Source organism: Chenopodium quinoa, unplaced genomic scaffold (genome assembly GCF_001683475.1).
Source record: "Chenopodium quinoa cultivar QQ74 unplaced genomic scaffold, ASM168347v1, whole genome shotgun sequence".
Taxonomy (NCBI): domain Eukaryota; kingdom Viridiplantae; phylum Streptophyta; class Magnoliopsida; order Caryophyllales; family Amaranthaceae; genus Chenopodium; species Chenopodium quinoa.
Window position 1 is genome coordinate 4,712,271 of NW_018744080.1, and position 72,089 is coordinate 4,784,359.

General features: G+C 36.4%; 3 protein-coding genes across 4 annotated transcripts in view; 2 read left to right on the forward strand and 1 right to left on the reverse strand.

The window, feature by feature from the left end:
• Positions 1-3,247, forward strand: part of LOC110691584 (AP2-like ethylene-responsive transcription factor AIL1) — a 4,828-nt gene extending 1,581 nt beyond the window's left edge. Inside the window, exons 2-9 of the mRNA XM_021868525.1 lie at positions 1-44; positions 176-258; positions 458-466; positions 837-925; positions 1,024-1,097; positions 1,177-1,227; positions 1,718-1,794; positions 2,319-3,247. The exon at positions 1-44 is cut by the window's left edge and continues 434 nt beyond it. Coding sequence (XP_021724217.1) covers positions 1-44; positions 176-258; positions 458-466; positions 837-925; positions 1,024-1,097; positions 1,177-1,227; positions 1,718-1,794; positions 2,319-2,878 — 987 coding nt within the window. The 3' untranslated portion in view covers positions 2,879-3,247. The remainder of the gene's footprint in view (positions 45-175; positions 259-457; positions 467-836; positions 926-1,023; positions 1,098-1,176; positions 1,228-1,717; positions 1,795-2,318) is intronic.
• A 7,184-nt stretch (positions 3,248-10,431) lies between these two features.
• Positions 10,432-11,937, forward strand: LOC110691586. The gene is made up of 3 exons (XM_021868528.1): positions 10,432-10,536; positions 10,625-10,828; positions 10,936-11,937. Exons 1-3 carry the CDS (start codon positions 10,483-10,485, stop codon positions 11,122-11,124), a joined length of 447 nt encoding a protein of 148 aa, XP_021724220.1. The 5' UTR covers positions 10,432-10,482; the 3' UTR covers positions 11,125-11,937.
• A 314-nt stretch (positions 11,938-12,251) lies between these two features.
• On the reverse strand, positions 12,252-54,238 carry LOC110691585. Of its 2 annotated transcripts, XM_021868526.1 has the most exons (6): positions 53,701-54,238; positions 53,138-53,265; positions 52,886-52,998; positions 37,096-37,281; positions 14,665-14,827; positions 12,252-12,423 (listed from the first exon to the last, which is right to left on the reverse strand). In XM_021868526.1, the coding sequence occupies exons 1-6, from the start codon at positions 54,054-54,056 to the stop codon at positions 12,356-12,358; spliced, it is 1,014 nt and encodes a 337-aa protein (XP_021724218.1). In that variant the 5' UTR covers positions 54,057-54,238; the 3' UTR covers positions 12,252-12,355. The 2 variants fall into 2 exon arrangements, with proteins under 2 accessions (XP_021724218.1, XP_021724219.1); XM_021868527.1 differs by lacking the exons at positions 12,252-12,423; positions 14,665-14,827 and adding an exon at positions 35,678-36,083 and having other exon boundaries at positions 53,701-54,222.
• Between the last annotated feature and the right edge of the window lie 17,851 nt (positions 54,239-72,089).

Sequence of the window (72,089 nt, forward strand, 5' to 3'; positions counted from 1 at the left end):
GACACTTTTGGCCAAAGGACCTCTCAATATAGAGGGGTTACTAAGTATGTTCATTACAATTTTTATTTATATTAAAAAATTAAAATTCTTTTGACGTTTATTGTACTCGTATTATTTTTATTTTATCTTATTTTCTTAATTTGTTTATGAATTCTGTATCTATTTTCTTGTAAAGGCATAGATGGACTGGTAGATTTGAAGCTCATTTATGGGACAATAGTTGCAAAAAAGAGGGGCAGACAAGAAAAGGGAGACAAGGTTAGTCAATAACATACCAAAAAAATAGCCTAATTTCTATCATTTGTTTGAAAGTGCTAGGACATAAATTTATGGGTCCATTTTTTTTTTGGTCATCACTGAAATATATCTGACTAAATTGCTAATCAATTTTTTGTTTGTTTGTTTTCATCATGTCTTGCTTGGAATGCCTGTTAACCAAATGCTGCACCTCTTTCAGTTTATCTTGGTAAGCAATTTCTCAAACTATTAATTTTAGTTTAGCTGATTAATCAACTCATTTTTTCATTACAATAGTTACTCCATATTATATCGTGTGAACTTCTTTTATGGTATGACACGATTTCTAAGTCTCTTAAGCTACGAGTAACATTTACTCTCCTTATCTTATAAACATTGCCCCATTTAGCATTTTTTTGTCCCCAAAACACGTCCTAAAACATAAAATGTTATTTGAGTTTTTAACTTTTGAAACATCAAAATGTTATAGTCAGTATTTAAGGGACGAGAAAATAGAGTACATGTGTATCACGGACTTGGTATTTTCTTATGGCCCACGGATTTACTCTCATTCTCCTTATATTGGGGTTGATTATCAGGAGGCTATGATATGGAAGAAAAAGCTGCTAGATCTTATGATCTTGCTGCCCTGAAATACTGGGGACTCTCAACTCACACTAATTTCCCTGTATGTTACAAAATTTGTTTATTATGTTCAATATTATCAATTTATCAAGGTTATTTTTATCTGAATCTGCAATGTATTGTCTGTTTTATTTATTTTAGATAGAAAACTACAAACAAGAAATTGAAGAAATGAAGAACATGACTCGTCAAGAATATGTTGCTAACTTAAGAAGGTAAATAAAATAAATTAAGCTATTATGTGTGTATTATCAAATTATCGTGCTCATAATTAATCTCAATCATAATTCACAGGAAAAGCAGTGGATTTTCAAGAGGAGCTTCGATGTACAGAGGAGTGACAAGGTTTCTTATTTTTCCTGATTTTTTAAACATAAATTCAGTTGCCTGCAACGTAAAAATAGTGTATTCTTTTTCTTATATGATGAATTTGATAAAATAATGTTGCACTTAAATAGCTTGCATTTTTTAATGGAAAATGTTATACATAACCCTTAGGGCTACCTATAAGCATTAAATTTACACTTGAAAATCGTAAAAAGTTAAGAAATCATCAAAATATAAACACTAATAACACTGATTTACGTGTATTTTTGTCATGAATTCCTAATTTTATACAATTTCCAAGAGTATATTTAATGCTTATATATAGCCCTTAGGATTATATATAACATTACCCTTTTTTAATCTTTAGTGGAAATGTTGACACTTTTTATTTCAGAACATCACATCATTCTGAATGATCTTTTGCTATTTGAAATTGTCATAAATATGCATGGAAATATGGTTCTAACATAATAAATGTGGTATTTAAATATCTAAGTTTGAATTGCAGGCATCATCAGCATGGTAGATGGCAAGCTAGGATAGGCAGAGTAGCTGGGAACAAGGACCTCTATTTGGGGACATTTAGTGAGCCAGCTTTCCCTTAACTTATTTCACGTTTCAAATTATAATTATTTTTGGTCAAATAATAAAAAATACAAAATAAAGAAAAAGAAAAGAAAGAATGACCAAGTCAATCTTGTAGTGGTGGTTTATGAGGCTCTTTTATACTAGTGTTTAAAGAAGCTTTTATATTGGTCTTCTATTTGATGTCAATATCTGTTCTTACGTTTCATTTTTGTGCCACTACTAGAATTGCTTTACTAAGGCTGACCTTAGTATCTTTATTGGTATGTTGCTTTGTTCTTTTCACTTTAATGTAGTAAGTTCAGGAAAAATTAGTTTAGATTCACTCTAATAAATGGTACGAGTATATAAGGTCAATTTGCAACTAATTTAAGGTCATATGAACAAATAAGTTCTAATGTGCACAAGTAACTTAGGAATATGGCTGTGACTTTATTTCTCGGGTTTTAAACTTTTAATTTACATTTAAGAAAATGGTTGTATGTGATGATTTATTAAGTATTAATTGAATGTAATGTTCTTAGGCACCCAAGAGGAAGCAGCAGAAGCTTATGATGTAGCTGCAATTAAGTTCCGAGGAACAAATGCTGTGACTAATTTTGACATAAGTAGGTACCATGTGGAAAAGATCATGTCCAGCAATACTCTTCTAGCAGGAGAGCAGGCTAGAAGGAACAAATTGGAATTGATCAAGGCTTTCGAGGAGAGCCCTAGTGTGACTGAGAACATTACTGCAGGCGATGTAACTGTAGCCAGCAATGGCAATGACTCTCCTGGAGAGTGGAAGATGGTGTCAATTGACCCTATCCCTTCATTCTCACTTGGCTTACAGGACCTTGTTGAGCTCGAAATGGCAAGTCCAAGTCAAAAGTTGGCTTCTGCAGCTCATTTCTCGAGTGCATCATCATTAGTTACAAGCTTGAACAGCTCTAGGGAAGGTAGTCCAGATGAGAATATGTCATCAACCACCTCGAATTCGATGGTTTTCCCTTGGGTTGCATCAGCAGGGCAGTTAACACCAACTGCGGCTACAGCCATTCCTTTGGCTCATTTCCCTGTTTTTGCTGCTTGGAATGATGCTTAAGTTAACATGTTTTAGTACTTAGTAGTATTCCTGTAGAAAGTTGGAGCAGGTTATTTTGCATGAGAAAAAAGTGATAAAAGGAAAAAGATGAGAGAAAAAAGTTGTAATGGTGGGTTGAAGAAAAAAAAAAGAGGGAAAATCTTTTTTTTGTGGGGAACAAAAGAGGGTTTAGTGGAAGAAAATTAGAGAAATGGGGTGTAATTAGACTTAATTAGGGACAAAAATGGGGTCCATTTATCTGTCTGTAAGCAAAATGCTGGAAACTTTTGTCAAACTTAATGCAAACTTTTTGGCTCCTCTTGTAAAATGAAAATCTTTTTTTGGCAAAAATGGAGGGAAAAGAAAAAGAGGAAGAAGAATTTCTAATGATTAACATTCTATGGCATGCTATTGCCAATATATATAATATGGTATATTATTGGATCTACTTTAGGAAACTTTTTGAAAAAATAAATATTATGGGGTCACTAGCTTAAGTACAAAACTCCAGCTCATTGCTTATATTTGTCAATAATGCAAAGATAAAGGAAGATCACTAAACTTTGACTACATCATTTATTTCTTCTACTTCAACTGAATTATTCAATCATCTGTTTTACAGTATGATTGCAAAAATATGCTCTCTACTTTGCTTTGATCTTTTTTTTTTTTTTTTTTTTTTTTTCTTTTTCTTATCTTATGCTTTCCTCAAAGGTGCAGACATTCTCTCTGATTGCTTATAAAAGAGGAAGATATCATATGAGAGATTCTCGTATGAACCCTTCTTCTTAAATCTACTTTTTAGGTTTAAATAGTCATGATTAATTAGGACTTTATCTTTAGTTTTTAGGTGTTTAATGATTATATCTAGTTAATCTCATCTACATTAAAATTGTTTACACCATCCATCCTAAACTATCGTTCACATGTACTCGTAATATTTTTAGAATTGTTTGAAAAATGCTATCATGTGCCTTTTAAAATTGAAATGCAATTCCAAAAAAAAAATATAGTCCGTATATATACTACCTACGTTTTTCTTTTCTTTTTTCAACTTATTGGTTATGTACATTAAACTGATGTTCCAAAAAAAAAAAAAAAAAAAAAAAACCTTTTTTTGATGGTGTGCATTGGTCTCGTGTTAGAAGATATGAGAATCTTCCTATCACTCTGCTAAATTAGTACCTGTGAAACAAGTTTGGGTTAATCACACTCCTAGCAAGATTACCCCTTATGTTGTAATGGGTACCAAGTTTCGTGATTAATAAAGCACTAATTATCTTTCTTAAAAAAAAAGAAAAAAAAAAGTCACAAGGACGGGTGATGAGAATTAATAGAGATTAAAGGTTAATATAAAAATAAGAGGGTGAAAATTGATTGGTAAAATGTGAATAAAAATACATAATATTGAAATGAGACTTTTATAAAGGGACACACATTTTGGGTGAAAAAATATTTCAATTTGGGGATGGAGGAAGTATATTCGATTATGTCACTATTTAAATCGATAATGATAATGGAGAAGAAAATAGAAATAGTATCTCTATCAGATTTCCCTTACATAAGAGATTACAACGAGTTACGCCAATACAAAAACTTGTATCAGACGTAGAGGTGTCAAAAGCACCCGGTCCGACATAACCTGAAAAATATCCAATTCAGATTACGACTCGTGTGGACACAATGAGTTAAATTGACCCTACATCACCGAACCCGATCTAGACATCCAAATTGACACCTTTAAATTAAGACGGTACAATAGTAAGACTCAATCATTAATACTCCCTCCGTGTTTTTTTAAGTGATACATATTGACCGGCACATAATTTTAGGCAATTTAATTGACTTAAATAAAATAAGAGGTAAGTGGGGTAGTGGAGTATTAAAAAATTGTTAAAGAAAGATAGTGAGATTAATAGTTTATTGAAAAGTAATGAATGTGAGAGGAAAGATATAATAAAAAAGCAGTAGTGGGTTTAGGTGGGGGCCATGAGAGGAGAGAGATATAATATTTCAATGTATTGTTTTGCTAAAAAAGGAAATGTATCACTTAAAAAAACACGGAGGGAGTACTATATATATATATAACTTTAATTTAAATAAGTTTATATAAATAAACTTATTTATTAATTAATTAAATAAGTTTATATAATTGGGCATGGGCCGTGCCGGCGGGCCGACAACCGTGTCGCCCGCCGTGCCCGTGCCGGATTTTAATTTTTTGTCCACGGCACGACGACCTACTTTATATATATATATATATATATATATATATATATATATATATATATATATAGGATTAGGATCATGTAAAAACAAGTCTTAGGGTGAAAACATGAAAACAATTAATCCCAGCCGTAGATTATAATCTAACGGATGATATTTAATGTATATATATCCTAATTTTCTCTCTCCTCCCGCGAAAACACTTTCTCTTTCCTCTGTTATTTTCTTCCTCCTCTTCCTTCTCTCTTCACTTTCTCTCTCCTAATTTCTCGACATTAGCGAACTCCTTCAGCAACATCGCTTCAATTACCATCAGCGAACTCCTTCAGCAACACCGCTTCAATTACTTTGATTTTTAGCAATTTCTCAGCTCTACGATCTATTATCAGGTGAGTTCTTTGTGGTAATTTCGCTATTTTTGCACGATTTGAGGTTATTAGGTTTCTGAAATTTTGTTTGCTGGAATTTCATGAGTACTTTTTTGTAGATTCAACCGAAAATTTAATGTCTATTATGTTTTCGTGTATGATTTTTGTTTAATTTTGTAATTTTGCATGTTTTTTTATTTTATTTTTTCGATTTGATTTTATTTTTTGAATTTCAACTTAAGTTTCGTTTTAGTAGAAGTATTTTTTAAATGTATTTTGTTTAATTTTTCTTAATTTAAGTAAACTAGGTTTTTATGTGTATTTTTGCTCGAAATTCTGCTTTTGTTGTTCTTCTTCATCTTCTTAGTAACACGATTTTTGTTGAGCATAATTTTGTTTTTGTTGATTTCGAGTTTAGCTGATTTTTGTGGATTTTGATTTCGAATTAATGCCTGTTAGGAATGCGAATAACTAAAATGCGAATTGTGTGTGTGTGTTTGTGTTTGGAGTAGTTAATTTGAATTTTGAGTAATTTGAAGTGTTTTTAGTGGATTTGTGAGTGAATTCGGGAGAGTTTGGAGTAGTTAATTCGAATTTTGAGTAATTTGAAGTGTTTTTAGTGGATTTGTGAGTGAATTCGGGAGAGTTTGGAGTAGTTAATTCGAATTTTGAGTAATTTGAAATGTTTTTAGTGGATTTGTGAGTGAATTAGTGAGAGTTTGGAGTAGTTAATTCGAATTTTGAGTAATTTGAAGTGTTTTTAGTGGATTTGTGAGTGAATTAGTGAGAGTTTGGAGACATAAATTAGCTACACTGGTTCCTGCTTCCACTTGGTGTCCAACTCGATTTGTATTTTCCCGTGTTCCGTTTGGTGTAGGCAACAGGAATGGTCATCAATCTCTTGCTAATGATGATCTGGAATTGAGACCTGACCAACATGGTGACATGTTTGGAGATGGACTAACTGCCTTGGTTGCATTGGTGTTCCTTGATGCTGTTGTGTTTCTCTCTTACAACCTGTCTTTTCTTATTTGTGATTTGAAGTGGTTTCAGCTGCATCAAATGTCATTAGGTTCCTACATGAATTATTTGCCTTTTGCACTTAGATAAATTTTCTGGTGTTTGTGATATTGATGCAAAGACTCTTTCCACATCAACCGTAGAAAGAAAGAAAGAAAGAAAGAACATAAAGTATGAAGAATGCTTCCTGGTTTAAGATACTGACTTTGATTCTATATGTCCGATTTTTGGTGTTGAGAGCAGATTGCTTAAGCGACTAACCCAGGAACAAACATCTGGGGTGGATTTGTGATAGATTGCTTCTGATCATGCTAAATCGACATCTACATGACTTTCTTGACTGTTGAAAAGTGTACTTCTAGTCTGACATATGTGCATGGTTAATTTGACTCTGTACTGGATTTTGCTTCAAAATTTCTGAATTAGGCCTGTTTTGAACTTGAATCAAGGTAGCCAGAATTCGAGGATTTGGATACCTTAGTTTGATTTGATTTTCACTGCCCTGACCTGACTTGAATTGATTTTTTTATTCGTAAACAAATTGGTTGTCAAAAGACATAAATATGAATATGACCTGAACTTGTTCTAAACCAAACCAAAATAAACTGAATCTTTTTGGAGGGGTGTTGGACTATGTTATTTTTGAAGTTTTGTTTTAAAAAAAGGTCACTATGCCATAAAAAGAGGCAACTACTTTGGTTTCTTTTGTTTATCTTTTTGTATGTCTTGTTACAGGGTGCAACAAGGATTTTCATTCGATTTGGATTAGATTTTATAACTATGGTGAGAACTAGAGGTGGTGCTACTTTTAAAAAAAGGAGAGGCCTTCGTAGCTCAACAGGAGGAGTTAAATTGAAAGATACAGGAGGTATGATGAATGTTTGATTTTTGGATTATTAACCTTAATATACTAGTTGCTCTATTATGATAGTCTCCTAATACTATAGAATGTAGGTCCCTATATTAATATAAAAGTTACTATATTATTAGTTCTCTATGTAACTGAAAAAGGTCACTATATCAATGACAATGATTATTATTTTTAAGTTATTAGTTTGCTATATTATAATTGTTTGCTAGATTAAAATGAAGATAATTGTATATATAACTATATGCTTGCGTGTTTTTAGCATGTATCAATCTCGATCATGAAGATGAAGAGCATATTGATGACGGAAGCAAAATGATCGATGATGATACTAACAGAGATAAAGATGCTTGTATTGAAAAAGGATTGAAAAAGAAAGCTATCACTAAGAAAAAGAAACCTTCTAACATTGAGAATGCTATACCTTTGTCAACTGTGATGGAAGGAAAGAAGGGGAATAAGTCTTCTTCTTCACATGCTATTGTTTTGCCAGCTAAGAAGAGAAAGTTGGATGAAAATGAAGGTCTTAAAGTGAAGAAAGTGAAGGCAAATAAGGATAAGAACATTGTGATTCATAGGCAAGAATCTGCAATCATAGATAGTGATGTACATATGTAAGTGAATATTTGTTTCTTTTTTTTGAAGTTTTGTTTAAAAAAAAGGTCACTATGCTATAAAAAGAGGCTACTATTTTGGTTTCTTTTGTTTATCTTTTCGTATGTCTTGTTACAGGGTGCAACGAGGATTTAAAACACGTTGCAGGCCATTTCATTTAGTAGAGATGATTAAAACTTTTTCAGATGATCAAATCAAGGCTGTTAAAGAAATTGGCTTTGGAGGTTTGTTATCTTTGAAGGTGAAACGAACTGCAACTGATATGCTATCATGGTTGGTAGATTGTTTTGATCATGGTAGCTGCATGTTTACTATTGATGGTAAAAAAGATTTTGTTGTGACTGAATTTGATGTGTATGATGTTTTTTGCCTTCCTTGCAAAACATCTAAGAAAGTTGAAGAAATTTCTCGTTGTGCTAATGTCATCAACCCTGATTATGATTTAAAGGTTAAATGGAGGTCTCATTTTGGTCTTATGGGTGAGAATGATCAGATTCCTTTGGGTTTTTTGGAATCTAAGATCCCTTTACTAGTAGATGGTGGGGAAGAATTCAGACAGCTTTTTATCATGCATGCTTTTTCAAGTTTTTTAGCACCTACGTCCAACAGAACTGTGGATTTGAGAATTGTAAAATGTTTGGTTGATGTTAATCAAATAAGAATTTATAATTGGTCAAAATATGTCTTAGATAGACTTTGTGAAGCTGTGAAGAGCTACAAAGAAGGAAATATAGAATGGTTTTGTGGTTGTGTTTTGATGTTAGAGATTATCTATTTTCATCGATTGAGGTTTAGGAATGTTGTGTTAAATTCTACAATACCTTTAATTCAACATTGGACTGATGTGGATATAAGAGATAGAATTAGAAATGAAAAGTTGTCCAAGGGTTTTGGGTGTGGAATTCTTGAGTTTGATACATATCCAGTGAGTGAGAAGTTGCAATTTGAGGATGGACAAGTTGTTTGTAATCAATTCAAGGAAGCTCCTGTGAATCAAACTTCTGGAAAAGAATCTGTTGTTTATGAAGGTGTCCGTAGCAATGTTAAGGGTGTTATTCAGTTTGAGCTACCTGCCAGTTCAATGTCTAATGAGGAAATCCGTTCAATTGCTATTGATGTAAGTATTTTACCCTTTAATTCTGTCTGTCTGTTTGGTTTTTTCTTTCTTTTTTTTTTTTTTTGTCACAAATTATTTTATTAAATCTAAGTGGTACATTTTTTTTTCACAGGAAGTTTATGAGAAGTTTTTGCTCATGAAAAGAGATTTAGAAGTGGTATCTAACTTCTACATGAATGAGTTGAAAGTGTTATTTCAGACTCGTAAATCTAATGATGCTTCAACTTCGACACCTCCAATGTCCCAAACTGATTTATTCTTTATGAATCCTCGTGTTCATGAAATTGTTGATGAGATTGTGTCTCTTGTAAATTGGGTAAGCAAAGTGCCTAATGGTTTGGATGATGATGATATTGATGATAATGGTGCACCTGCAAAAGAGATTAATGTTGTAGTTGGTGAGGTTCCAAGGATAGGTTTTGAGCATGTTTTGAGTAATGGAAAATCTAAATGCTCCCTTGCTATGGATGTTAGTCTCTTTGGTGATAAAGTTACATATGTAACTGAATATATGAAGTCAAGTAATAAGGATATGAAGGTTTTGGATGCAGTTGTCCAGGAACTTGTTGACTACTGCATTAGTGATTATCATGGTTTCGATCTCAAGTAAGTCATGTCATTGTTCTTTTTGTTATTTATTTTCAAATTTTAATAATAAGTGACTATGTTAATATACATGTGTCTTTTTATTTCCTTGTACAGTGAGGTGTTGGTATCTTTTGGCAAACCATTTGAGATTACAAGGAATGAATTCCTTTCATTAGGTGCACCGGCTATTGCTATATCTTCTGTTATTATTGATTGTTGGGCTATGTTGCTTAATGAAAACCAGAAGAGTAGTGCACATGGACCTCAAAAACTATATTTTGGTGTTTCTCAAAGTGTAAGTATCTTTCGGCTATTTAGTTACTACATCATTATAATGGTAGTTGTTCATTATAAAAAATTCATAAATTAATTTCACTATGTATTGAAAACAGTCACTATGATTCATAAATTAATTTCACTATGCAATGAAAACAGTCACTATGTAATGCAAGTAATTACATTTAAGAAAAATAACTCTACCTTCTAATTTTTTTAATATTTATTAATGTTTGTTCTTTTTTAGGCTTTTTTACTGAAAGTTGCAAACACAGATAGTAACACACAAGACATTGACAAGCTATTTGACATTTGGTCAAGATGGTTGTTCATTCCTTGCAATGATTTTGATATTGCAAATGTTGAGTTGGTAATACATTGCAAATGTTGACAATCATTTTTCAACTAAGTACTTTTATATTAAGTTTTTCAAGCTTAATAGTTGTTTATTTATTTATTGCAGATATTTGTTCCTATACTCTTGAATGAACACTTTTTCCTAATTGTTGTGAATTTGAAGGAAGAAAAGCTTCAGTTCATAGATAATATGAGTTATGATACAAAGTACATGAGTGAGGTTGAGAAGTTCTCTGATGTTCTGGTAAAAATATGATATTTTGGATTTTATTTGTATTTTTCTAGTTAGGATATGCTTCATGGAACCTAAAGTATTAATTTATTTTGCCTAGAGTGATATGCTGAGTACTTTTCTTGATCAACGCCTTCCTCAAAGTAATGACTCAGTGAAGAACATGATTGAGTATACTTTGGAGTCACCTTCTGTAAATTGGAAGTCTGGAAAACAGAAGAATAATGATAGTGGCATTTATACTATGGTCAGCATGCTTTACTTTGATGGAGCTGATGTGTTCGACTGCAATGTTTTGAAAACGGTTATCTCGTCTCATTTTTTTTATTTGGCTTTCAATTTTTATTATATTAACTATTTCCTCCATGGAATTTAACTAGCTTTTTTATTCTAATTTTTGCTTAAATTTAGGTTTCAACTAGACGGACATTGAGAGCTCAGATTGCTGCTACTCTGGTATTATCTGATATGAACATTGTCAGAGATGAAGTTCTTGAAAAGCTATCTGAATTCAGATTAATAAGGAGTCAAGTTGCAAAAGATGTTTTTGATGGGATTAAGAAGAAAACAAAGCAAGGTAAAAAGGAAAAGAAAGTATAGGCAGACTAACGAATATGTGGATGAAGTTTTTTGCTCGGAAGTATTTGTATTTTGCACAGAAGTAGGAAATCTAATGTAATGATGTAGTTTGCATCAACAAATGGATAATCTGACAAAATTGTATAAGTGTTAATATAGAACAATATGATATGATTCCAGTTCATACAAAGCTTTTGAATTGGTGGTATTGGTAGTTCTTTTGATATGTAATCTTTAATTGACATTCAAGAAAGTTTAGTGAAATATATATTAGTTATAAATTTGGCGCCTATGTTATAAAAAAATGGTACCTATGTTATTTAAAAAGGTTTCTATATGATAAGGTCACTATGTATTTAAAAAGGTATCTATGTTATTTAAAAGGTTTCTATATTATAAGGTCACTATGTATTTAAAATGTTATTAGTTCAATGTGTTATATATAATTAAGTTATAATGCAAAATTATCACCATATTCATTATTATATTTTGTATACATATGTGACAAGTTTTCAAAGGACCTATGATAAATATGTACCTAAAAATGTCTAACTTTTTTTTATCTCTTAAAAAAGAAAAGAAAAACTTGAAAAAGGATATTATATTACTTTTTATAGTCATTATGTAAGTAAAATGGCATTATATGAGGTAAAAATTTCCAATTACTATGCGATGCAAAAGGATCACTATGAGATGCAAGAGCGTTACTATGTGATAAAAAAGATGTCTATAATAATCTGTCTCTATTTAAATAAAAGGTCACTATGTAAGGTAAAAGTGTCGTATTTATATTAATCTATTCTTAAGCTATTCATTTAGTATATCAATTAAAAGAACGAGCCCCTCCTTCCCTAACTTTGTATTGGCTTAATCGATGTGGATTAGAAGAATTGTTAAAATGTGAGTATTTTTTATACGGTTGTTATATCATAATAAAGGTCATTATATCACTAAAAAGGTTATCACGGAATAAGGTGTCAATACGATGAAAAAAAGTCACTATGACGTTAAAAACACATACTATAATATAAATTGAAGTTATCATATGCCAATATGTCACTACATCAAAATAACAATATAAAGGTCAATAAAAAGTTTAACAATAAAAGGTCACCCTATCAATAAAATTTGAGCAATAAAAGGTCCCTGTTTAATATATGTGAAACAATAACAATCACTATATCAATAAAAAGGGCACTATAGCACTATGTTCTTTCTTTCCTCTCATCTCCTCTATTTCAGCACTAGGCTGTCAGTAGCCGATGTTGCTTCTTGTAAATATGAAGTGGTTTTGCAGCCTTTCTACTCTTCTTTGAAATCCTGAAATCATGTACACGAACATATATAAAGTGAAAATCTAGTGGGAAGTAAACATAGTACAAAATTTATTTATTTTTTTCTACAAAAATACCTCATTCAAGTTGGATTTTTTTTGCGGACAATTCCGACTATCATGGTTTGTTCTCTGACCACAAGTTCTACAAAGTCTATCTTTCCTTTGGCTTTCCTCAATAGCTATCTCTTTGTCAGATTTTTTCCTTTTTCCACTACCACTACCTTTGTTGGAAGACTTGTTTGGAGGAAGAATATCAACAACTATGTCATTAGATCCAACAAATAATTCGATGTGTTTATTTTTTGCCTCACGTTTATCAACTGGACTTATAGAATCCAAGTCTTTCATCTCATTTTCAAAAGATATTAGCTTAGACAACAATGACTCTAGGCATTCAACTTTCTCCTCACAAAGACTTACACATGAAAAAAACCTGCACCATAAATCACCAACTAGCTTTTGCTTCTTATCCTTCTCTGCCCCATCAAGCAAGTTGTTTAAGCCAAAAATTGGTTTCTTCATAGCTTCTTTAGTCCAACGATGTAAAACATATTGCCTTGGAATCTCAAATAAGAACTTTCCTTTCATGACAAAGAGAATGTGACGACATAATATTCCAACAGATTCAAACATTTTACAAGAGCATGAAGCATCATTAGAACACAAAACATATGTGACATGATAGCTTTTTTTCCTTGTGTTGTCAACAATTCTATATTGCTCAATCCCTTCTTCTTCTTTGATGGTAACATTACTTATACCACAATTGTACAAAGCATGCTTGAATTCCTTTTGGAATATGTAAAATACATTATGAGTGTAAGCAAATGCAGCATGCTTTTCCAAGTACAGGGGGGTGACAAGTTGGGGATGTGTAGTTTTTGAAGTAGCATTCAACTTGTCTTGTGTGTGCCTTTGAGCATCGATTGCAGATTCATAGCGAAACCACAACTCAACCAATAACAAATGCTGATTGGTGAAATTAGTGAAAAAGCTATTTTCACTCTCTGATCTTTGAGTTGACCTTAAAATCCCACCCATAAAAAGGTCACGAAAGTAGGAAGGAATCCACATATTCCTTATATTATACATATTTTTGAACCAATCTTCATTCACTAAATCAAATTCAGACATCACAGACTGCCAACCAATTTCAAATTCTTCTGGTTCAAGGTCTCTATTCCACACAACAGAGTTTAGTTTATGAAGAAAATCAGTTTCTAAGCATAATTTGGGCCCTACCTTTTGTGGCACTTTTTTCATAATGTGCCACATACAAAACCTATGTTTTGCCTTATCAAGAACTTTTTCAATTGCCACTTTCATCGCAGGGTCTTGATCTGTCATGATACAGGTAGGCTGACAATTATTCATTGCCTTTAAGAAAGTTTCAAATAACCATTCAAAGGATTCAATATCCTCCTTTGCAAGTAAGCCTATCCCAAAAGTCACACACTTACCATGGTGATCAACACCCGTAAATGGGGCAAAAACCATAGAGTATTTGTTGGTGTCAAATGTTGTATCAAATGTAATCATATCACAGAACAACGAATAATTTTTTCTACTAATTGCATCTGCCCAAAATACTCTTGTCAAGCGTTGATGTTCATCCATACAATGCTCAAAGAAAAAGGCACCTTCACTGTTTTCAGCTTTTTCTTTCAAATTGTTTATAAACATCGAAGCATCTTTCTCTTGTATGTAAGCTTTCAAGTCTCGATTAAAGTTCTTGAAATCATTCAATGTTGCACCTATATTATCATAGCTACCAATATGTTCTTTCATCAACTTATAAGACTTGTTTGGACCAATGTTCAATCTAGAGTTGTCAAAAATGAATTTTTTCTGGCCAAGTTTAAGGTTTCCAACATTTGCCAAAAAATTCATTGTGTTGGGAGAAGCAAGATTGTGGCTATGAGATTCATGAAAGACATAAACCATCCATTTTCCATCTGAACGTTCTCTAAACCCAATCATTGCATTACATCCAACACGATTTATGGTTCTTTTTCTAGCTTTAGGATTTTTATCTTTGTTAGAAACTTTTGCTTTAGTTTCACCATCCTTCGTAAACCCTTGTTTATTACAATGTAAATATTTCAAGTAGACTTTATCACTATCTTTAATTCTCTTTTCAGTACCTAGTCTTACCACAAACCCACCAAATCTAGCATATTGCTTATAAAAATCAACACCTTTAAGTAAGGAATCAAAAAGCATACCAAGTGTAGGCTTTAGTTCAGGGGGACAACACGGTATAAACTCTTTTGTTCCTCTGGGAGTGTAACACACACTTGGGCCCTTTAGTGACGGTAAGTTTTCAGCAACATTGGTAGTTGTAGATGTATTTGAGCAACTACCTTCTTCCGACTCCTCTTGCATTGTCTGCATATAATATCAAATATATGGTTTAAAATGGGTACTATAATAAAATAATCCATTCCATGGTGCAACTAACTGGACACCAACAAAAACAGTCTAAAATATATGGTTATGGTATCATAAAAAAGAGTTACTATATCGTATTAAGCAAGGTGTTAGTCATTTAAGCAAATACACAAACACCTTATGTGCAACAATTTCTCCTAGTGTTTAATATCATATATCCAGGAAAAAAAAACTTTAATATAAAAAAAATATATATATATTGCAAATATTTATACAAAAACGAAAAAAGAGCATATTGTTGATGAGGATTGAAACTACAAGTTGATGAGATTGAAACTAAAAAACAGAGCAATCAAATAGAAATTCAAGAAATTCAGCTTATATACAAGGAAATAATCACAGTTATATCGGTATTGTAAGCCGCAATCAACTAGAAATTCAGCTAAAAACAGAAATTAAAGAATGAAGAACACTTACTAAGATTATTGAGGAAGCCCCAAATTATTGAAGAATCACGAGCCCTCAATTTTGGGAGTAAATAATCAAAGTAGCCCTAAAATTTGACGAATTGAGGAATTGACGATTTGATAATGAGATGAAAAGAGGATTTGCTGAAATTTGCTGAGATTTTGCGTTTTTCAGCAAAATTAACAGAGGATTTGCTGAAATTTGCTAAGATTTTGTGTACCTTGTATTTCAACCGTTAGATTATATCATTAATAATCAATGGCTGAGATTTGCTGTTTTTAGTTTTCACCATAAGCCCTGTTTTTAGCGGAACCCTCCCGTATATATATATATATATATATATATTAGTAGTGGCCATAAACATAAGATTATATTTAAAGAAGACTTGAGCCCTGTTTAGTTTACCTTATTTTTACTTATTTCAGAAAAATAAGTTCAGATCAGATCAGATCAGATCATCGTTTTATGTGCAGTTTTTTATCGCTAAATATCTCTAATTTCGTAATGAAAAAAATTATGAAAATTACATATTAATAAAATACACATTATTACGAATCTAACAAGATCTCACTTGATATATTTTTCTTTTATAGATTATCGTACACTTAAGGTCAAAATTTGATCAAATAAGACAATCAAATTAGACCATACCATATCAAATCATACCATACCAGATTAGTTCATATAAATAAATATAAGGCGAACTAAACAGGTCTGTACTCGTCGCTCAGATTGAAAATTACTTTGGACAAAAAGTTGGGAGTATATTTTAAGTGTAAGTTCATGTCATCACTATCCACTGATATAATGATGTTGAACACAAAAGCAATTCCATGTCTTGGTGTGGAATTGTGGATAAACCATCATTGCTTCTGTTATTATTTATATAAATCTCTCATTAATAATCCTCTTGCTCGTGTGGTTGATTGCATGTGTTGAGTTTTGACCAGATTTTAAAAATCATGAGATTTGAATTCAATTAATGGTTTAAAAGATGAAATTATAATCCAGCACCTTACTTTGGATTTTTTTCACTTTGCGCGGGCAAGTTTATTTATTTATTTTTAAAATATAAAAAAAAATAAAAAAGAAAAGAAAAAAAAAGAAGAAAGAATATTAGGAGACCCAATTCATGAGTGGAATATAAATACACTAGATGAATCCCGTGCGATGCACGGTTTGTTAGTATTTTTTTTAAAAAAATATTTTTCATATTTATGTGATTAAAATTGTTATTATATTAGTTTTAAAATATTAGATAAAATTCATAATCTCAAAAGATAATATTTTGTATTTAATTAATTTAAACTTTAAAATCTCATTCGCCAATTTTGCTTACGTGGCATTTGAATTATTTAATTGTAAAAGAAATTAATAATCTTTTATTTAATTGGCTACCATTTAAATTTATAATCTTACATGGCGCGCTAAGAAAATTAAATCTCACATGGCTCACTAAAAACTCGGGGAAAAACTCCCTTTTAAATATATATATTAGATTGGATACAAGAATACGATATAAACCATAATTAATTCCTTGTTAAAAAAAAAGCCAGAATTATTTCAGTATATTATATATCACTAACTTAATGGTCAACATTAGCTATCCAGTGGCTTGATTTGATATTTGTAGATAAACACCGCTTTTTTTTTTAAAAAAAAAAGTATTTATTTTGTTTTGGACAACGGTCCAAAAAAGAGGCTAGCTCCCAACAAACTGAAGACTACAAAGCGAAAATTTAACTCTCTTAGTCAAGCTAATACAAGAGCTAAAGTGGGGTTTGGGGGTACAAACGTTGTGAACTTGTTTATAATGCAAATAAGAGGACTGAGGGGATCTATCGCCGGTCATAGGGTGTTCCAAACTTGTTCCCTTGCATTTCTTGATCCAACAAAACTAAAACCTGGAGTAACTTTTACCTTTCTTGCTCTTTGCCTTTGACCAGATTGGCTTTTCATACTTCCTCGACGTGAAGGTAGGGTGTGGAGCAAATGATTGTACCCGTTTAAGTTCAAAATTCATGGGCTCTTCCTCATTAGAACTTACGGATTCCACTTTAGCAATATATGTGGAAGTTAAATCTCTCATATGATCCTCATTCTCCTCCTCGATATTTGAACCCTTATTGCTGCCAGAAGCTAGGCCATTAGATATATGATCAGCTAACTTCTTAATGGCAGTGGTGTTGGATTTGGAATTCCAACAATATGGTTGACCACAGTGGTGCCCATAGATCGCTTAGCCTTCTTCTTTTGGCCCTTCTTGACGCGACCACTCTTTTTCGGCTCTACCATCATAGTGGGCATGAACAAGGTTTCAGAAACTTTGGAGTCCTTAGGCTTGTGAGAATCAGAATGCCCATCTTGGGTGGTCTTTTCCTTCACTCGTACAGTCATCCATGAAGTAGAAGGTTTCAAGAAACTCAAGGTTTTCCTTTGACTCAGGTCCGACTAAGACACATCTGAAATCTTAAGGGACTGATTGCTTCTCAATTTATTGATGAGAATATGGATTTTCCTCGATCCCTTGTCTATAGCATGCCTAGAATCCTGGTTATTTGGGGAGCTGGTAGCCTCATCGTCCCCTTTTTCCAAAGGAGTTATAGTTACCATTGGGGTAAGGTTCTCTACCATTATCTCACTAGAAACCTCCATGTTAGGTTATTCCGTAACATCACTTTAAACATCACTACTAGACAACTTGTTAGATTCTAGGCTTATATTTGACTAACAGATCTTCCACTTTTTGTTGAAGATGACATGTGGCCGGTCGGAATTCTCCGTGTCTCTCTTGCCCTTGAGCTTGCTAGCTTTACTTCTTAGACCCTCCACATTCTCCATTTCACGGCAGATGTCTTGGTTGTTAGGCTCAACCTTGACTGCTTTGTCAAGGTCTTCAAAAGCCTCTTCAAGTTAGTAGAGCCTAATTTCGGCTAATGCCCTTTTGTAGAGAGCTTTATCATCAAGCATAATGACTAGCGAGCAGAGTTCCTTAGTTTGTTCGTAATCTTGAACTTTTAAGGCGCAAGCTGCGAGGTTTAAGTCAAGGGATATGACAAGATTCCTTAGAAAAACGCAATCATCTTCATCTCTTGGCAATACAAAACACAAGAGTTTCAATCCTCTATCATACTTAGTCCCAACAAGAACGACTTCACCTTTCTTAAAGTGAACATTGCCCTCCTCTCTAAAAAAATTTAATTGATTGAGAATGTTTCGGGGTCAATTATTCTTAGCATAGTTGACAATGCTTTCATTATAGTCATCATTCAAGTGAATATATGCATTAGGGCAATAAGTAATTTGTGGCACTCCATACCAAAACTTCTAAGACAAAAATAAAAAATTACTAATAACTTCACAAAAGAAGATACATACTAATTAGTACTCTTCTTATGAAAACCAGACCAAAGAGCAACTAGCTAGCAAACTAGTGAACTAAAAACACTAAACCATAATGACCTTTTTAAAAGTTGGTGAAAACTTCCAATCAAAGACAATTTATGATTACTGCTTGATATGTCCATTTTATATAGTGTTTTACCCCCGTCCCTTGGTCGTTATTAGTAGTGTTTTTGGCTCTTTCGGGCCACTTTTATTACTAATTTGTGTTTTCGTAGTTTTAGTTGTATTTTACAGGAAATTGCACTCTTGGAGCATTTTCCCGGGCTTTATGGATCAACTACGGAAGCTAGAAGGACAAGACCACTTTTGAAGCCCAGGATCGGTGAGAGGTGATTAAGGGCTCGGTAATTGGGATCCCAAGGCTTTTGACCGAGTATTCAAAACCTGAAGAGGAAATCCGGATTGGGCCGAGAAATCAATCCCAATCGAAGTCCGAGCATCAAGGGTGAAGCAAGGGCCCGATCGGGCAACCTCTAGCACGATCAGGCGCGGCGCTCTAGTGCTATGCGTGGCTTATAGCGCGCCCGATCATGCGAGCGTCTAGTACGATCGGGCGATGCTGCGGAGAAGGAATGCGAAGAAAAAGGCGGGCCCGATCAGGCGGCCCTTCGCCCGATCGGACGCGCATTTTTATAGGACCTGATTAGTTTAGCTTTAATTTTTGTTTTTGAAAACGTTTAAGTACGATTTTGTACGGAATTTGAGAGGATCTTCTTTCTTAGACTTTCTCTCTCTACTTAGGATTTTTCTCTCTCTCTTAACTCTTCTCTCAACTCTTGTTCTTGATTATTTCCATTAATACAGATTAGTTTGGTAACAATTTCTCTTCTCTTAATCTTAGTTATTTACGTTACTCCTTCCATCATGACTTGTTTTATTGCTTTGATTAGTTCAGTTTTTAATATGTGTGAGTAGTTCTATTTCTAGAGTTTATGGGGATCCTTAAATAATATTGAAGGGGTAATTTATTGTTGTTAATTATCAATGCTAGATTAGTTTCCTATTTATTGATTGAATGCTCTGTGACTAGATTAGGCCTATCTTTTATGCATGAGTTTGACAACATTGATTCGAGCTTCAATAGATGAGAATTAATGTTTAGGTCTAGTTTCAATAGGCAGATTAATTTATAAATGGTTAAGTCGAGATTCGAGAGATGAGATTTAATACCGGTAAATTAATTGTGTGATTGTAATACGTAGCGAAAGCCCTTTACAATCTGGTTAATTGATGCATTGATGATTGACTATTATTGATTATTGGTATTGCATGATAATTTCTTATTGAATTGTTTTTAACGCTTTACAATTGCGGCTTGTAATAGTATAGCAATATTGAGTTGATGAATCGAGCAGATGTTAATTTGATATTAAAGGCTATTTTCAATAGAAACTTAGATCTAGTAAATTGCGAGAGCCTGTTAGATCTATGTTGGTTAATAAATTGCGAGAGCCTGTTAATCATGTTATTTATGCAATGTCAATGATTGATTATTATGTTTTACCCTCGAGTATTATTTATTGGTGAACCTATGCCCTAGAGCCTTTTATATATTATTTTCTCCCTATTCTCAATCTTAGTAGTTTAGTTTCTTATTCGAATATAAATTTTGGTTACTTAGATATCTTAGATTATAATAATTAATTAGGAGTAAAAAGACTTGTTTCCCTGTGGAGATCGACCCTAATTCCCTATTTGCTTTAGTTAGAGGACTTAGGAATTATTTTTGATTAGGGGATACGACTTTACCCTGTCAAAATTTGGCGCCGTTGCCGGGGAAACGGTTTTATTTTTATTTCTGATTATTTTTGTAGTCTAGGTTATTTTCTTTTTGTCTCAGAGAACATTAGTTCTCTGAGGCAAATCTCATATTTGCTTCTAGTTGTTGTTTATGCCCAGGTGTTCCAGATCAGGTTACAACCCATTCGATCCTGAGATCGAACGTTCCTTCCATAGACAGAAAAATCTCTACAAGCAAATCCTGGCGGATTCTGGTGATATTAACAATAATCACCGAGATCCTCCAACTGGTTCTAGCGATTTAGAGGTATCATCAGACGCAGAATCAGAGATGACGGCTCTAAAGAAGCTTAGTGATTATTCACAACCAAAGCTTACAGATTTTCCACATCTCACCCCTACTCCGGCTCTTGATGGGGTTCAATTCGAAATTAAGCCTCAATTTATAACGATGATAGAGAGGAAGCAATTTAGTGGAGCCAAGGGTGAAGACCCGAATCTTCACATTGCCGACTATTGTCAATATTGTAACACCGTCAAGCAAGCCGGGGTCACTCAAGACCAAATCAGGGAGATTCCCTTTCCCTTCTCTTTAACTGGAAAAGCTAAATTGTGGTTTAATGGCTTAAATAGAACTACACTTGGTATAACTGACTGGGAAACTCTTGTTTTGAATTTCTATAACAAGTATTATCCTGCAGAGAGAACAACCGTACTACGGAGTGCGATTCAGAACTTTGCCCAAGAAGCCGATGAGTCTTTATATGAGGCTTGGGAGAGGTTCAAGGACTTATAAAGAGAATGCCCTCACTATAATTTAGCGCAATGGCAGTTAATCCAAGCCTTTTATAACGGCATTGGAAATTCCTCTAGAATAATTTTAGATTCTGCAGCTAGTGGGAGATTTATGAATCTTAATGTTGATGATGCAGGTCAGGTTATTGAAGATATGACGATACACAATTCCCAATATGGGAACCCTTGAGGATTTGCTAACAAGGGGAAGCATAGTGTCGACTCTGTATCCTTTTTGCAAACTCAACTAACCTCTATTTGCCAAAAATTAGATAATCTGAGCACTGCTAATGTAGCTAACGTTTCTGTGATTAATAATAATTCTAATGAGGCTTTCTGTGAAAATTGTGGTATTGTAGGTCACTGAGAGCAAGATTGTAGGAGTTCCGTGGAGCAAGTTAATGCCTTTCAAGCCTATAGGCAGAATAACCCATACTCCAACACCTACAATCCTGGGTACCGGAATCATCTGTACCTTTCCTACCGGAGCACTAATGTTCAAAATTCACCACCACAAGAACCACAGGCGCCACAGCAACAGCAGCAGAAATATTATCATCCCAATGCCAGCCAGAAGAACCAACCACAACAACCCTCCTCATCTTCTGACCCTTCTCTGGTGGAAATTAGAGCAATGTTGGTTAATATGCAAAAGCACATGGAGAGCAGAGATGCGACAATTGATCAAATTCTAGCGCATAATAAAATTGTAGATAATCAAATTGCGCAACTCTCTGCTACCCTACAAGCCCGCCAACAAGGAGCTCTGCCGGCACAGCCGACTAGGCCTACGGATCAAGCATTTGCAATTACTCTAAGGAGTGGTTCAAACTATGAAGGGCACTCTATGCCCAGAGTTGATGAACCTGTTTTATTAAATAATGCTAATCTTGATTCCGTTAAACCAAACAATGTAGTTGATAGCCCTGCAGGGCTAAAGGATAGTACTAACATATCTAATTCTACATTGCAGGGTACGACTCCAGAGAAGGTGGCTACTCCAGATAAGAGTAACAATGCTCCAAAGCCAATTATCAAACTTCCATTCCCCAATCGTCAATTGAAGACAAACTTGGATAAGCAGTTTGGTAAGTTTCTGGAGTAGTAAAAGATTTGAAGGTAACAGTTCCCTTTACTGAATTAACCACACAAATCCCCTTGTATGCAAAATTTATGAAAGAAATATTGCTTTCACTGCAGAGTGTAGTGCCGTACTTCAAAATAAGTCTCCACCTAAATTAAAAGATCCAGGTAGCTTTTCTATCCCTTGTCATATTGGCAATCTCTTGATTGATAATGCATTATGTGATTTGGGTGCATGTGTAAGCGTCATGCCATTATCTGTGTGTTCTAAGTTGAATATGGGTAAATTAAAAGCTACCAATATAACTCTACAAATGGCCGACCGTTCTTTCAAATACCCCTTAGGTGTTTTAGAGGATATCCCCGTTAGAGTAGGTAAATTTTATATACCTGTAGATTTTGTTGTTCTTGATATGGCTGAGGATATGCAAACCCCAATTATTTTGGGTAGACCATTCTTTAACACTGCAGGAGCAGTCATAGATGTAAGAAGTGGTAAGTTAACATTATCAGTAGGGGATGATAAAGTTGTTTTTAATCTGAATAATTCCCCTAAAAGCTCCATGACTGAGGAGAAATGTTTCAGTGTTAATGTGGTTGAAAATTATCCTAACATGCCCCAAGCTCTTGAAAAAGATCCCTTGGAGGCGGTATCTTGTGTTGCATCCTTTTCAGATGAGATAGACAAATGGAAAAAGGAAGTCGATGCAATAGAAAGAGCGCTTTACACTGTTGGTCTTGGTTTCGAGGATGAACAGGTGGAACCGATCGAGCAAGTTGTGCGAATCGATCCTACGGTAAGTGTTCCGCCAGTTCGAGTTGCAAGTGTTGAACGCAAAGACAATTTGAAGCAACCTTCGATCGAAGAAGGATTTTCAGTGCGTAGCATTGAAGATCCCCCAGTCCAAGTCAAGGAGGATCCACCAGATAAGGTGATTTGGCGACCCACAGGGTGTGTTAGGAAGCCGCATCGCAGCCTGAACACCGCTAGACCGGGTGAGAAACCACCCGATCAAGCGTTAGGCCAAGGGTCCTAGATATTGTACTTGGTAAGAAGGTCGTGCGGGACCTAGATAAACCAGCGCTTTGCGGGAGGCAACCCGTATTTCTTGCTTTCTAATCTAGTTTTACTTTTTCTTTATTTTTATTTTTATTTTAGAGAGGCGAGGAGAGTGAAATTTTACCGTTTATAAGTGTTTTTGTACAGGTATAGGTTTAAGAGGTCAAAAGACTTAGAAAATTTTGAAGACGAAGAAAAAGCTAAGGAAATCTGGATGGGCACGGGCCCGATCGGGCGAAGCTCGCCCGATCGGGTGCGCAACCAAGGGAAATCTCAGCTTTAATTTCGCCCGACCAGGCGTGGCTGCCCGATCGGGCGCGAAAGGAGACCTGGAAGTCGAGCAATATTTCGCCCGATCGGGCGCGCAAGTGCAGTCAGAACCTCGAGCAAATTTCGCCCGATCGGGCAAGGTTTCCCGATCGGGTGCAAATCGAGTGAAGGAAAAGATATATCGGGCGAAGCTCGCCCGATCGGGCGAGTGAGAGGGCAAAATTTTCGTCCGTGTTCGCGCCCGATCGGGCTGAGCTCGCCCGATCGGGCGCGCAACTGAGATTCTGGACTTCAGCACTATCCGCCCGATCGGGCGAGGCTTGCCCGATCGGGCGCGCCTATTTGGCCGACCTTTTAACTCTTTTCCCCTTCTTTCTTTCCTCACTTTCTTCTTCTTTCATCTTTTTCTCCACTACTTTCTCTCTCTAAAACCTCCATTTTTACACCTTCAAACTCACTTATTTTCAAAGATCTTCTCCAATCCTTCCATCAAAACTCAAAAATTTCTGCATATTTTTAATCCTTTCATCTTTCTCTACAATCTACACCCAATTTCTACCATTTTCACTCAACTTTCTCTAAACCCTAAGAGAGAGAAACTATTCAATTCCTATATTTTCTAATCTCAATGGCTCTCAAGAGATCAAACACGGTAAGGGGGGAAAGCTCAAGGCAACAAGAGGCCAGAATTGACCCGGATTTGCAAGTTCTGGGATGGGAGAGGGTGGTAATTACCACCTAAGAGCAAAAACAAAGGATGCTCAACCTCACTACGAGGCAGGATATTCCCACTCGTTTCATTCATCACCCCACCCTTATTAGACTAGGAATTGATAAGCATGTAGAAAAATTGTTCAAGGGAGTTGGCATGAGTGGTTTCTTTAACATGAATTACGATACTTATGATTATTTAACCTTAGAATTCGTTTCTAGTTTTAATGTCATAAAATCAAATGCTTTAATTTCTCATGTTCAATTTCGATTATTTAATAATGATGTTAGATTGACATTGAAATAATTTGGTAAACTTTTTGAGTTGAAATCAGATAGGCCCCTTGAACCGCCCCAAGAAAACATTTCCGTTGTCTATCAATCCCTTACGGGGGATCCTAATTTGAACCTCCAACATGCCAAGGGCACTTGGATACAACATCCCGTGCCAAAGATTTGGCAACGGTTTGTTGGCCTTACCATTTTTGGAAGGCATGAACCCGCCAATGTTAGGCGGGATGAGCTTGAATTGCTAGGGTCATACACGATCCCTAGGAGTGAAAAGCTCAATATAGTCCATAAAATGGCCAACCACTTCCAACGGGTGGCCAATGCGGCCGAGGCGGGTAGGTCTAGGGTACCCATTTACTTTGGTGGCCTAGTTACACACATAGCGGTCAAACACCTTAGCTTTGTCCCCAACGATGACGGTAAGGTAGCCGGCCCAACTATTATGGACTTACCCTATTTAGGTGGCCTTAATTGGATTAATGTCATGGGAGGGGAGACTTGGTGGGTGATTTAACGGGAATCGAGTAGGAGGGATAATGCTTTCACTTTACCTAACCCCACCTTGACCAAATTTGAGAAGGGGAAGCCTTCTTACACTTTCGAGCTTAACGGTCAAGGTGAGGTTCAACCACCTCACCCTTCACCTCAACCCCACCAATCTCCCGTAGACCACTCACCTCATCACCATTCACCACATTATCAACCACCTCCACCCTTTACATACGATATTCCCACTTCCTCTACCAACTACAACATAGACCCCAACGCCCCTTATGACTTCTCGGATTTTAGGAGCCAATTAGATAGGATTGAGATGGGGCAAGGGAGAGTTGAAGGTTTGGTTAGGGATTTGGACACTAGAGTAGGGTCTCTAGATAGAAGGGTAGGGTATGTGGAGAGGAACCTATGGAGGGGTTTATACCCCATATATGATGACTACGCCCGTCGGGGGGCTATTCCCCCCGATTCACTTGTCCCCGATTGGTTCCAATATCCGCAAGGTGGATATACGAACCCAAGTGCCTTTGGTACCTATGTCGACTACTCATCGGCCCATGGTTATGGGACCGATGTACCTTTTATTGGGTTTGGGGGGAACGTGGACCCTAACTACTTTGCAGGTGGTTCGGGTTATGGAGGTGGTGGCTCTAGCCATGGAGGAGCCGGTTCTAGCCACGGAGGGGGCTATTCGAGGATGGATGAGGATGAGGAGTAGGCTCCACTCCCAAGTTAATGAGGGCATTGCTTGATTTGGCTTGGGGGGTGTTCTTTTGCTTGGTAATTCTCTTCCTTTTCTCTTTTTATTTGCTTTCTAGTATAGTTTTTATTGCTTTCTTATTTATGAAAAATACAAAAAAATTGAAAAATAAAAAAAATTCAAAAATATGTTCCAATGAATTATGAATCATACTTCCCTGTGCCCCATACTTGAGAAAATTTGTTTTGATTCTTGGTTATTGATAATGAGCATTGTGGATTTGTTGGTCATGATTTGAAGTTTAATTGCTTGGATTCCTAAACATGAGTCAATTTTGCCAACTATTTGTGAATATAGTGCTTGACTAGTTGATTTGGTTAGGAAATGTGTGATAGTTCCATAATTCCTGGTATGTCAATGAATTTGAGTATTGATTTGCAACTATGAGTAGTGTTTTATGACTTATTATTATGCACATGAGGAGGACGAAGGCGTTCATTCTTTTAGGTAGCTTTCAGTATATTAGATACATTTGTTCCCTTCTTGTTACCCATGTTGTTGCTTGTGCCCTTTTATGGTTTATTTAGCCACATTACAAGCCTATATGAGCCCCATTGGTTACTAGTCCCAAGCTTGGCTTGGGGGAGCTATTAGTTGGTGAGGTGAGGGAGTTGTGGTGTGCATATTATTTGCACAATGTGGGAATAAAAGAAGAGTTATTGTTCTTTGATTTTTGATTGGAAAATATTGATGTTGTGTTTCAAAGTTGAAATTTCCAATATGAGTTAAAAAGAAAAAAAAATAAGAGCAAAAGAAAAAATTTAATGCTCAAATGTTCTATTTGAAGGCTGTTCAAAGAAAAAAAAAGAAAAAAAAAAAGAATGAGTTCAAAGTTTGTTTTTCACTGAAAGTTCTACATTATCATATTTTTATGAGTGATTATTGTAAGCGTTGGGATTGTTTATGATGATTAAAGTTGTATTTGGTGGTTTTTGTTGGAGTTAGTTATGTTGATGGAGATGCATAATCATCATTTATTTTGATCATGGGTTTAGTAGGATTTCGCTCCCTTAATGCATAGCTTTTCTCTCACTTATTCCCAAATTTATCCTACCCTTTACCCTAGCCTTACATTACAAGCTTTAAAGACCTTCCGACCTTGTGCATAGAAGTTGTGTAAATGTGAAAGTGTTGTTTATCAATGCAAGTTATGACTTGGCATATTTCGAATCGACTAGTAGGATGAGCGTTCATTGTTTTTATACACACGAGAGTGTGAGTTGGGAGGACATTGTTCACATTAAAAGGGTTGGTTGGAGAGCGATCGAGTACATCTTTTACTCGCCACATAAATGAGAGTTGAGTGTGTGAGCACTAGTCTTGAATTCTATATGCTCTTGTGGTTTGCTGTACTTGACATTTGTTGGGGAGGAAGGGTGATTAAATGAATAAGATTGATTGATGTTGAAGCATGTTTATTAGATTTGCCTTGAATCGTTGGTGCTTGATTTGATTATTGGGGTGAAGTATGTTTTATATGTTCATTGATGAGCTCTTTGCTTAGGGACAAGCAAAGGTTTGGCTTAGGAGAGTTTGACATGTCCATTTTATATAGTGTTTTACTCCCGTCCCTTGGTCGTTATTAGTAGTGTTTTTGGCTCTTTCGGGCCACTTTTATTACTAATTTGTATTTTCGTAGTTTTAGTTGTATTTAACAGGAAATTGCACTCTTGGAGCATTCCTCGGGCTTTATGGATCAACTACGGAAGCTAGAATGACACGACCACTTTTGAAGCCTAGGATCGGTGAGAGCCGGTGATTAAGGGCTCGGTAATTGGGATCCTGAGGCTTTGGACCGAGTATTCAAAACCCGAAGAGGAAATCCGGATTGGGCCGAGAAATCAAGCCCAATCGAAGTCCGAGCATCAAGGGTGAAGCAAGGGCCCGATCGGGCAACCTCTTGCACGATCGGGCGCAGCGCTCTAGTGCTGTGCGTGGCTTATAGGGCGCCCGATCGTGCGAGCGTCTAGCACGATCGGGCGATGCTGCGGAGAAGGAATGCGAAGAAAAAGACGGGCCCAATCGGGCGGCCCTTCGCCCGATCGGACGCGCATTTTTATAGGACCTGATTAGTTTAGCTTTAATTTTGTTTTAGAAAACGTTTAAGTACGATTTTGTACGGAATTTGAGAGGATCTTCTTTCTTAGACTTTCTCTCTCTACTTAGGATTTTTTCTCTCTCTTAACTCTTCTCTCAACTCTTGTTCTTGATTATTTCCATTAATACGGATTAGTTTGGTAACGATTTCTCTTCTCTTAATCTTAGTTATTTACTTTACTCCTTCCATCATGACTTGTTTTATTGCTTTGATTAGTTCAGTTTTTAATATGTGTGAGTAGTTCTATTTCTAGGGTTTATGGGGATCCTTAAATAATATTGAAGGGGTAATTTATTGTTGTTAATTATCAATGCTAGATTAATTTCCTATTTATTGATTGAATGCCCTGTGACTAGATTAGGCCTATCTTTTATGCATGAGTTTGACAACGTTGGTTCGAGCTTCGATATATGAGAATTAATGTTTAGGTCTAGTTTCAATAGGCAGATTAATTTATAAATGGTTAAGTCGAGATTCGAGAGATGAGATTTAATACCGGTAAATTAATTGTGTGACTGTAATACGTAGCGAAAGCCCTTTACAATCTGGTTAATTGATGCATTGATGATTGACTATTATTGATTATTGGTATTGCATGATAATTTCTTATTGAATTGTTTTAACGCTTTACAATTGCGGCTTGTAAAAGTATAGCAATATTGAATTGATGAATCGAGTAGATGTTAATTTGATATTAAAGGCTATTTTCAATAGGAACTTAGATCTAGTAATTGCGAGAGCCTGTTAGATCTATGTTGGTTAATAAATTGCGAGAGCCTGCTAATCATGTTATTTATGCAATGTCAATGATTGATTATTATGTTTTACCCTCGAGTATTATTTATTGGTGAACCTATGCCCTAGAGCCTTTTATATATTATTTTCTCCCTATTCTCAATCTTAGTAGTTTAGTTTCTTATTCGAATATAAATTTTGGTTACTTAGATAATTTAGATTATAATAATTAATTAGGAGTAAAAAGACTTGTTTCCCTGTGGAGATCGACCCTACTTCCCTATCTGCTTTAGTTAGAGGACTTAGGAATTATTTTTGATTAGGGGATACGACTTTACCCTGTCACTGCTACAAGGCTAAAGATAAAGGTCTAAGATCCGGCTAAAGTATGCCGACACCCACAAGAGTCGCCGAAAGGGCGACAACCTTAGAGGTGATCAGAGCACCACCACGAACAAACACGTCCGAGAACGTGTAAAGAAAAAAAAAGAAAAAGAAAACTCGAAGCGACGGCCACAGACGGATGCAAAGGAAACCGTCACATCGCGCCAAGGGTGCAATTATCAGATAGCCATAACACTTTAACGAAAATAGTGTTCATCGACTGGGTCGGAGTCTTAACAAGGGGGGTTTGCAGGCAATCGAGGAGCAACCCAAACCATTCTACTCGCTGGTGGCCTAACAGTTTACTGCTTGAAGGGGAAAGCTAGTTTCAAATAAAAAACTAGGGGCTGGTTTAATGGTTTTCACGGTTTGGGGTTTTCAAGAAGGAAACGCGTGAGACGCGTTCCACTTTTTTAGTGGAGTATTAAGTATCGATTATGCTATTGTTCTTTACTTTTTACAAAGTTGGTACAAATATACATATATATTAGAGTTTACAGTAAAACATAAATTTGTTCGAAATAATAGTTTGGGAACTGGATCTATTACAATAGTCACGGTTTGGACCATATTAGTAATTGGATTCTCTGTTCTAGCTAGTTTGGCTAGAAGATATGATGAGTGGCATTTATGCCATAATTAAGAGCTTATTTTGATTGTTTTTCCCATGCTTGTTGCTAGTTTGTACCCTATTTTCTATCTTTATCTTCCTATCTTTAACTCCTATTCTTTCGTATGTTTTATCCCTCTTTTTGTTTACAATCTACCTTGATTGGTTTCTTTTGTTCATGTTTTGTAGGAACCTTGGTTCTAGCTAAGGAGAAGATTTTGGCTCAAGATGCGCTGCGCGACCCTAGACAGGACGCGTAAGTGCAGGATCGCGGGCGCACAGCCCTAAAGGCGCACACAATGAAGAAGAAAAGGCACAAGACAGATTGTTTTGCGCGCCTACTGCGCTAGCTAGGAGACGGCGTGTGCCCATATTGTGGGGGAGCACACAGGAAATGAAGAGCAAAACATATTTAAGGTAGAGAGTTTGTGCGGGAAGTTGTATGGCTATAGGGGAGGCATACCTTTCAACTGCGGGAGCGCGCAAGAAGGTTTTGTGGGCACGCTTTTGTGGGTTTAATTTTTTGTACCCAAAAACTTGCGAGCGCACTTATTGAAGAGGGCACGCACTGCTGGATTTCTGCAATACCCCGCATTTTAATGTATTTTATATATTATTTATTTAATTATAAAATATATATTGGGTCAAACTATTTTAATTATAGGATTATATAAGTAAAACAAGTTTTGGGTCAATAACTAATTAATCCAAATATAGCCCATCTTCATAATAAACCCAATCACCATAGTTACTTATTTTGGGCCAATCATTTCTCCCTCATATTATATCTTATGTGGCCCAAATATTTCAAAGTTACACTATTCTATAAATACCTATTGAATCCCTAAAATTTGCCACCCAAAAAGTCAAATGGTCAAAACTCACCCCTTTTCTTTTTCTTTTCCCTTTTTTTTTTCTCCTTGTCTTTTCTTTCTTTTTCCTCCTTCCTACGTGAACTACAATGTTCATGTGGAGTTGCTTGTTGTTGTTTAAACCATGACCCACCACCGGAGCCCACGACCCACCACCGGAGCCGCCCCCGCCCAACCAGCCGACAACCCACCAGCAGCTGCGGCCCACCGTGGCTGCCCCACCCTCTCTCCTTTGTTTTATTTTATCCATTCTTAATGCTTGTTAAATTGTTATTTTTATTGTTTGAAATTGATTAAATTAGTATCAAAACTATGTTTTTGATGTTTTAAACTAATATTTTCAGATTTTATAATTTTAAAACCTAGGGTTTCAATTTATTTAAATTGGGATTTTAGGGTTCTTATGACTAATTAAATGGGAGCTTTTGTTCCTATTGCATTTCTATTGATTAACTAGGCATACAAGTATATTTTGATAAAGATTTTAAGGGGGTTTTAATCTAGTAATATTGTTGGAATTTTAATTAAAGTAGTGGAATTGTGATTTTAATGAAAGGGTTTAATTACCCATTAAAGAAGTGTTTAATTAGGGATTTTAAAATAATTTTCAGATTATTTTAAGTAGTCTAAAGTGAATTTAAGTTGCTGGAAATTATGTATACAAGGAGAAATAATATAATGTTATTGTCCCTTTATGTAGGAAGCTTGGTTCGGGAATTGTTGTAGTGTTTTCGGCTACTTTAAGGGCTTATTTGAGGTACGTTCGCGTACTTGGCATATTTATGGATGATGTAGTAGCATTCTAGATTTGGTTAATTGAATTACAAGTAGTATCATGCTAAGAGTTATGTTTGGAATTGTGGATTATTAATGTTGGTGATTGAATTATGAAGCATGATTTATATGTGATGGATTATGGATTGGAAATTATAATTTGGTATGTTTTGTATGAACCACACTTGTATTTATGGCATGTTAGAATGCATGATTAATTAAAGTAAATGTTTAATTTGGTTTGGAATATTGAAAAGGAATTTTATTATGTTTATTGATGCTTTAAGCATGAGAAAAGAGCTATTTAAGTGTATTTGTACACGAGGAATAAATTATATTTTGGTGCCTTTGTGCACTTAAGGTGTTTTTAACACCGAGGGATAGGATTTGTGGCGTTTTATGCATTTAAGGTGTCATTGGCACCGAGGTAGATTTAAAAAGGGTTCAACATTAAATTTTATGTGGTTACTAATTATTCAAGAATTAATTTGGTATGTTTGATTGTTTGAATAATTATTGTTGATTGAATGATTATGGTTTGAGAGTCATCACCAAGTTTAATAATATGTAAATAACGTAAAGTGAAAGAGATTACGCACCAAAACTCTTGGAACGTATATACCTTGAGTATGAACATATGGGGGGGGGGGGTTATGTGACTTTATATTTGATCATAACTTATACTGGAGTACAAGACGCTTCGCATTCCTTTTTATTATTATTATGCGCAGGAATTCCGCCACTTACAAGTAGTTATTGATGCTGGCACGGTTAGCTCTTGTGTCAGTAACCTCAATTTATTGGGGGAGGTTAGGTGGGAAACCCGTTCGATGCGTAATCAATACTAAATAAATCATTTAGTTGTCTAGTTGAGAAGTTTTTGTTGAATGTTGTGTGCTTGTAAACAGGTGCATTGAGGTAAGTATGTGTTGATAGGTGAAAGCATGTTAGTGTGTTTAAATACGCTTATGTACTCAGCTTTGCTGATTGTGTGTGTGTGTGTGTGTGTGTGTTTGTTGGTCTTGTCTTTACCTTGGCCCTATGATGACCCATTTTTAATGGAGAGTAGTGGAAACAAGTAGAGAAGTTTTTCAGGTGATTGAATCATATTCATGACGGGGCATGGGTGAAGAGCGAATCATGCTAGTTTCTATAAGTTTATGATGTTTTTAATGCTTTAATTATGTTATGATATTATTATTCATGAGACTAAAAGTTTTGAAGTTGGTTTGGTTTTCATAAGGGCCTACAATGGTTCCAAGTTGTAGGTTGATTTTATTTGACTTCGTTTGGTTGACTTTTTAAGTTGACTTGTTTTGTTTGGTTTAAAGTTTTGTCTTCCGTTGTGTGTCTTTGATATTTGCCTTAGCCGTTTTCACAGTGGCGGTAATATCTTAGATTTTCCTATTTTAAGTTTTTAAAAGAGCAAAGCAGGTATTTTAAAGGAAAGGAATTTCTAGGATGTTACAATTTCAGTTTTTAAAACCGCATTGTTTCGTGCGCATTCAGCTTAAGAGGGCGCAAATATATCAATTTCTCTTCTTTTTAAACCACCCTATAAATTTTTTTTTTTGGGAGAGGTAGATGAGTATTAGTTTCACTGAATTTCTTGTTTTATTAGCTTATTATAGAGAGAGAAAAACTCTTAGCTTAGTTTTATAGAGAGATAGTGAGATTTTCACCATTGTTGATGCTTCAATCTTGAAGAGGAAGATCACCTTACTTGTAGACATTCATCTCCAATCAATGAGCATCCTCTCACTCTTTTCTCTTTACTTTTGTTGATTGTTTTTGCTTTTGTTTCATCAAATTACTTGATAATAATACTTTTACTTGTTGATTTGATAATTCGCTTGTTAATTGCCATGATTAGTGAGTAGTTTCCTTGCTAAGGGTGTGGGGATGATGCGGTAAGTTTGATCATGTTTTAGATCTTGAATTTTGTTTAATTGTGATTAAAGTATTTGTGTGTTTGATGTACTTCAATTTGCTTGCAAAGTGCACGTTGTTTGTGAATTGAGGGCGAATTGATGCTTGATGATGCGATAACAGACCTTGCTTGATTCGTTGTTATCGATTTATATTTGATTGCACCTTCTAATATATGGTTCTAATGCGATAGCATAGAAACTATGTTAGGAGAAACCAATTGACCATGGGGCTAGATTTGACCTTACATCGATATTCAAGCATGCTTAGTTTGCAATCAAATCAATTCTATGTCTATGTTTGTTCAAATGAATCCTACATCTACTCATTCCCCTTAGTGCTTTAATTGCATTTCTTCTAGTTCATTTCGTTCTTTGTTTAGTATCTTTAGACAACTTTGTTCCTCTTCTGAGATAGCTTAATTGATGGTAATGAACGTGGTGTTTAGCTTCTCCTTAGGATCGACCCCTTGATTTACCAGTAGAATTGTGTTTAGTGCTTAGGTTTAGGTTTATAAATTAAGTGTTTGATTAATTAAAGGTGTTTTAGTTTCAACGACCTAAATAACTTTGATCAACATCCGCTGCTCCCACCATGAAATGGCTAACACACTTATTTTATGAATGCTCCCCGTTCTAGCCTCTTGGGCTATGGCCTTGCAAAGATTATATTGTTGATTTATTGATTAACAATCTTTAAATTCGTAGTTATTCTTAGATTTAGATAAGATTGTGGAGTCGTTCTAGCGATTAATTTTAACATAAAGCAGGCATTTAAGGATGGCTAGCATTCTGGTGTAGACACCAAGAAAAAAAAAGTGTCTCTATATTTATCACCCAACGATGAAACTATTGAACTTTACAATAATCTAATAAGAGCGCGAAAACAAACTTATATTCGGATCTATACGTAATTGAAAGTATAGCTTAAAAACTTAATCCTACTCTAAAGTATACGTTTGAAAGTATAGATGGAGCCAAGAATTGCAAGTGCAATCTCTATATCGAAAGTTCATTCGCACGATCAAATCCACCGTGAATGTATTAACTTAGAATAGCGTTCTAAATCTCTTAAGGTTTTGTGTTTAGATCTTACGTTCTTAATCTAATGGAGGCTTATAAATTTGTGTGTCAATGACAAGAGAGGTATTTATAACAACTACACCTCCATTAGAAACCCAATGATATTAGGAAACAGTTGCCCCTCAAGTCTAGTGCATGGCCAACTAGCATACATGCCCACACTATGGGCCTTGTTGTTTCCATTCGCGCTAAGCAGGCACAAGTTTAAGCCTCATAATTCTTGCATACACACTCAAGCCACCTTGTTGTAAGGCCTTGTGCGATTGGGTGCTGTTGCGAGTCAGCCTAAGACCTTGTAGTGAGGCTCAACTATTAGCTAGGCTTACTGCTTGCATGTGTTAGTGAGGCCTTGCCTCGGTTGGCTCCCTTGGACCCATGTGCCCAACCTTAGCACGTCTAGCCTTGATTGGGCCTTATGGCCATGCGTTGTTGTGGTAGTCCATAAGCAGTGCCATGGGCCATCGTTTGAGTCGTCACCTTGCGATCTTTTGATCCATTTAACAATATGAGTTTGGACTTGTAGTGCTTAAACCTCACATCCAACGCTTTGACCTAAACTATACATTCGACGAATTTAGACCTGTAGCCCAATCTACCTATTGATTTGATTTCATGCTCAGAAGGTGACTCGATAGGTAGTAAGTTGTGAGAGTAATTATTGATTATTCACACTGATTGGAAGCAACCTCCAGTTTGTATTCCTAAATAATAGACTCCATATTTATCTAAACCATCTTTTGAAATAGTACACTTAGTCGAACACCATTATTCTTTCAGTCTCCCATTTGTTCTATCTTGAAAAGTGTGCATTGCCCATGCCAATGCCACTTTGTCTATTCTCGAACATATAGTAAGATACTTCTTCATCCTTATTACGTTCAGAAGTATTTGTTTAAAATTTAAGTTCAATTGTCAAGTACATATAATTAAACCATAATCTATTTTAATATGACTATGTATTTTCACAATGCTCTCTCCTCAAGAGATCTTGTTGACAACAAAAACATATATCCCAAATCTAAGGTATAATGGGTAGTCATAAGGAGATGTGAAGAGATTTATTTAGAAGAGACAATTTAAATGCAAAATCGATGAATTTTACATAAATAATTCAAATTTATGAATAATTTCTTTTAATTCATGAAAAGCATAGGTTAAATGTTGATACTTGATGATCATTAAAGTAGTTTTTCTCATTAGAATAAATAAAGAATTGCATGCTTTTGTATTTACACTATGTTTGGATAGAAATTGTGGAGAAATTAGGGAGGGAAAGGGAAAGTTAGGGATATAAATTCTCTAATTTAGAGAAGACATAGGTTAAGGAAAGAGAAAGGAAATAGAAGGATTCATGTTCTTTTCTATTTTAATAAACCAAATCCCTCCATTTTTTGAGAGATTTGGATGGAAAAATGGAAGATTAATCTCTCCCTCCCCTGACCTTCCTTTCTCTTCTCTCTTTTTCCTTTCCCTTCACTATTGTCATCCAAACATTTTGCTTTATACAAAAAGCGTGTTAACTAAATAAAGATGGAAGGCGCATCATCCATAAAGTAAATTTTTAAAAAGAATTTAGCATCTTAAAGATGAAAATACAACTATGTAGTGAACTGAATTTACACAGGAATATACTCAAATGTCAGGAATGATGCCACTTTTCACCACCTCCTAACCAGAGAAGTAAGCAGCTGCAGCACAAAACATCACTTACTTTGTATTAGCACTTTAGCAGCATTATATAGGCCCCAGAATTAAAATAGAAAAATAAATGGGAATTATTTTTTTTGCTCTTATTTTAATTAACACTATTTAAAAGTTTTATCTTGGGAAACGTGCAAGGGATTTTGTTGCTCAAAATAAGAACGGAGGTAGTATATACTAATAACAAACTAGTATGGAGTATATACAACATACCACCCCTAAACAATAGAGAAGTTACGCTACATTTCGTAACGACGTAATAATTGCTGTTTCCTCAATCAACTTTACTTGAGCAATGCAAATAAAAAGCTTGCTCCTTTAAGCTTCGGTATAAAACATATTCTCCTATTTACCATCCATGTAAGATAATGGCATAGATTTCAATTGTTATCCAAAATAGTGATTTTACCCTTGCTAAAGTCACTACCTGAAGTAGTGGTATTGGTCATGTAGGCTAAAAACCGAGGTTTAAAATCGATTGATTTATACTAGTTAAGAGACGGGCTGTGTGCAACAACCAGTGTCTTTGATCACTTTTAACGTAAATTGTAGAACAAGCAAAGACACCCCTTATATTGAAGAAAAAGCAATCACTACAACAATATGTAACCAAACCAGCCTCTTTGCTTCCAACTTTAAAGTGAGAAATTTTGTACATGATGTATATGAAACATAAATCACCACCTGAACTTTTATGAGTTATGACTATCAGCCACATAGGACATAGCCCAAGTGCCCAATCAGGCAATCATTGGCAGTTTAACATGCTTTAGTACTGAAATTTTCGTTGAAAGTTTGAAACTAATGCTCAAGGACTTTTATAGTACTGGCAACTCAATTATTAGAGTAACTTATCATGTTTATCAAATATTAAGATCTCAACAAGGTGTTAATTAAAGCTAAGGTCTGTTCAGAAGATATATGAAACTTAACATGATAGTGACATATATTTCCATTTGAAATAGCTAACAAAGTTTATGTAGGGGAAGTGTTTCATACCTCAAACAGTTCGAATGGACTTCCACGTCTGTACATATCATCTTTCTTGCTCTTGCCACTAGGAAGACTCCGGAATAAGAGTGTCCTCCAACCAATTAGCAGAACTGCGGTGCTTCCTAGAGTCACCAAAATAAAATTGGTGGGAGGAAAATGTGACGAAGTTAATGCGCGTATACCCAATCCCATCTGCCAAGGGTAAAAAGAAAAAAGCAATGAGAAGCAGAGTGTAGAATACTATTTTTTTTTTTTTTGACACAAGAGAGTGTAGAGTACTAGAACTAGAGAGAAAACAAGAATATGCATCTTTAAATTAATACATTCAAAATACTAGAACTAGAGAGAAAACAAGAACATGCATCTTTAAATTCTAGCTACATCTTCCAACTATGATTCTCCAGGTCAATTACAGCACTTTAGCAATCTCCAAAATCCATCTTCAGCCAACTCCCCCTTTTTAGTATTTTGTATTAATTTTACCGACTGCTCTAAGTAGGACTAAATAAATTGAAGATGCAAGGGATTCATGGTGAAACAGCAGGAGGGGTGGTGATAACTACTGTAACATGTTGCATGTTGATTTCAATATGACTTCAACATTAAAGCAACTGCTAACAAATGAACAAAAATTAGCATCAATATTCAATACTGCTATGAACAAACTGAGCAAAAACTATAAGCTATGGGACATTAAACATGGGCACTGGCCGTGCCGGCACGCGGGCGGCACGACTCCGGCACGGCACGGCGGCCCACCTGTGGGCCGTGGGCCGTGCCGTGAACAAATTTGTGGGATTTGGCACGGGCACGACACGTGGCACGCCGGGCGGCACGGTGGCCGACACGTGGGCCGGCACGCTGGCACGACCCGGCGGCACGGCACGTGGCACGGCACGACACGAGCCTGGCCCGGCACGGCCCGGCACGGCACGGCCCGTGCCAAATTACCGTTGGAAAACTAGCCGTTTATGGCCGTTTTCCAACAGCTATAAACGGCTAGTTTTCCACCCCTTTTCCCACCCAAATTCCCTATAAATACCTTATATTTTCCTCCAAAATTTTCACAATTCATCAACTCATCTCTTCTCTCTTATTCTCTAATTTTCTTACTCCCAAGTCCCAAATTCTCAATTCTCAAATTCCTACAAATCCTACAATCTTGCTCTCTTTTGTGAAAAAAAAAATTCCTACTCTCTTATAAATTTTAAATTTTTACTATTATTACCTTTATTAGTCTACTACCAAAAAAAAAATTGTTATATTTACATTCGGGAAATTATAAGTTTGGGAAATTATAAATTTGGGAAAGCATTGAAGCGTCATTGTAAGATCTAACTCAACTTTATTTTAATTTGTTATTGTTAGTTGTTAATCTTGTTATTATTATTATTATTATTATTATTTTATTATTATTATTATTATTATTATTATTATTATTATTATTATTATTATTATTATTATTATTATTATTATTATTATTATTATTATTATTATTGTATTCTTGGAAGTTGGAACTACTTAATTTTATAAAAACTACTTTCTATTTTAATTGTGGGTTATTTGGATTGTTGAAATCTGTCTAAGGCGGGACTTGGACTCTGGACAACGTCGCTCCTAACCTCTCATACCTGGGATTTCATTGATCCAAGTAATCTACTATTATTATAATTATTTTTAAAAATTTAATTTATATAAAAACTACTTACTAATTCTTATTGTTATTGTTATTATTATTGTTGTGAATTGTTATTATTATTGTTACTTTGTTATTGTTATTGTTATTTGTATTATTATTATTGTTATTGTTACTTTTATTGTTATTATTATTAATTAATCATGGCATCAAACCCGAACGCTTCCTCCTCCTCTAGAAAAGCCAAGTCAAAACGTAGGGAATCACCAAATCCAAACACTTCAATGCCTATGCCCCCCCTAACATGCCCTTTCCCTCCCCTAACATGCCCTTTCCAAACACTTCCACCCCTTTCTTTCATCCCCAAAACACGGGAGGGCAAGAACAAATGGATGATATGGCTCCTTGGACCCAATTTCAACAAAGCCAATTTCAACAACATGAATTTCCTTTTCCTCCTCCTTCCCAAGGTAGCCAAACACAAGCCTGCGGGTCGAGTGAACCATCCACCCAAATGCCCAACACCCAAAATCCTAACATATTAGAGTGGTGTACCGAAGAGGATTTTGCTCAAACCAAAAGAAAGAGTAAAGTTTGGTCACATTATCAATTAAGTAAAAATGGACAAAAGGCCAAGTGTCGGACTTGTGGTAAAATTTTCTCGGCCGATACCAAGGGAGGGACGGGACACCTTAATAGACATACAAAAAAATGTGGTGGACCATCTAGTGATCCAACCCAACCCAAAATTTCTCAATTCCATCCACAAGGCTTCATTTACAATTACGAGAGAGATAGGGATGAACTTGGGAGAATGATTGTACATGCGGAACAACCTTTTCTTTTCGCCGAAAATGATGCCTTCAACAACTATATTAACCGAGCACTACAACCAAAACACAAAAAAATCTCCCGAAAAACCGTTCGATCTGCTGCCATGAAGAGTTATCTAGAGTACAAATTGAAATTAGTAAATGAATTAGCTAATCTTCCTAGTAGAGTTTCTTTAACCGCCGATGCATGGGATGGTGGTTACGGACTCCACTATTTATGTGTTACTTGTCATTGGTTAGATAATGAGTGGATGTTACAAAAACGCATCATTCATTTCAAAATGCTTGAATACCCTCATACCGGTCTTAACATTTCACAACATTTGATGGAAGCCATTGATGCATATAGTCTTAGGGATAAAATCATGTCAATGACTTTCGATAATGCAACTTCTATGACATATAGTGCGAATTTGGTCAAAAACCAATTGACCGATGTTATATTAGATGGTGATGCACTTCATGTTAGATGCATTTGTCATGTTCTTAACTTGTGTGTGAAGGATGGAACACAAGCAATTGGTCCATTTTATCACAAAATAAGGAATGCTATTATGTCTATTAATAGCTCTAACATGAGATATCAAGAATGGAAAGGTTTTTGCAGGCAACAACGGATAAAAACCATAAAAATAGCACCGGATTGTCCAACTAGGTGGAACTCCACCTATGAAATGTTGAGTCGGGCAATCGAGTACAAGGTTCGTTTAACACTTTTTTATAATATGAAATTTCCACAAAATGCTTTACTAGAAGATGATTGGGTTAATTGTGAAAAATATATGCAGTTTTTACAATTACTATATGGTATGACACATTGTTTTTCTTCTGTATATAATCCTTGTTCTCATTCTTTTCTTAGTAATGCATGTTTACTTGCATAACTTTTTGCGGAACACCGATCTCAACATGTTTATCGTGGATATCTTCCATCCATGGAGGAAAAATGGCGTAAATATTACACCGATATTCCTATGATTTATATTTTTGCTTCTATTTTAGATCCTAGGCAAAAATATGATGGCACCTTTTTTTATTAATTGATATTTATTATAGTAACATGAATTTTGAAGATGATGTTGAAGCTTTTAAAAGTAAGGTGACAAATGATTTTTTTTCTTTATACTCCACCTATGAAAGTAAATATGGAACCGTGTCTCGATTTGCCCCATTTCAAACATCCAAAAATGTAAGTAAACGGGCCAAAGGTTTATTTGCACAAGCTGCTAACATGATGTCCAAGTTTTCAGGTACGGAATCATCATCAAGTAAGAGAACACAAAGCGATGTTTCGGAGTTGCAAATGTACTTAAGTTACGACTTCATGAAAGGCATGGACGATGAAGAGAAGTTTGGCCTCGACATCCTCAATTAGTGGAAATCACAAACCGTGAAACATCCAATTTTGTCGGCAATGGCTCATGATATTTTTGCAATCCAAGTCTCCTCCGTTGCCTCCGAAAGAGCTTTTAGTGCGTCGGGACGAGTTTTAGACGATAGAAGAACAAGACTAAAACCCGAAACACTTGAAATGTGTGTTTGCTTCAAGGATTGGTTGGATGCCGAAACTCGTTCTCAAGATCGTACTTATACACAAAACGACGACGATGAAGGAACGTCAACTTCTTTTAGTTCTCATACTTCTCAATCAACTCAATTGGCGGATGAACTTGAACCTCTAGAAGACGAAGACGAAGACGAAGATGAAGACGAAGACGAAGACGACCAATAATAATTACATGATTACATATTTACATTATACACTATTGTATTATTTTTGTATTATCGAACTTCGTATTCCGTATAATAAATGAAGTTATTCAATATTCATACACTATTGTACGATTTTTAATTATCATTACTTATTTTGTATTATTGAATTATCGTACATTCGTGCCGGCTACCGTCATATAATAAAATAAGTTATTCTTCAATTTTTTGTGTTTTCGGATTATCGCACTCGCATTTTTTTTTATTATATGCATTGTTGTTTTTTGCTAAATTAATAAAATTATTTTTATTTGTTTAAATAAACTTAAACATAATTATTAATTAGATAAATAATTTTTATAACCTAAATTAAAATAAAGTTGTTCAAAAAATGAAAACAAAATATATTAACATTAACATTTAACATAAACATAAATTAATCACATATATTAAGTTGTACTAAAAAAAATATATATCGTTTAATTCGTTTTTTTTTCATTTATTAAAAAAAAAATAATAAATAAAATAAAATAAGCTGGCATGGTTTGGCCCGCGGCCCGGCACGGCACGGCCGCAAGGCACGTGGGTCGTGCCGTGTCGTGGGCTGGGGTGTGCCAAATTCAGGCACGGCACGGCACGGCCCGCCGCGGAGCCGGCACGGCACGGCACGGCCCCCACCCCGGCACGGCCAGGCACGGCCCGTGCCCATGTTTACTATGGGTGGTACTAACACCCCCTATTACTCAGACTCAATAATAACCTCACCATATCAATGCCTAACACAAATCCAACATAATTATATGGTGCTTGAAAAATAATTGGAAAATGTAGACAGCTTTCCAGATCCATGCTGGATACTTAAACAGTCCCAATACTTCTGAAGTATCTCTGTAAAACTGGTGGCACCAATGAAATCTTCCAAGGAATGCATTGAAAGATTACAGGAACCACTATAAAGCAGATCATCTTACTTTAAAGCAAACAGAACTTTTACATGCATTGCTAACAGAACAGAATACAGGCACCTCATGCATGAGTATTGATGAAAACCTATGGATTTGTTGCGGAATCTGTATTCCCTTTCTCTAAGCCACCAACATCTGATACCCAACCAGCACCGCCCCACTAATGCTACACCCCAACCCACTAGTACGGCACACCACCCACGAACCCACCACCTCTCCACCAGAACGTCCCGCTACCCCACCACTATAGCACCTGAACTCACCTCGAAACTGCCCTCACCCATCCCCAACCAACTCAATCCGCTTGAAATCGCCGCCACCCACCCCTAAACCACCGTTTCGCATCCCAAAACCACCATCTCTTACCCTAAATACCACCATCACCTAGCTTGAAACTCCCCCACCAACCCGGAAAGCCCCCAACCACCCTGAAAATAGCCTTACCACCTTGAAAACTAAACCTTACCACCTTAACAATCATCAACAACAACCCAAAACTCAACCCTAAAAATTTGGTGAAAAAATTAAGAGAAAAAAAAAAATTTATCATCAATTGTAGCTTTAAATAGTCACATTCAACTATGAAAAGTTCAGATTTGAAGTAAATATTCAAATTTGACCTTTTAAACCTTAAACATGACCAACAATGGAGATTAAATAATAAGAGAGAGAATGCAGTAAAACATGGAGGGACAACAAGGTTGAAGAAGGTGTTGGCAGTCGCGGTGTGGAGGGTAGGGAAGGGGGTGGTGGTGCCGGCATGGCGGGCTGCAAGAAGCCTAATGGTGGTGGTGGAGGAAGTAAAGGAGAATGGGTGAGAAGAGGAGGTAATAATATTGATTCGAAAAAGAATTACTCCTCGGTATGCGAGGGTATTTCGGGTTTGTCAAATGTCTAATGTCCAAAAGTACTTTAGCTACGCATGCAAGAAATAGAAGGTAAGTGTCGAAAGTTGACCCGGGAACGTTCTTATGACACTCTAAGTCAGTGAATGCCTTTTCTAGAGGGAGAAAGTCGAGAGAGAATGAAAGATTAGAAATAGTTCTCCATCATTAATCATTGGCTGCTATTGTACTTTGTGGCAAAGATGTAATTAATGAGACAAATTAGGGTGAATTCAGTACTTTATGATGATTAAGAATAATGAGAGGGTTATAGAGGGGTATTTTTGTCATTTGAGTCACATTGAGCTTAGGACATGGATTATGCCAAAAAAAAAAATCATCTAAACATGTAACATGAAAGGGAGTTGCTTTCCTTTCCCTCCCTATCCTTTTCTTCATTCCATTCCCTTTACTCCATGTGAACCAAACGACCACTTATTATGCTCCTTTCCTTATTCCTAACACACACATTCTCTAAACCTCTTCTTCCATCTAGACCTAACTATTAGGCAGGTTGGGTCAAAAAAGGGTCCTTGTATATTGTAAGTCGGGGGCTTCAAGTTCAATTGTGGGTTGTGAATGGTCATGCATTAAATAAGCAGAGAAAAAGAATAGAGGAGAAAGACAAAAGTAATTACACGTGAATACTGAATATGAAACTATACATGTAATTATTTATACAATACATGTGAATATGAATGGTTTTACATTTTGTATCATTAAGGGATCCTTTTATCCTCGTATATATTAGAAGAAATAAGGGAGAGAAGAATTGGATGGAAAGACCAGGCTACAGGGTTGCCAAATGATCTAGGGTTTTGGTCAAGGTTAAAAGGTTTTTATTAGATGAGGCCTTTAATAAACATGGTCTTTATTGGACAAGGTCAATAAAAGGCCAAAAGTTTAGCGCAATATACGGTGAACCACTTTTGACCTTATACATGTAATTATTTTTACAGCTATTTTTACAAAAGTAATTACATGTTTCTATTCACGTAGTAATGCGTATTAGTGCAAATTTTGAATCAGCTTCACTAATTAAGCAAACAATAACTGGGAGTTTTTCATGTCTCCATCTCCAGCTTTAGATGTTTATATTAGCATAATATATAAAAAGAATGCCTCCTACTGAAAATGTCAGTTCCACTTTTTCAGATGCCCAAAAATACTTTTCAAGTTTCCAACAATAAGCTAGTGAATTTCATAGGTATAAAAAAAAAATATATATATATATATATATATATGTTTTTTATCAAAAGAATATGAAATGGTGAGAGACATTGCAATAAAAGAATGTATTTTTAATTTAAAATGTGACAACTACTAGATGGAAGAAAAGTTTCTTTATTAATTTCTGCTTTCAGGAAGAAATTTCATCTGCAGAACAATTGAACTCTCAGATACGCAAAGAGATGATAAAGCGTAAAGCAACAGAACAATCTTTTGATGATGGAATGGCAGGAATAAATATCGTTAAAGTTTTGCAGGACAAATCATGACCAAACCTCATGTTATATTGTCAAGCTAACAAGCATAGCAAAACTATTATTTACTCTTTCAACCTTTTCTAGGCAGTTCTACAGTTCTACACCATGCTTATATCTTCGATATCTGTCATGTTTACATTTCGTCTTACTAAATATTGCCACTATTACATATTTAGGTCAAAACCAAGACAAATTTTACATTATTCTAAGAAGAATCTTCAATTGTTGCAACTTCCTTGATTTCCCATATTTTGTCTTGTTCCTCCCTAAAAAAAAGCTAGATGATAAGATTTTTTTATTATATTTATTTAACCAATTCAAACATAATTTAAAATTTCAAAATTGATTAGAGCACATAATTCCAGGTAACAAGTGCAACGTATCCTCTAATTTCAACCCTATATGTACAATTAACAAAGTTATATCTGAAAAATCTGCAAAAAATTCTTATACATTATACCCAAATATTGATCAACCACACAAATATAATAATATGAGCAATCATAGGGAACATCATATATTTGTGTTAGTAATAATATGATCAGGGAAATCATTCAATTATGCCGAATCATAAGAAAAACAATGAGAAAACTCTACATTGTTGCTAGCGCATGAAAAGACTAGTAATCAACATGTAGTTTTTTGTTTTGGTGTTAGTAATCGCATATGGGAGAAAAGAATTTTTAATTGACCTTGATGAGAAGTTTCAAGGTAATGTAAGTTTGGGAGATTCATCCAAACTAAAAGTTGAAAGTAAAGGAAAAATACGAATATTTCAAAAGAATGGAAATGAAGAACTCATTTTTAATGTTTATTATGTGCCTATTATGAAAAGTAATATCCTTAGTGTTGAAAAATACGAATATTGCAAAAAAACGGAAATGAAGAACTCATTTCTAATGTTTATTATGTGCCTAATACGAAAAGTAATATCCTTTGTACTGGCATTCTGGCAACTCCTTGTAAAAGGATATGATGTTCATATGGAGAGTAATATTCTTTTTCTTAAAGATAAAAGTGGAAGACTTATTGCTCAATCAAGAATGGCAAGGAATCGCATGTTTTCGCTACAACTTAACACTGAGGTACAAAATTGTTTCTATAGTGTTATAGAGAATGAGTCATGGAAATGGCATAAATGCTTTGGGCATTGCATTTCAATACCCTAAAAATGCTACAATAAAAAAACATGGTGCATGGGTTGCCTACCATGAAGATCCTAGACAAGTATGTGAAATATGTACGATGGGAAAACAAGTGAGACTTCCATTCCAGAAAGGTTATCATAGAGAGCGAAATAACCATTAGAATTGGTTGGAGCCAGTATCTTTTGGAGGTAATCGCTATTTTATTACCTTCATTCACGATTATAGTAGAAAATTGTAGGTGTATATGCTGAAGGAAAAATCAGCTGCATTTGATACATTAATGCAATTTAAGGCTCGAGTACAGCTACAGAGCGGATATAAATTGAAAACACCAAGATATGATAAAGGGGGTGAAATATATGACACGAAGCACCTTGAAAGACAAAGAGGATTTTGGGCAGAAGTTGTTGCATGAAAAACTTATATTCATAATTGTTGTCCTACGAAAAGTGTGAATGAGAAGCCAAATGTTGAACATTTTCGAGTATTTGGGTGCATAGCCTATGCTCATGTATCTTCATTGGATACAGTTCACAATCTAAAGCTTATAAATTATATAATCCAATTACTGGAAGGTTGATTGAGAGTAGGGATGTAATATTCAATGAAGAGAATTGAAAAAAGAAAAAGTGAAAATTGTGTTTGAAGAATATACTAATAGTACAAAGAAGCGTTGTTAAAAAAAACTCAACCAAGGACTCCAAAAAATAATAATGATTCATCATCATCACCATCAACTACTAAAGGATTAGTTTCACCATAAAAAACACTTGTTAAGATGAGAAGCCTACGCAACATTTATGAAAAGACAACTGAAGTTGAAGAAGCTGATTTATTTATTTATTTATTTATTTTTATATATGTAGACCATGAACCCATCAATTTTGAAGAAGCTTTTGGAGAAGTAGAATAAATATCGGTTATGAACGAAGACATCCACTCAACAGAGAAAAATCATACTGGGAGTTGGCTATATTGCCAAAAGGCCATAAGGCTATAGGTGTAAAATGGGTTTATAAGATTTAAAGAGGTGCAGATTGAAGTATTGATAGATACAAGGCAAGACTTGTAACAAAAGGAAACAAGCAAAAGTATGGCGTTGATTATGATGAGGTATTTGCTTCTATAGCTCATTTAGACACTATGAGAATGATGATCTCACTTGCCACACATCACAAATGAAAGGTAGATCAACTAGATGTTAAATCGGCATTTTTAAATGGAGTTGAGGAAGAGGTTTATGAAGAACAACCAGAAGGTGTTGTCATCAAGGGAGAAGAAGATAAAGTGCTTCGGTTGAAAAAGGCACCTTATAGTTTTAAGCAAGCCCCATAGTTTTATCAAGTGTCCATATGAACATGCTGTCTATGTGAAAAAAAAAATGGTGATGATGTTCTTATATAAGCTTATATGTTGATTATCTATTGTTCACTGTAGACAACCAAACTATGTTTGATGATTTCAAGGCAGCAATGTTTAAAGAATTTGAGATGACAGATTGTGACTTAATGAACTTCTTTCTTGGCATAGAGGTGAAGCAATGTGAAGATAGAATTTTTATTTCACAAAAGAAATATGCAAAGGAGATTTTTGAAAAGTTTAAAATGGATTCATGCAAACCTATGAGCAATTCTGTTGCAACAGAATCAAAGATAACAAAAGCTGGAGAAGGAAAAGTAATTAATCTAACCTATACAAAAGTCTAGTTAGGAGTTTAAATATTTAACCATCACCATATTGTACATGGTGTAGGGCTTATTAGAATTTTTTTTTTTTTTTTTTGTATTTCATATATATTCAAGTTTCCTTATTTCTCTTAATTATGAAAAATGAATTTGGGTCATCCAAATGAAACCAGTAAATGCGATTACTAAGGTAATGACCAACTAAAGTATATGAATTAACAAACACATAAACAAATCTAACAAAAAAAAAAAATTGGAGTAGTTTTACGGATTAAACCAAGGAGTTGTGACGAAAAGAAAAATCAAGTTGTCAATAATCCATCTTTATACCTATTGACTAATATTATAGGCCAACAATCGCGGTTTTTCTTTGTTTTTTTCAATCTAAGAATTCATATACTTGTTGTGTCGAATTGGAACCCTTATTGCAAATAAAACCAAAAAATAAAAGAATTCTATGACATATGAGAAGCGATTAACGAAACAAATTAATGTGTATTATGAATATTAATCAAGAGATATAACATATAAGATGAGTGGTTAATTTTGGTTGAACAATGAAGAACATGATGAACAATTATTTAATTTTGATTTTTGATCTAATGTTTATTTTGATTATTAATAAATAATAATTAAATTAAAAAAAGAAAAAACAAAATTTCGTAATTATTAAAAAAACAATTTCTAGAAATTAAACACATTTAAAATAATTAAGAAATGATTTATAATTAAAATTACTAATTAAATATAAATAAAAAAACAAATAATCTCAGCCACCCATTTTAAAAAATTGTGGAAGTCAAAACTTATATGACTACATTAGAACTTTCACGTTTTCTGGGTATTTAGATTTGTGGGGGTGGTGTTCGTGGGAGTGGTGGGTTTTGTCTAGGCGTATAGGGGATTCGTATGAATTAAGTACGATGGTTTGTGTTGTAAGGTTTTGATTTTTGTGAACAAATGATGATTATCTAACTAATATTTGTATTGAGATGTGCATAAACAGATCATGAACCATGAAGATAGTTAAGTACAAATTAGATCATTATTATTGAAGATGGTTACTAATGTACAATTTATGGATTGTGTTTGAGTTCCTAGGGTAACACAAAGAGAAGAAGCATAAACAAACAAATGTATAGTTAGACTTTACATGCAGTTCCTAAAAAGAATGAGAAGCAGTTCTTTGAAGGAATAACAACTCCCAAGTAGGAACAAGCAAAGAGAAGTTCCTTCCAAGAATAAAAGCTTTGGATTCCTCCGGGAAGCTTTGGAGGAGATGAGAAGTTCCTTAGATCGGAGTAGATGCTTCGCCAAAGAACCTTTGGAATCATAAAAAATGAAGATAGATAAATATTTTTTTAGGAATCATGTATGTTGGATAAGAAAAATTGTTTGGAACAAGCCTAAGTTGCTACATTGGAGCTTCGTTAAGGAACATAGAGTTGTTGTTAACCAATTAGTCTAGAATTCGTTTATAGAAAAAACACGAGTTTGCATAGCACTAGAAATTAGTTTTCCACGTTAAATAGTCATTGACTTATATATTCTTACTTTCTAGGGAGTTAATTTTGAGTTAGTATTATTATTTATTAATAGATTTTATTTAATAAAACATAAGTTTTTAAAATAAAATCAAAATCTTTTGGTAAAAAAGATAACTTATTTTCCTAGTTTCTAAGGATTTAGTTTTGACATAAACTATTTTCTAAAATGATTTTATTTTTTAAAACAAAGTTCTAAAAATAAAATCTGGTTTTATTTTAGTCAATATTAGTTTTGGCCCCGTGCAATGGACAGATTTATAAAGTATAATTTAGTAATAATAATAGTCAATTGATACAGAGTTAATTAACTTAAATAACTTATATAACATTTTATTTTTAAAAATTAAATTTACTAATGTCTATCCTTTAAATTCTTATGTGTTATAAATATATAAATAAAATTTATTAAAAGAATTTTAATTTTTTTAATAGATTTTTTTTTAAAAAAAAAAAAGCATTTTTGGAGGGAAAATTTTTCATAAAATTATGCCAAATGTCCCATCCGGTGATTATTTTAGTATATAGTATAGATATCGTGGGAAAAAGAATTTCAAAGAGGTTACCTTAAAAGTAGGAGTTTAGTTGAGATCCCGTTTGTTAACGAAATGAATCTGAGGTATTTATAAAGTTAAATTGATAAACTGTTGATTGATGCTCCAAACATCACGATATAGTTGCTATTTTCTAGTACACATTGTTAATTAGTGAATGTCATGAACTTTGAATCAAGGGGGTATGTTGGATATATCGTGGGATTAGTGATTCAAAGTTAATTGTTGACTTTGCTTAAATTTGGGAATAAGAAGTTAGTGGTTAGTTTTTAGTTCCTAATTATTAGGATAGTAAGTTGCTACGTGAGAATATGGGGTTATGCATCCCTAATTTGTTTGTTGTGCCTATATAAGGCTTTCATTGTAGTTTGATTAAAAATGGATTGAATTTAACTTTTATTATTCTTTCTCTTTTCTCATCTCTATTTATTATTCAACATAAACGAGTTTATTATTTTAACTTATCGTTTTAAGGAAGTCTATTTTAAACTCCTATTTTTCAGCAGCACGCTTGTGCTGATTGTTTTCCTAAGGAAAAAGAGGTTATTGAGCAAGTCGTGGAGCAACTAATTGACCCATTATTGTTGCTTATAATTAGGACTAGTTTGCTTTTCGTGGGCTTAAAGATTCGGACCACTCCTAATCATCAGGAACATGGGTAATTAGTAGGTTTTCTAATCTTCTATAAATAAAACATTATAATTCTTTCCAAAATGTCAAACTTTAGAGAGTCATCCAAATAATATCTCACTTGAGTGAAATAGTTTTCGTGAGAGATATATTTTGTCATCCACATTAGCGAGTCAATTTTTTCAGGTTCTAAGTTCCTTAAATGTCTCAAAGTGTCCAAAATATTAGTTTCATTCATTTGTCTTTTATATGTATTTGAGAATTGTTCAAGGGTTTAAGTGGACTCTTGTAATGAGGAATTTAAAAAGGGTTTGAGTGGACTCTTGTATTGGGGTGAGAACTTGAGTAAGTTCTTTGTAAAGGTTTAAATGAAGCTTGAGAGAAAAAGAAAGCGTTGAATGAAGCTTAAGAGAAAAAGAAGAAAAGCTTTGAGTGAAGCTTAAGAGAAAGAGTAAGACTTTAAGTGAAGTCTTGAGTAAGAAGAAAGATCTTTAACGGAAGATCTCGAGCGGCAGCTATTAAAGGGAATAGTTGTTGGGAATATGAGTTATTGAGGAATTCCATAGGCTCTAGTTCCTTACAAGACGTAACTAAGTCGTTGGCCTATTTTAGTGGAATGTTTTGAGTCAAAATCCCTTGGGGTCGAGGTTTTTCACTTTCTATTTGGCCTAGGAAGTTTATATCGTAAAATATCTCTTGCACTATTTCTCTACTTGTGTGCAGTTTCTTTTAATTCCACAAAAAGTGACTAGCAAGCTACATACTTAAATTTACTCCCTCCCCCACCTCTTGTACTATTTCATCTAAATAAAAACTTGGCTAGGTAGGAAAGGTGGGGTGGCTTGATAAGGTGGGCGGGTGTGAAGGCAGAGGTTCGGTGACTTGGCTAGGTTGGTGGTGAAGGCGGTGGTACAGTTTTGTTTTTTTTTTTTTAAGTGAGGATTTGGATTTGATTATTTATTAATGGCATACCTTCACTTTCTTAAACAACATTTAAGATTTTTTTACTTGGAGTGTGTGCAAGACCCCAAAGTTGCACATAATTTTTAATGAAGGTAGTATTCACATAGAATATGCAAGTAACAAGCAGTCACGTCTTAAGAATTACTCTAAAGATTCACTGAAGGATGTTGCTATAATTTTAAGAATATGCAAGTCAAATGTAGATTTTCGCATCAGTCTGATATTGTAATGATTTTCATAATATGTGAGACTTATTAACAACTATCCATGAATATGTGACTGAAGATGATTTTCTATGTTATTCAATTGGAAATCTATTGTCACATATGAAGGCCAACATAAATCCATTAAGTGTTATTATATGCTAAATTCTATCGTGAGAGTTAACAAATTTGTGAATAAATAGTGTGAAAAAATTTAACTTTCAATAAATATCAGATATTTCAACAACAATTTGACATCATCAAAACATGGAGCTCTGAAACATATTCAATAAAATTTCATCATAAAAAAGGGGCAAGGACAATAGATTTGTATAGTTAAATGAAAGACAAAATGATCTTATACTTCCTCTTTTTTTTTTTTTAAAGATGTTCTATTTTTACTGTGAATTTGCGTACATTAAACTAAATTATGAACAAGCAACTAAACAAACGTAACACTCCAACAAATTTGATAACACTAAAATGACTATTATCACCTTCCAAAGAGCTAAAATGTTTAATATCAGTAGAGCTGTCAAAAGCTGACCCGACCCGAAATACCGACCGTAACCCGACCTATTAACCGACCCGTCTAAACCCGAAAAAAATGGTGACCCGAACCCGACCTGAAACCAACCCTAGACCCGAGTTGACCCAAGTGTTTGAGACCCGAACCCAAACATTAACCGACCTAGAGATGACTCGACCCGAATGTAACCCGTAAATTATTGACCTGAACTGAACCCGACCTGAACCGAATTCAACCCGACCTGTTTCTAACACGACCCAAATTCAACCCAACCTATTCCTAACCCGACCTGCTACAAACTCGACTCATATTTCAACCCGACCTATTACAAACGCGACCCGAATCAACCCGACTTGTTATTTACCCGACCCAAATTCAACTTAACTTGTTATCGAATCAATATGTATAGGTCGTTATCTCATGTTGGTATTGGAACGAAAATTGAATCCTAACTCTATTCCTTCTATATTTCACTTCGAAATTTTAAGAGCTTAGTTTCACAACATGTTTTTAGGGACAAATTTCAGGAACGAAACATGTTTTCCGCAAATTATTGACTTGAACCGAACTCGACTCGAACCCGAGAATGACTCGACTTGAAAATGACTTGACTTGATTATAACCCGCAAATTATTGACTTGAACCGAACCCAACTTGAACCCGAGAATGACCCGACCTGATTATAACCCATAAATAATTTACTTGAACCGAACCCGACTCGAACCCGAGAACGACCCTAACTCGTTTAAACCCGTAAAGACCCATATTTAACCCGATCCGAATGTAACCCGACCGTTTACTAACTCGACCTAAACCCGACCCAAACCCGATAAGATGTATGACCCGACGTGACACGACTCAAACATGACACAACCCGAACCCGACCCGCATGTGTTATGACATTAACCCGTATTGACCCGATCCGAGATGACCCGACTCAAACCCGACCTGTTTATCCGAATTGACAGCTCTAAATATCAGCCGTAAGAAGTAGAAGGAAGTATAAAGGTAAATATCGGACTTACCGGTATACCTACGGCCCAAGACTTGGCAGCAGCAGCAACCGCCTTATTCAAACCACTCATCCCTCGACCATCCTCACTGTACCCTCCAAGGAAGTACGCACTTAGAAACCATCCTACATCACATTCAAACACTCTAGTTAATACCAAATTATCCAAACTCTTCAAATAACTCAAATGTTATTCTATCTTTCAAAAACTAGAAATTATCCAAACACTGCAAATGACTCAATTGTTATTCAAAATTACACAAACCAGCAATAAAAGGGTCAGCAGTGCGCAATGTTTCAGCCTCAAAAACAGGGAATCCATGGCTAAACCTTCCAATTGCAGCAAACAAAAGTATTGCCAATACATCCCCACCAGCTAATAACGCAACTTTCCTGAATATAATACAACACATTAAAAAAAGTGTTCAATATTTCGCAACATATTTATCACACAATCAAAGTTTAAAAAGCATAATCAAAATATGATAAATTAAAAATTGCTGAAATTTTCTTAATTTAATCAAAAAAAAAAAAAACAAACAAACAAATTATAATAAGACAATGCTGCAACAAATTCAATATGAAGAGGGAACCCAGTACGTATTCTGCCATTAACAAAAAACCCCACCAAAATTTAAATTATAAAGTAAATAAATAAATGAATTATCCCTATTTTTGAAAGGGGAAGAAGATGAAGGATTATCAAAGTATAATAATACAATACTGCAACAAATTCTATAAGAAGAGAAACCCAGTACGAATTATGCCATTAAAAAAAAAAACCCCACAAAAATTTAAATAAAAAAAGTAAGTAAATAAATGGATTACCCCCATTTTCGAAAGCGGGAAGAAGAAGAAGGCTTATCAAATTGAATGACACCTTCAAGAGGAACAGAATCAGGGCCAACAAAAACGGTGTCGTTATCAGGAGGGGATTGCTTGGTAACAGGAGAAGATGAATCGGATGATTTGGCAACAATACGAGGAAATCGAAGGGTGTGTTTGATTGAATTTGATTTGAGACTGCGTTTAGAGAAAAGGGTTGCAGTTGGATTAATGTGGGAAATTTTGAGAGTGTGTTTAGAGGAAACAGAAGATGAGATTGAAGATGAACAAGTGCAGCAGCTGCAGCATCTGCTGCTACTGTTGGGAACGGAGGCCGGTGCTTGGCTAAGTACCAGCATTTTGGTTTTACAGCTTCTTTATAAGGTTGAAGCTCACCTTTCAGAAGTGGAGAAGAGGATTTAGCGGTTGGGAATTGGGATTATATATATGGCAATAATCAAGGGGTAATCTTGCGCCCAGCACCGTGCATTGCACCGCAGACGGTTAAATGAATAAACTAATAGGTTTATGCGGTCCGCATGTAATAATTTATTTAAGGTTATACTTTTTTTTTTTTTTTTTTTTTTGACATGAATGTAAGTTTTTACTTAGGGCTTGTTCTATTCAGCTTGTTTTAGGTAAAAAATACCCTTGTTCTATTCATCTTGTTTTAGGTAAAAAATACTCTATCCACGTGAACCAATTATAGAGAGTCATGTGTTAAGCATAGGCAGGTTCATTTGGGTCAATTGCCGGCTGACACTAGGGGTGTTCAAAAGAACCCAACCCGTTTGACCCCATCCGATTATCCAATGACCCGCAAAATACCCGATGGCTATTTGGAGATTTTTTTAAAAATTTCGGGACGGATACCCGACTCGGTAAAACACTCGGGGTTACGGATCGGTTCATGAGCCGGAGTATGGGTGACTCGGGTACCCGTTATTACCAGATGGAAAAAAATTACAGCTCTAGTCCAGTAAACTTAGGGTTATTAAGGCCCTGTTTGGGAGAAAGCTGAAAGCTGAACCTGATTGAGTTAGATAGTTTTGACTAGCTGATTAATTTTATTAACTGATTTGACTAACTTATTGTATTAACTGATTATATAAAAGTGTTTGGTAAATAGCTGATAGCTTAAAGGTGATTGAGTATGTGAAATGACCAATAAGCTAATTATGGGGTAGGTAGTTTAGATAGGATTTTAAATTAAATGAGGTTATAAATGTCATTTCACAATAATTAATGAATAAGCTAATTGAAAAAGCTCCTAAAATGAGCTTTTTCAAAAAGAGCTTATTTAGTGGAATAAGCCCTTTCAATAAGCTTACTACCAAACACTTGTATTAGCTTGTTTGACCAGTCAATTAGCTAAAGTTAGTCAAATAAGCTAATATACCTCCAATAAGCTTACTACCAAACATAGCCTAAATTATTTTTCACTCCCAGCCATCATCTCAAATTTTTCACTATCTCCCTCTCTCTCCTCTCTCTAATCTCTGTCTTCTCTCACCTACTGCTCTGTACAAGATATGTTCACTGCAATTTTCAAGCAAGTCTACCAACAATCTTGAAATATACAAGCTTTTGCATGTTGTACTTCGTACCCTTTATAGTCCTCTACTCCTCTCTACATCAAACAGTAGGTGTTTGATACAATTTATTTGTGATACTTTGGGTGTTATGATAAGGATTGACTTAATTATTACTTATTTCTTAGCTTCCTAATGTAATTATGGTTAGTTGTTTCTTATAACTTCGATTGTTTCTATAATTATATTAGGCGGCTACTTTGATATTGGGTAAAACATACTTCGTAGTTGATTTGGGCTGCATTAGTTAGTCTATTTATTGATACGTATGAAGTTAGATCTGTATGAAAATCTGACATTTTTGTAATTCAATTTAGTAATTAAAAGATTGGTATGCTAGTGTTCATGAATCTTCTTTTGTTAGTTGCAAAATATTTTATTGAGTTTGATTATGTTTACATGATTTTTTTTTAGAAATTTTTTTACATGGAATCGATAAATGATTTTGATATTTTCGGGTTAAATGATTTTTTTATAGAATATTTTTTACATGGTATCCGGTTTATTCAAGTCGGGACGTGGGCCGCCTTTTCAACTACCCGCAAGTGCGGGTACCTGAATAGCCGGGTACCTGGATTTGAACACCCCTAGCTGACACGTGTCAGCCTCAGATGCCTTCTAGAATTGCGGCCTTCAAGGTCCAATTCCCAAGAACGCCGCAAAACGGCGCAACCCACCAAATCTAGGTCAAATGACCTAAGAGAGGGCACGTTCCCTAATGACCCTATAAATAGATTGATATTCCCTAATTTTGGGACACATTCAATCATTTATTACACCTACCCTACATTCTCTCATATCAAAGAACACCTAATCTCGGAATCCGAGAAGATCTCATTTCATTTTCCGCATCTTTTCCTACTCACATTCAATTACTAACTTGACTGTCGGAGGCGGAGCTCCTACCACTAGGAGCCTCCGTTGTTTTGCAGGTACAGGTCGCGAGCAACCAGTTTTTGAGCTGTAACTCTCCCGAGGGACAAAAACACCCAAAACATTTGGTGCCGTATGTGGGGAGAGTACCTCAAGGATGGTTCAAGAGTCTGTACCGCCTCCTGACCCTAAGGTTCATCAGTCGGAGGTCTTTACAGACCAGGAGGATGATGATCCCCAAGTCGAAACATACATGGCTAGAGATGGGTCATTCATCTCTAGGCGAATCCGTCCCAGAGATACTCTGGAACGAGGTGATAGCTAGGCGGGTACAAGCAGGCCCCCTGGTCAGCCGGAAGGGGAAACCCAGTCGGCAAGAGGTCAGGCTTCAGTCACCAGAGACGAGCTCATGAAATTCATGACCAGTTTCAAGGGTGAGATCAAGCACCTGATTGAAAAGAAAACGGCTGGCACCAGTAAGAGTCAGCCGGCCAAAAAGTCTCCTCGAACTGCGAGGAAGAAGTCATTCTAGGACAAGCAGCCTACTCCACACCCCAAGGAAAGACTGTGCCTGCCATTAACTGGTCGAAGATCCTTCTGCCCCAGACAGGCACAAGGAAGGTCATCCGTGCTGTTGAGTCGGATGGCAACAAGATAACTTACACTGACGTGCGGCATGTCATCGAGCGAAATTGGAGCCAGCAGCTGTCTGAGTTAGCCTCTACCTCGAGCTTTCTAGACAGTTTCAGAAATACATCTGCAAGGAATACTCAATCCTTGCATGAGAGCCAAACAGGCGGTAATATTGTTCGTTTTGGCCTCAGATGATTGGGAATGCACCGTATGTACCCCTTATGGTCTACAGACCGTATTCTCCTCATTTCATGCAGTCGACCCTCTTTGGGGGTCAGGCGGCATACAATGTCCAACCTTTGGACTAACAGCTCCTTCTGCTCAAACTTGGTGAACAAACTTCTGCGTTCACCAAGGAGATAACCGAGGCGGCACAGCCGGCCAAGGTTAAGAATGTGTTGGTAAGTGCCTATGATGGTACCACTAACCCGGAGGATAACCTCATGGCCTACTCCAACCTCATGCACATTCAGGGGTTGGAAGATGTTATGTGGTGTCAGTGCTTCCCGGCTATATTGAAGGTAATCTCCCAACAATGGTTTGGCTACCTGCCAGCTGGATGCATTGACAGCTTTAGGAAGCTTGCTTTCCTTTTTGCCTCCAACTTCTCAATGAACATCCTTACCAAGGAAACAAGTCTTGACTTGAGCACCATAAGGCAAGGAGAGAGAGAAGCACTCCGCTCCTATTTCAGGCGGTTCAACCAGGTGAGAATCCAAATCTAGGGGTTGTCTAACGAGGTAGCATATAAAGTATTCTTAAAGGGTCTGAAGGATGGGTCGACTTTTAAGTTCGACCTTGTCCAAAAGAGGGTTTTCACCCTTCAAGAGGCGTTGATAGAGGCGGAGAGCTTTATACAAGCCACCGACCTCTGCTCGTCCATCCATCAGTCGGACTCCAAGAAGTCCGATAAGCAAAAGGAGAGTCGGTCTGCTCAGCCAGCTCAGAAATCTGAAGAGCGAAAAAAGATAAAAGAAGTTTGGGCGGCCGATGAACCTGACCAGCCGTCCAAAAAGAAAAAAGAAAGAATTCAAACTGTATGTCTCACGGTATGAATTCAATAAAGACTGTTACACCATATTTACAGAGGTAAAGGACCGGCTTACTATTGAGAAGCCGAATCCTATGAAGAGTTTCGTTCAGTCGCGGAACAAGAATAAATTCTGTCACTTCCATGAGGAAGTGGGCCATGACACCAACGACTGCTATAGTCTCAAGCAGACGTTGGACCGTCTGGCTGACAAGGGCTTGTGACAAGGGAATAAACGCGTCGTCAATTGTCTATCCCTAGATCAAATACAATTTATACAACCTTAACAAACCTAATACGAGTATAAGGCAAGCATAGGGGTCGAACCACTGAGAACGGTAAACACCACCAAATGTTATCGACAATTAAGCTAGTCCGGAATAGGAGATAAATAAACTAAAGTCTAAAGATGCTAAAACAAGAAATAAAACATTAAGGCACCAAGGGAAATGGGTAGGTGAAGTTGACGCTTGATCATGCAATAACAAAGTAGCAAATCAATGGTAAACTAAACATGCATGAATACCGAAGTAAATGGTCCAATCTAGCCGCCTTTCGGGGTCAATTGGCTTCTCCTAACATAGCCTCTATGTTTCTACATTAGAACCATATACTAGGAGGTACTATTAAATAACAATCGATAGTAATGAATCTCAACTAAGTCAACTTCCGTTACTTGTTAGTAAAGACTCATTTTTGATCAACTAACAATGTGCACTAACAAGAAAGATCAAAGAATATCAAGCATGCAAAGACTTTAATCACCATTAACATAACCCCAACATTAAAAGCATGAACAATTAGCAACTACACCATCCCCACACCCTTGGCTAGATGACTACTCACAAATCATGTTGAAAATAATATCAATCATCAAATCAATAAGCATCAACATGATTAATAAGCAAAGAAGAAAAATAAAAGCAAATAAACAAAATCAAAAACAAAAACAAAGGTAAAGAGAAAGAGTAAGAGATTGCTCATTAATTGAAGATGAAGGTCTACAAAGGATTGAACAAGCTCCTTCTTCAAGATCCAAGTTCATTAATGAAGAAAACCACACTTTCTCTCTCTACCAATGAAGACTAATCCTAACCTAACCTAAAACTAAAACTAATTAGAGAGAAGAATAGATAGTTATTGAATGTTTTTCTAATTACCCCAAAATTGGGTATTTATACTAAGCTAATAAAACTAGGAAATGTAGAAAAATAAAAGAAGGAAATAAAATAGAAAAGAAATAAAAGAGAAAAGAAATAAGAAAAGGAAAAGAAAAAAAGAAAATAAAAAAATAAAAAAATAAAAGAAAAATAAAATAAAATCCAATAAACCCACAAATTCCCCACCAAACCATCAGCTACCCATTCCCCTTTCTTCTTCGAAATTGGCTGCTTCAATAATGGGTTTTAATCCCATGCTTTGCATCTCACCAAAGCAAACTAACAACCATCATCATCAAATCACAACCGCTCATCATCATTGAAAATCGGCATCAAGCAAACATCACCGTTCGATCCTCATTAAAAGCCATGTGCATAGCTCGTGAAGCGGTTCGGTCGAACCATGGGTTGGTGCGGCCGAACTACGGGGTTGGTGCGGCCGAACTACGGGGTTGGTTCGGTCAAACCATGGGTATGTTCGACCACTCCTCTTCGAATAACAAAACCCACAAAGTCTCTGACTCGAAGTTCGATCGAACCACAAACGGTATGCTCGAACTTGATAGATTTTCAATTTATTCTGATTTGCTTAATTGAGGGGCCGAATTGCTTATGCGAATTGGTGGTTTGATGTGGCGCAAATTGCTGCTGCTGGTTGTTGTTGTTGTTGCGAGTGGAAACAGAGGAAGGTGGCGGAGGTTGGTTGCGCAATGTTGCTGCTGTTGGTGCTAATGGAGGTGCGCTGGTGGTTTGCGATGTTGGGGTTTGGCAGGCTGCTGTGTGCGTGAGGGGGCAGGGGAGTTAATTGGTGGCTGTTGCGAGGTGAGGGTGGCTGTAAATTGGTGGTTGAAGGTTGGACTGGTGGCGTTGCGGGATGATTGCTGGAGGTATGGTTGTTGTTGTGGCTGTTGGTGGTGTTGCGGGGTGATTGCTGGAGGTATGGTTGTTGTTGTGGCTGTTGGTGGTGTTGCGGGCTGCTCTGGTTTTGGGGTTAGGGCTGCTCGTGAAGGTGGTGCTTGCGGGGTTGATTGTTGCGCTGCTGGTGGTGTCAATGGAAGGTGGTCAGGTGGTGTATTGGTTGCGACAGATGTGCGGTGGTGTGAGGGTGGCTGCTGTTGGTTTGTGGGAACGGTTGGCTGTTGTGACTGGTGGTTTGCGTGGTCAGGTTGTGTTGCTGTTGGTGTTGGTTGCGTTGCTGTTGGTGTTGGTGGAGCAGGGGATGTGCGGTGTTCAGGTTGTGTTGCTGTTGGTGGAGCAGGGGATGTTGCTGTGTTTTGGTGTGGTGTAGGATAATGAAGGAGATGGGTTGAAGGATAGGAGGCAACAGCTTGGGTTGGCTCAAGTTTTGCCCCTCGAACCTTGGACCTCCGAACACGAACATGACCTTGAAACCCGGGACACCTACAACCAAAAATACGAGGGTATTACTAAGAGATAAAATAAAATAAAATAAAATAAAGTAAAATAAAGTAAAATAAGATAAGATAAATAACACTAAACTAATAAAAATTAAATAAAACTATACAAGTAAAGAAAGTGAAATAAAATAGACTCAAAACCAATTAAAATAAATAAAAGTAAATTAGAATACTTTCAAGGGAAAAATAAAGAACGAAATATAACAAATCAAAAGCAAATAAAATACGAAAATAAACTAAAAACTACGAAAAGAACTAAAACACGACAAAATTACCAAAATAAACTAGAAACTTTATTAAAGAGAAAGAAAGGAAAATAAGATAAAAGAAACACGAAAATGACTCTAAAACTACTCCCTAAGAGTGACATAAATGTCACTCATCAAATTCCCCCAAGCTAAATCTTTGCTCGTCCTCGAGCAAAGCTAAGGCAAAAGAGAACAAGATGGAATTATTAAAGGCAAAAGAAACAAAATAGAAACAAAGAGAAAGAATGTACACTAATTCACTATCGTAGGAATCACGGATGCATTTAGCGTATGCATCAAGCCCTTTAAACCCCTATGTCGCCAAAGAGGACGAGTAAGCTCTCGTGAGGGTTTCCTAAGAGCTTACCCCACAACTCTTGACAAAAACCAAGGCAAGGCAACGAAAGGAAAAGGAAAAGAAACACGAAGAGAAAAAGCAAAACACAAGCTCATATACGGACAAGAGATAAGGACAAGTACTAATGAATGCAAACCTTTCTAAATGGACAAATGCATGCACGTTCCATGACGTCGATGGTTGATTGAAACATAAAACATGTTAAGCATAGAGAACTACTTAGGACTCAATCCACCCTAGCCCCAACCAATCAGGCCACGTTCTCTCCACTAGCTTCAAATCAACCCTTAAGCTAGCTTCTCAAGATTCCACGAAGGAACCGGAAAAAGATAAAGAAATGAAAAACTTTGAGAAGGTAATCCCGACGTCTCAACTATGCATACTCTTTCCATAGGTTTGAAGTCTATCTCCCTCCACCGTTCTTTTAACCTAAACCACTAGAGTCTAAGGGTCTTTTTATTGGTTGTAACGTAAGGCTAAGGGTTAAGGCGGGGTAAAAATTTAAAATTTGGTGATAATTCCTAAGTGAAGCAAAAAGTGCGGCCGATACTCAAAAATAACTCAAGAATTCACTAAATATCAAGCAAAAATACCACTAATGCCATTCACCCAAGTTTATTCAACAAAAACACACAACATTCCCCCCCAAGCTTGAACAAAGCATTGTCCTCAATGCTTAAACTAAGGAAGAAAATGAAACCATCTAAAATATTTTTGTTGTTTTTGTTTCTTTTCCAATTTTTTTTCTCTTCTTTTTTTTTTTAAACTTTATTCATTGTCCTTGACTTTTTTAATTTTGGACGGCTTTTTCTTGAAACTTCACTTGATTTTCATAAATTTGCATATTTCTTTACAAGCTCAACTCTAACCAAATCTCAAAGTGCTTCTTGTTTATAATCAACAACTCAAAACTTAAACCTCACATGCCAATGCTTCACTAACTAAAAGGTAGGTAAACATAGACCATTAGGTTTGTAATGTGGTTTAAACAAGAGCGGGAAACATAAGGCTCAAAGTGGTTAGCAAGTAGGTTTATGCAAAATAGAAAATCAAATTTGTAACAAAACAAAAAGAAGATAAAGAAAAAAATGAGAAAGAAGTGCCCTTTTCCTCCCCTAGAGTGCTTCGGTCACGATCTTGGGAGCTATAAGTCAAAACAAGGATCAAGACATGCATAGCTAAGGATCCAAATGCGCCACACAACAAAGTGATGAAGGCTAAAACAATGTTACCTCACACGGGATTATAACTAAGCAAATACCAACTAAGGGTGCCAAATCCACTATAGAGAGCAACACCATCTTACCACATACCCGTGAATTAGGGCTTCTTGGATTCCTAAAAGTTCTTAACCCGGCTACCTTAGCATGTAATATCCTAGAGTCAACCAATGACACTCTCAAATCGTGCACACATTAACCACTTAGGAAGAAAGGCATTCAAGAGTAAACAAATCCAAAAGATATAATGTCCAATTAAGAACAAACAAAACACAATTTTGCTAAACTTTCCTAGAAGTAAACAAAAATCTTTTTTGATTTTCCAAAAGCATGAAAAACATGGAAATGCATATACTCACGTGCATGGCATATATGAATCAACATCCCACCAAACATGATAGAATACCCTCCCCAAGCTTGAATGAAACCAAGCTTTCAAATCATAAACAATGAAACCAAGGAGGGGAATACAAGGAAAAATTAATCCAACATTACCAACACATGATCTTCAAGTCACAATAAGTAAGAGAGAGAGGGAAAAGAAGGATATTACCGGATATGGGATAAATGCAAAATCACACAAAAAACCCGAAATAACCTCATATGAGCCATAATCTCTACAAATAAGGCTTGAATTCCACATGATAGGTAATTTGAGGCACATTTCCTTGGTTCTTGGTCATCACCAATGCGCAAGAGTATATCAAGTTGTGTACCTAGCAAGGAACACAAACACGTCCATGTGAGAAAATCTAATCTAAAAACAAAAGAAAATGAAAGCTATAAAACACGGGTTACTTCCCGCAAGGCTTGTTTAACGTCCAAGCGAGACCGCTCTAGGAAATAATAATTCAACGCACGCATGAGCTTGTCAAATGCACTACTACACATTTCATGGGGGTGTAAATAGGCAAATGACGGAATAAGAACGTGCAACAAAATCATTGCACGCAAGTGAAGAGGGAGATGCCAAAAGAAAGAAGAAGAAGGATCGAAAGGAAACTCAAGAAAGTAAGAAGTAGAAGAAGGAAAAGAATAGTGGAAAGAAAAGGAAAAAGGCAAATCCTCATCACATAATTTTTGGTTGACAAAATTCCTCTCTTCCTCAATGATGATGGAATGAGGGACATGAAAATCATCCATAGAGGGCGGCTTCCCATTAGGTTGTTTGAGATAGGAAGGGAGAGAAGTAGGGTAAGGAAGGATGTGGTCGAACCTTAGAGAAAAAGGTGTATGAGAAACGGGAAAAGGGGTAGCTACTCCCTCACCACAAGGTCTCACATCACCAATGAGGGCATGAAAATCAATCATAGCATCCTCAAATGAAGGGCACTCATGATCTACACCTCCCTCAAGCTCAAAAACTCCAAGGGAGTCAACCTTATCCTCCTTTTCACCACAATAGACAACCTTTCCTTCAACTATCTCAAAACCCAAGGTCCCAAAATCGTGCATGAATGGAGGTAGATTCATCTCAAACTCATCTAAGTCCCAAGAAGCGTTCTCGATGAAATCATCCAATAATCTATAAATCCTCATATGACTCTCGAAAAATTATGTGGGACATTACCTCAAAAGAGTCTATATACTCATAGATTGAAGGGTCACAAACATACACTTGAGACTCATCAAGATGGGAAGAAGGATTAGGATTTTTAAAATCAACACTCTTTTCATTTTCAACTCCTTCACCATCACTCGAATGCTCTCTAATGGGATCCTCACTCATATGGGGAAGAGAAGAAGAAGGAAGGGCATTTTCTTGAGAGTTGGCTAGTTGGAGAATTTGGCTCTCAAGCATCTTCATTCTAGCTTCCGTCTCCCTATTCTCAACTTCCCTCATCTCGCTATACTTCTCCATCATCTCCATTATCCTCATTACCTTCTCTTCCTTCAAACTTTCCATAGAATTACCCTCATAAAAGGACTCATTAGAAGCATAAGGGAAATAATTTGAAGCCATGTAAGAACAAGAAGATGAGGAGGAAGGATCATTCACATTATAGACATGAGCATCATCATATTGGGGAGAGGGGGCATAATCAATCAAACGAGATTCATCATCAACAATAGGAGATAGAGAGTTGAAATCACTTGTACTAGGTTCACAAATAGGATCACAAGAGAAATCATGGGGATGCATGCCACTAATAAAACTATTATCACATTGAGAATAAAAATTAGCAACATTACATGCCCTATTGCGTACTTCCTTAGCAAACCGTACAAAAAAGCTCCAAGCACTATGAACCGATAATACTTGAAATTCGCCATTAAACCTACTTTCAACTTCATATCTCGTTTGTTCATTCATGCCATAGTAACAAATCTCACAAGCTTCACAAGGATTACAACCATTATAGTTCAAAAACCCCACAAGTCTATGGAAGTAGACAAAAAAAGGCTCATCATCATATTGAGGAAAAGAAAAATGTGCCATTTTTCAAAAACAAAACAAAGAGAACAAAAATAAATCAAAAGAAATATATACAATGGACTAGTCTCAATAAGATAACATAACGGTAATGGAAGCCGTTCCCCGGCAACGGCGCCAATTTGACAAGGGAATAAACGCGTCGTCAATTGTCTATCCCTAGATCAAATACAATTTATACAACCTAAACAAACCTAATACGAGTATAAGGCAAGCATAGGGGTCGAACCACAGAGAACGGTAAACACCACCAAATGTTATCGACAATTAAGCTAGTCCGGAATAGGAGATAAATAAACTAAAGTCTAAAGATGCTAAAACAAGAAATAAAACATTAAGGCACCAAGGGAAATGGGTAGGTGAAGTTGACGCTTGATCATGCAATAACAAAGTAGCAAATCAATGGTAAACTAAACATGCATGAATACCGAAGTAAATGGTCCAATCTAGCCGCCTTCCGGGGTCAATTGGCTTCTCCTAACATAGCCTCTATGTTTCCACATTAGAACCATATACTAGGAGGTACTATTAAATAACAATCGATAGTAATGAATCTCAACAAGTCAACTTCCGTTACTTGTTAGTAAAGACTCATCTTTGATCAACTAACAATGTGCACTTGCAAGAAAGATCAAAGAATATCAAGCATGCAAAGACTTTAATCACCATTAACATAACCCCAACATTAAAAGCATGAACAATTAGCAACTACACCATCCCCACACCCTTGGCTAGATGACTACTCACAAATCATGTTGAAAACAATATCAATCATCAAATCAATAAGCATCAACATGATTAATAAGAAAAGAAGAAAAATCAAAGCAAATAAACGAAATCAAAAACAAAAACAAAGGTAAAGAGAAAGAGTAAGAGATTGCTCATTAATTGAAGATGAAGGTCTACAAAGGATTGAACAAGCTCCTTCTTCAAGATCCAAGTTCATTAATGAAGAAAACCACACTTTCTCTCTCTACCAATGAAGACTAATCCTAACCTAACCTAAAACTAAAACTAATTAGAGAGAAGAATAGATAGTTATTGAATGTTTTTCTAATTACCCCAAAATTGGGTATTTATACTAAGCTAATAAAACTAGGAAATGTAGAAAAATAAAAGAAGGAAATAAAATAGAAAAGAAATAAAAGAGAAAAGAAATAAGAAAAGGAAAAGAAAAAAAGAAAATAAAAAAATAAAAAAATAAAAGAAAAATAAAATAAAATCCAATAAACCCACAAATTCCCCACCAAACCATCAGCTACCCATTCCCCTTTCTTCTTCGAAATTGGCTGCTTCAATAATGGGTTTTAATCCCATGCTTTGCATCTCACCAAAGCAAACTAACAACCATCATCATCAAATCACAACCGCTCATCATCATTGAAAATCGGCATCAAGCAAACATCACCGTTCGATCCTCATTAAAAGCCATGTGCATAGCTCGTGAAGCGGTTCGGTCGAACCATGGGTTGGTGCGGCCGAACTACGGGGTTGGTGCGGCCGAACTACGGGGTTGGTTCGGTCAAACCATGGGTATGTTCGACCACTCCTCTTCGAATAACAAAACCCACAAAGTCTCTGACTCGAAGTTCGATCGAACCACAAACGGTATGCTCGAACTTGATAGATTTTCAATTTATTCTGATTTGCTTAATTGAGGGGCCGAATTGCTTATGCGAATTGGTGGTTTGATGTGGCGCAAATTGCTGCTGCTGGTTGTTGTTGTTGTTGCGAGTGGAAACAGAGGAAGGTGGCGGAGGTTGGTTGCGCAATGTTGCTGCTGTTGGTGCTAATGGAGGTGCGCTGGTGGTTTGCGATGTTGGGGTTTGGCAGGCTGCTGTGTGCGTGAGGGGGCAGGGGAGTTAATTGGTGGCTGTTGCGAGGTGAGGGTGGCTGTAAATTGGTGGTTGAAGGTTGGACTGGTGGCGTTGCGGGATGATTGCTGGAGGTATGGTTGTTGTTGTGGCTGTTGGTGGTGTTGCGGGGTGATTGCTGGAGGTATGGTTGTTGTTGTGGCTGTTGGTGGTGTTGCGGGCTGCTCTGGTTTTGGGGTTAGGGCTGCTCGTGAAGGTGGTGCTTGCGGGGTTGATTGTTGCGCTGCTGGTGGTGTCAATGGAAGGTGGTCAGGTGGTGTATTGGTTGCGACAGATGTGCGGTGGTGTGAGGGTGGCTGCTGTTGGTTTGTGGGAACGGTTGGCTGTTGTGACTGGTGGTTTGCGTGGTCAGGTTGTGTTGCTGTTGGTGTTGGTTGCGTTGCTGTTGGTGTTGGTGGAGCAGGGGATGTGCGGTGTTCAGGTTGTGTTGCTGTTGGTGGAGCAGGGGATGTTGCTGTGTTTTGGTGTGGTGTAGGATAATGAAGGAGATGGGGTGAAGGATAGGAGGCAACAGCTTGGGTTGGCTCAAGTTTTGCCCCTCGAACCTTGGACCTCCGAACACGAACATGACCTTGAAACCCGGGACACCTACAACCAAAAATACGAGGGTATTACTAAGAGATAAAATAAAATAAAATAAAATAAAGTAAAATAAAGTAAAATAAAATAAGATAAATAACACTAAACTAATAAAAATTAAATAAAACTATACAAGTAAAGAAAGTGAAATAAAATAGACTCAAAACCAATTAAAATAAATAAAAGTAAATTAGAATACTTTCAAGGGAAAAATAAAGAACGAAATATAACAAATCAAAAGCAAATAAAATACGAAAATAAACTAAAAACTACGAAAAGAACTAAAACACGACAAAATTACCAAAATAAACTAGAAACTTTATTAAAGAGAAAGAAAGGAAAATAAGATAAAATAAACACGAAAATGACTCTAAAACTACTCCCTAAGAGTGACATAAATGTCACTCATCAGCTTGCTGAAGTCATATGTCTTGTCGTCTTGAAGTCCAAAGTGGCTTCTAAGACGAATTCGGGACAGTCATCAAAGACTGTCCAACCTACTAGTAGCTCGAATACCGACAAGGATCCAATCTACACTATAGCAAGCAAATTCGCATGCGGTGGCCCGACCATCCGGGGCACCAAGGATCATCTAAAGAAGACGATCCATTCAGTTGATGATGAACATGCGTCCTCCAGTGAGACATTCCTAGATGTCCTCATCACTGAGAAGGATTGAGGCAAAGTCCACCGACCGCATGACGACCCAGTTGTCATTGAATGCAAGGTCGCCAACTAGCTGGTTGGTCGGATCCTAATAGACACGGGTGGCTCCTCTTATCTTATCAGCTACAAGTGTCTGTCCAAGCTTAACTACAAGCTAGACAATCTGCGCGATGTCTCCCATCCATTAGTTGGCTTTGGTGAAGGGGTCGTGCACCCAGTCGGACAAATCGATCAACCCATCCAACTGGGGCAGAAGGGGAAAGGGCGACATATGGTCGTCTGGTTCCTGGTGGTTAAAGAGCTTACCGCCTACAACATTATTCTTGGCCGACCCACTTTAAACGAGTGCAAGGACGTCATCATCCCAGCTCTCATGCTTCTCAAGTATGAAAAGGATGATGGCTTTGTTGGTTCCCTTAACGGGGATCAGAAGACGGCAAGGGACTGTTATCTCTCAAACGTCAAACCAACGGCTGCTGCAGCCGGTCATCCAAAGGAGCCAATAGACCTTGACGATGTTAAAGATCCTGACTGACCCCCTCCAACTGCTGTAAAGAAGAGAAAAATTGATCAGCTGATGGAGGTGAAGAAGGAGAAAAGATAGCAATCACTGACAGGGGAATGGTTAGATGATTTCCGTCCCTAGCCGGCTGGCGTGCACATCGATATTCCTCTGGACGATAGTTTTCTAGAGAGAACCGTTAAGGTAGGGACGACTATCTTTAAAAAGTTGGGTGCTGACTTGCACCTTCTACTGAAAGAATTCAAAGATCTTTGCCTTTGAAGTGGAAGAGATGCCAGGCATAAGCCCGAATCTCGCTGTCTACAAACTTGTCGTGGATCCAAAAAAGAAGCGCATCCGGAAAAAGTAAAGAAACCACGGCGAGGAGAGAAGTCAGGCGGCGGCTACCGAGGTCAAAAATCTGTTAGACGCCGGGTTCATTTGGCCATGTAAATTCCCTAATTAGGTTGCAAACGTGGTGCTTGTAAAGAAGCCGAATGGCATCTGGCGCATGTGTGTAGATTACACTGACTTGAACAAGGCATGTCCAAAGGACAGTTACCCGCTCCCAAAGATCGACAGTCTAGTCGACTCTATAGCCGGGCATGCCTTGATGAATTTTATGGATGCCTACTCCGGCTTCCACCAGATACCCCTGTGGAAAAAAGATCAAGAGAAGACGGCCTTCGTCACTTATCAGGGGTTATTCTGTTATACGGTGATGTCGTTTGGCATGAAGAATGCGCCGGCTATCTCCGACGGATGATTAATATAGTCTTCATTAATCAGATTGGGAGGAATGTAGAGGCATTTATTGATGACATGATAGTTAAATCTAAGCTACAGACGGATCACCTTAATGATCCCCGAGAAACCTTCACCATACTCAGGCGACATAATGTCATGTTAAATCCCAAAAATGTGTTTTTGGTGCTGATTCTGGGAAGTTTCTCAGATTCCTGATTGATCAAAGGGGAATAGAGGCTAACCTCGAGAAGATACAGACGGTGATTGGCATAAAGTCACCACACACTGTCAAGGAAGCTCAGAGGCTTACCGGTTGCCTGGCTGTGCTTAGGAGATTCCTCAACCGATCAGGTGACAAGTGCCTTTATTTCTTCCAAGTAATCAGGAAGAAGACTAGATTTGAATGGGGAGATGATGCTGAGGCGGCCTTTCAAAAGTTGAAATAACATTTACACTCCTTGCCAAGGCTTGTTAGCCCTTTGCTAAAGGAGACGCTTTACATGTACCTAGCCGTCTCAGATCATGCCCTCAGTGCCGTCCTCCTTACTAAGAGAGACGGTATTCAGCCCCCGGTCTATTTTATAAGCCATGTTCTCAAAAATGCTGAATTTCGGTATCCCATGGTTGAAAAATTTGGCCTTGCTCTTTACATGGTTGTTAAAAAGTTGAAACCATACTTCTTGGCACATCCGGTGGTGATATATAAAAATCAACCCTTGAAGCGACCAATGACAACCCTGGAGTCATCCGGTAGAATGCTAAAATGGGCTATTTAAATACAAAGTCTTAAAATCACCTACGAACCAAGAAAGGCAGTGAAGGGTCCAGACATTTGCCGACTTCATTGTCGAAATGACAAGGCCGGTTGCTCCGGACAACCTTGACCATGTTTGGAAGGTGCATGAAAACGGGAGCTCTACTATGAATGGCTGTGGTGCAGGTATAATCTGTTAGTCTCCGGAAGGAGATAAATATGAATATGTACTACGGTTCAAGTTCCAGGCCTCAAAAAATGAGGCGGAATATGAAGCTCTGCTAGGCGGCATACGCATGTGCAAGGCGGCAGGGGCAACAAAAGTTGACGCTTGCTCTTACTCTCAGTTGGTTGTTAGCCAATACCACGGTGAGTATGTACCCACCCATCCGGCTATGGTCAAATATTTGCAGGTTGTCAAAGCTGAAGCTAGGAAACTTGAAAAATTTCATCTAAGTTAAGTGCCCAGGTCTGAAAACAATCAGGCGGATGCTTTGTTAAAATTGGCATCTTCCGCCTCTTGTGATACGCATCGGTTAGTCTTCTAGGAAGTGATGGAAAAGCGAAGCATATCTGCTAACGATCCCATTGGAGTACTGGACCGAAGTTCTACTTAAATGGATGGCATCCGAGCGTATTTGACATACGGCACACTTCCTGATTCACCCTAGGAGGCGGCCGTACTGAAGAAGCGTGTTGCAAACTTCTAGATAAGGGAAGGAGAGCTCTTCAAAGCGGGGTTTTTGAAGCCTCTATTGAAGTGCGTCACCCCAGAAAAGGGGAAAGAAGGTCTCGAAAAATTGCATGCGGGATACTGCGCCTCTCATGCAGGTGGCAGAACTTTGGCCGTCAGAGCCAGGCGACATTATTTCTGGCCCACTCTTGAGTCAGATGCCATGGAGTTTTATAAAAATGTGACAAGTGTAAAAGATTTGGCAAACTAATCTATCGCTCGGCTACTAACCTGACGGCAATCCACAGCCCAATCCCGTATGCTAAATGGGGCATGGACATTCTAGGTCCTTATATGCCTGCACCTGGCAGAAAGCGCTATATTTTGGTGGCTGTGGATTATTTCACCAAGTGGGTGGAAGTAGAGACGGTCAAGGGAATCAAGACTAAGGATGTTATCTCCTTCATCTGGAAGAACATTATCACCCGGTTTGGGATACCTATGTCTATGGTGTTTGATAATGGACCTCAATTTGAGACGTCCAGCTTAAAACTTGGTTGGGAGATCAAGGGATCTCACATTGTTTTGCATCAGTCGACTGACGCCAAGAAAACGGCCAAGTTGAAGCCTTCAACAAACTCATCTCAGACGGTATAAAAAAGAAATTGAAAGAGCAGTGGTTTATGGGTGAAGAGTTAATTCATGTCCTATGGGCCATCCAGACAACTAAAAAAGGGGCAATCGGTGAAACCCTATTTCTCATGGTTTACGGTGCTAAAGCCGTCTTGCTCATCGAACATTATAAGCTAACTCTACGAGTCATGCGATGAAGAGGCAAACTAGGAGGCCATGCGGCTAGAATTGGACTCACTCCCAGAGCGTAGGGGCAATGCTGCCTTGCGTCATGAGATTTACCGTCTGAGAATGACTCGTGCCTATAACAAGAGAGTGCACAAACAACCCTTGAAGGTTGGGGACTTTGTGTTGCGAAAAATGGAGGCAACCGGTAGGGCCAATGAGCATGGAAAGCTAACTCCTAATTGAGAAGTCCCCTACCGGATCTATGAAGAAGTGAGAAACGACACTTACCGACTAGAAACCCTAGACGGTAGGCGGCTGCCTAGAACTTGGAATGTAGACAGCTTGAAAAAATACTACTTCTGAGACTTGTAAATTTTTGTAAATAAAAAGCCTATCAATGAAAAAGTTGCGTTTTGTTTTTTCAAGTTACTCTAATTACTTCGTATTTATACATGTGTAATGGTAGACCACCATCTGCGCAATGTACAGACGGTCTCTAAAATGAATTAAACTAAGTTAAAAACTTAGTGGCTAAATTGATATTTAAATTAAGAGGCCAAAGGCCGGATGCAAATTTATTTTATAAATTCGTCTGCTCCAATATGAGTATGGCGTCCGGCGACGCCTTTGCAGGTGTTATCGTCGTAGAGGGCATTCTATCGTTTTCTCTACAAGCATATGCAGACAAAAAAGATTGAACGACCTAATTGGTCAACTCATATTTGTTTGACCAAAATAGTTTAAAAGACTGATTAAGCTTAGAAACCGGATGTCAAATGGCATCAGCCTTAGACTATTCTACAAAATTGTACTATTCTCCCCAATGGGGC

Coding starts and splice junctions, on each gene's coding strand:
- LOC110691585 (XM_021868526.1), bottom strand. CDS start 54,056: ATGCTGGTACTTAGCCAAGCACCGGCCTCCGTTCCCAACAGTAGCAGC. Junction 52,999..53,137: donor TGCTGACCCTTTTATTGCTG/GTTTGTGTAATT, acceptor AATGTGATGTAG/GATGGTTTCTAAGTGCGTAC. Junction 12,424..14,664: donor TGAACTAAAGCCTACACTTG/GTATGCTTTTTG, acceptor ACATGATTTCAG/GATTTCAAAGAAGAGTAGAA.
- LOC110691586 (XM_021868528.1), top strand. CDS start 10,483: ATGAGTTATGATACAAAGTACATGAGTGAGGTTGAGAAGTTCTCTGAT. Junction 10,537..10,624: donor AGAAGTTCTCTGATGTTCTG/GTAAAAATATGA, acceptor TATTTTGCCTAG/AGTGATATGCTGAGTACTTT. Junction 10,829..10,935: donor ACTGCAATGTTTTGAAAACG/GTTATCTCGTCT, acceptor GCTTAAATTTAG/GTTTCAACTAGACGGACATT.